At 46.4% G+C, this 69120-nt stretch overlaps 1 protein-coding gene across 3 annotated transcripts; it reads right to left on the reverse strand.

The window, feature by feature from the left end:
• Positions 1–30125: 30125 nt before the first annotated feature.
• zfand2a (zinc finger, AN1-type domain 2A) lies at positions 30126–59000 on the reverse strand. 3 transcript variants are annotated; one of them, XM_078558565.1, is made up of 10 exons: positions 58337–59000; positions 47110–47240; positions 45433–45527; positions 44606–44737; positions 42676–42827; positions 40769–40891; positions 37757–37817; positions 35449–35519; positions 32185–32263; positions 30126–30507 (listed from the first exon to the last, which is right to left on the reverse strand). In XM_078558565.1, exons 2-10 carry the CDS (start codon positions 47162–47164, stop codon positions 30463–30465), a joined length of 813 nt encoding a protein of 270 aa, XP_078414691.1. In that variant the 5' UTR covers positions 47165–47240; positions 58337–59000; the 3' UTR covers positions 30126–30462. The 3 variants fall into 3 exon arrangements, with proteins under 3 accessions (XP_078414691.1, XP_078414690.1, XP_078414692.1); XM_078558564.1 differs by lacking the exon at positions 58337–59000 and adding an exon at positions 48309–48360; XM_078558566.1 differs by lacking the exons at positions 40769–40891; positions 58337–59000 and adding an exon at positions 48309–48368.
• Between the last annotated feature and the right edge of the window lie 10120 nt (positions 59001–69120).

Consider the following 69120-nt stretch of genomic DNA (forward strand, 5'->3'; position numbering starts at 1 on the left):
GTGGGTGAGAGTGTGTATTAGCATCGCGATGTGCCTTTGTCCGGTGTGTTTTACCATCTCACTGTGGGTGTGAGGGTGTGTTTGCATTTCACTGTGAGTGTGAGAGTGTGTGTGTTAGCAGCTCAATGTGTGTGTGAGTGTGTGTTGACATCTCACTGTGTGCGTGAGAGTGTGTGTTAGCATCTCACTGTGAGTGTGAGAGTGTGTGTTAGCAGCTCAATGTGTGTGTATTAGTGTCTCACTGTGTGTGTGAGAGTGTGTTAGCATCTCACTGTGTGTGTATTAGTGTCTCACTGTGTGTGTGAGAGTGCGTGTTAGCATCTCACTGTGAGTGTGAGAGTGTGTTATCACCTCACTGTGTGTGTGAGAGTGTGTTAGCATCTCACTGTGAGTGTGAGAGTGTGTGTTAGCATCTCACTGTGTGTGTATTAGTGTCTCACTGTGTGTGTGAGAGTGTGTTAGCATGTCACTGTGTGTGTATTAGCATCTCACTGTGTGTGTGAGAGTGTATGTTAGCATGTCACTGTGTGTGAGAGTGTGTATTAGTGTCTCACTGTGTGTGTGAGAGTGTGTTAGCATGTCACTGTGTGTGTATTAGCGTCTCACTGTGTGTGTGAGAGTGTATGTTAGCATGTCACTGTGTGTGAGAGTGTGTATTTCCATCTCACAATGTGTGTGAGAGTGTGTGTTAGCATCTCACTGTTTGTGTGAGAGTGTGTTTTTCATCTCAGTGTAAGTGTGAGTGTGTCGGTTAGCATCGTGATGTATGTTTGTCAGAGAGCGTTTTACCAGCTCACTGTGTGTGTGAGGGTGTGTTAGCATCTCACTGTGAGTGTGAGAGTGTGTGTTATGATCTCACTCTGTGTGTGTGAGAGTGCATTAGCATCTCACTGTGAGTGAGAATGTGTGTCTTCAACTCACTGAGAGTTTGAGAGTTTATTTTAGCATCTCACAGTGTGTATGAGAGTGTGTGCTAACAGCTCAATGTGTGTGTGAGTGTGTGTGTTAACATTTCACTGTGAGTGTGAAATAGTGTGTAACCGTCTCACTTTTTGTGTCAGAGAGTGTGTGAGCATGTCACTGCGAATGTGAGAATGTGTCTTTCAATTCACTGTTTATGCGAAAGTGTGTGTTTGTGTCTCACTGTTTGTGTGAGAGTGTGTGCATCTCCCTGTGTGTGTGAGAGTGTGTGCATCTCCCTGTGTGTGTGAGAGTGTGTGCATCTCCCTGTGTGTGAGAGTGTGTGTTGGCATCTGACTCTTTATGTGTGAGTGCGTGTCATCACACTGGTTGTGTGAGAGTGTGTTTTTCATCTCACTGTGAGTGTGAGAGTGTGTGTCAGCATCGTGATGTGTGTTTGTCAGAGAGTGTTTTACCATCTCACTGTGTGTGTGAGGGTGTGTTTGTATTTCACTGAGTGTGAGAGTGTGTGTTATGATCTCACTCTGTGTGTGTGAGAGTGCATTAGCATCTCACTGTGAGTGAGAATGTGTGTTTTCAACTCACTGAGAGTTTGAGAGTTTATTTTAGCATCTCATAGTGTGTATGAGAGTGTGTGCTGGCATCTCAGTGCGTGTGAGGGTGTGTTTGTATTTCACTGAGTGTGAGGGTCTGTGTTGGTATCTTACTGTGTGTGTGGGAGGGTGTTAACATCGCACTGTGAGAGTGTGGTTGTGTGTCCCATCTCACTTTTGTGTGAGAGTTTGGTTTCATCTCACTGTGAGTGTGAGAGTGTCGGTTAACATTGTGATGTGTGTTTGTCAGAGAATGTTTTACCATCTCACTGTGTGGGTGTGAGGGTGTGTTTGCATTTCACTGTGAGTGTGAGAGTGTGTGTGTTAGCAGCTCAATGAGTGTGTGTTAACATCTCACTGCAAGTGTGAGATTGTGTGTTTCATTTCACTGTTTATGTGAGAGTGTGTGTTAGCATCTCACAGTGTGTATGAGAATGCATGTTAGCATTTTACTGAGTGTGAGATTGAGTGTTTGATCTCACTCTGTGTGTGAGAGTGTGTGTGTGCATCTCATTGTGTGTGTGAGAGTGTGTGTGTGCGTCTCACTGTGTGTGTGAGAGTGCGTGTTAGCATCTCACAGTGTGTGTGAGACTGTGTGTGTGCGTCTCATTGTGTGTGTGAGAGTGTGTGTGTGCGTCTCATTGTGTGTGTGAGAGTGTGTGTGTGCGTCTCACTGTGTGTGTGAGAGTGTGTGTTAGCATCTCACTGTGTGTGTCAGAGTGTGTGTTAGTATCTCACTGTGTGTGTGTGAGAATGTGTGTTAGCAACTCACTGTGTGTGTCAGAGTGTGTGTTAGCATCTCACTGTGAGAGTGAGTTTGTGTGTTAGCATCGTGATGTGTGTTTATCAGAGTGTTTTACCATCTCACTGTGTGTGTGAGTGTGTGTTAGCATCTCACTGTGAGTGTGAGAGTGTGTGTTATGATCTCACTCTGTGTGTGTGAGAGTGCATTAGCATCTCACTGTGAGTGAGAATGTGTGTTTTCAACTCACTGAGAGTTTGAGAATTTATTTTAGCATCTCACAGTGTGTATGAGAGTGTGTGCTGGCATCTCAGTGTGTGTGAGAGTGTGTGTTTGCATCTCACAGTGTGTGTGAGAGTGTGTGTTGGCATCTGACTCCGTGTGCGTGAGATTTTGTGTTAGCATCTCAATGTGTGTGTCAGAGTGTGTGTTAGGATCTCCCTCTGTGTGTGTGAGAATGTGTGTTAGCATCTCACTGTGTGTGTAAGAGTGTGTGTGTGTGGTGGCATCTCACTGTGTGTGTGAGAGTGTGTGTTAGCATCTCACTGTGTGTGTAAGAGTGTGTGTGTGTGTGGTGGCATCTCACTGTGTGTGTGAGAGTGTGTTAGCATCTCACTTTGTGTGTTAGAGTGTGTGTTAGCATCTCATTTTGTGTGAGAGCAAGTGTTTCATCTCAGTGTGCGTGTGACAATGTGTATTAGCATCTTGCTGTATGTGTGAAGGTGTCTGTTATCATCTCAATGTTTTAGGGAGAGTGTTGGCATCACACTGTGAATGTGCGATTGTGTGTTACCATCTCCCCGTGTGTGTGAGAGTGTGTGTCAGTAACCCAATGCGTGTGTGAGAGTGTCTGTTAGCATCTCACTGTGTGTGTAAGAGTGTGTGTTAGCATCTCACTGTGCGTGTAAGAGTGTGTGTTAGCATCTGACTATGTGTCGGTGAGAGTGTGTATTCGCATCTCACTCTGTGTGTGAGAGTGTGTGTTAGGATCTCACTGTGTGTGTGAGAGTGTGTATTCGCATCTCGCTGTGTGTGTGAGAGTGTGTATTCGCATCTCGCTGAGTGTGTGAGAGTGTGTATTAGCATCTCACTCTGTGTGTGAGAGTGTGTATTCGCATCTCACTCTGTGTGTGAGTGTGTATTCGTATCTCACTCTGTGTGTGAGAGTGTGTATTCGCATCTCGCTGTGTGTGTCAGAGTGTGTGTTGGCATCTGACTCTCTGTGGGTGAGAGTGTGTATTAGCATCTCACTTTGTGTGTCAGAGTGTGTTAGCATCTCACTTTGTGTGTGAGAGAGTGTGTTAGCATCTCACTTTGTGTGAGAGCAAGTGTTTCATCTCAGTTTGCGTGTGAGAATGTGTATTAGCATCTTGCTGTATGTGTGAAGGTGTCTATTATCATCTCAATGTTTTAGGGAGAGTGTTGGCATCACACTGTGAATGTGCGATTGTGTGTTACCATCTCCCCGTGTGTGTGAGAGTGTGTGTCAGTAACCCAATGCGTGTGTAAGAGTGTGTGTTAGCATCTCACTGGGTGTGTGAGATTGTGTGTTACCATCTCAGTCTTTGTGTGAGAGAGAGTGTGAGCATCTGACTGCAAGCGTGCGATTGTGTGTTTCATTTCACTGTTTATGTGAGAGTGTGTGTTAGCATCACACTGTGCGTGTGAGAGTGTGTGTTAGCATCACACTGTGTGTGTGAGTGTGTAAGCATCTCAGTGTGTGTGTATGTAAGCATCTCACTGTGTGTGTGACAGTGTGTTTTAGAATCTCCCTGTGTATGTGAGAGAGTGTGTTAGCATCTCACTGTGTGTGTGAGAGAGTGTGTTAGCATCTCACTGTGTGTGTGAGAGAGTGTGTGTGTGGTGGCATCTCACTGTGTGTGTAAGAGTGTGTGTGTGTGGTGGCATCTCACTGTGTGTGTAAGAGTGTGTGTGTGGTGGCATCTCACTGTGTGTGTGAGAGTGTGTGTTAGCATCTCACTGTGTGTGTTAGAGTGTGTGTTAGCATCTCACTTTGTGTGAGAGCAAGTGTTTCATCTCAGTGTGCGTGTGACAATGTGTATTAGCATCTTGCTGTATGTGTGAAGGTGTCTGTTATCATCTCAATGTTTTAGGGAGAGTGTTGGCATCTCACTGTGAATGTGCGATTGTGTGTTACCATCTCCCCGTGTGTGTGAGAGTGTGTGTCAGTAACCCAATGCGTGTGTGAGAGTGTCTGTTAGCATCTCACTGTGTGTGTAAGAGTGTGTGTTAGCATCTGACTATGTGTCTGTGTGAGTGTGTATTCGCATCTCACTCTGTGTGTGAGTGTGTATTCGCATCTCGCTGTGTGTGTCAGAGTGTGTGTTGGCATCTGACTCTCTGTGGGTGAGAGTGTGTATTAGCATCGCGATGTGCCTTTGTCCGAGTGTGTTTTACCATCTCACTGTGGGTGTGAGGGTGTGTTTGCATTTCACTGTGAGTGTGAGAGTGTGTGTGTTAGCAGCTCAATGTGTGTGTGAGTGTGTGTTGACATCTCACTGTGTGCGTGAGAGTGTGTGTTAGCATCTCACTGTGTGTGTGAGAATGTGTGTTAGCATCTTACTGTGAGTGTGAGATTGAGTGTTTGATCTCACTCTGTGTATCAGAGAGGGTGTTAGCATCTTACAGTTTGTGTGAGAGTGTGTGTTAGCGTCTCACTGGGTGTGTGAGGTTGTGTGTTACCATCTCAGTCTTTGTGTGAGAGAGAGTGTGAGCATCTGACTGCAAGCGTGCGATTGTGTGTTTCATTTCACTGTTTATGTGAGAGTGTGTGTTAGCATCTCACTGTGAGTGTGAGAGTGTGTGTTAGCATCTCACTGTGTGTATGAGAATGCATGTTAGCATCTTACTGTGAGTGTGAGATTGAGTGTTTGATCTCACTCTGTGAGTGAGAGTGTGTGTGTGCGTCTCATTGTGTGTGTGAGAGTGTGTGTGTGCGTCTCACTGTGTGTGTGAGAGTGCGTGTTAGCATCTCACAGTGTGTGTGAGAGTGTGTGTGTGCGTCTCATTGTGTGTGTGAGAGTGTGTGTGTGCATCTCACTGTGTGTGTGAGAATGTGTGTTAGCAACTCACTGTGTGTGTCAGAGTGTGTGTTAGCATCTCACTGTGAGAGTGAGTTTGTGTGTTAGCATCGTGATGTGTGTTTATCAGAGTGTTTTACCATCTCACTGTGTGTGTGAGGGTGTGTTTGTATTTCACTGTGAGTGTGACATTGTGTGTTATGATCTCACTCTGTGTGTGTGAGAGTGCATTAGCATCTCACTGTGAGTGAGAATGTGTGTTTTCAACTCACTGAGATTTTGAGAGTTTATTTTAGCATCTCAAAGTGTGTATGAGAGTGTGTGCTGGCATCTCAGTGTGTGTGAGAGTGTGTGTTTGCATCTGACTCCGTGTGCGTGAGATTTTGTGTTAGCATCTAAATGTGTGTGTCAGAGTGTGTGTTAGGATCTCCCTCTGTGTGTGTGAGAATGTGTGTTAGCATCTCACTGTGTGTGTAAGTGTGTGTGTGTGTGTGGTGGCATCTCACTGTGTGTGTGAGAGTGTGTTAGCATCTCACTTTGTGTGTGAGTGTGTGTGTTAGCATCTCACTTTGTGTGAGAGGAAGTGTTTCATCTCAGTGTGCGTGTGAGAATGTGTATTAGCATCTTGCTGTATGTGTGAAGGTGTCTATTATCATCTCAATGTTTTAGGGAGAGTGTTGGCATCACACTGTGAATGTGCGATTGTGTGTTACCATCTCCCCGTGTGTGTGAGAGTGTGTGTCAGTAACCCAATGCGTGTGTAAGAGTGTGTGTTAGCTTCTCACTGGGTGTGTGAGATTGTGTGTTACCATCTCAGTCTTTGTGTGAGAGAGAGTGTGAGCATCTGACTGCAAGTGTGCGATTGTGTGTTTCATTTCACTGTTTATGTGAGAGTGTGTGTTAGCATCACACTGTGCGTGTGAGAGTGTGTGTTAGCATCACACTGTGTGTGTGAGTGTGTAAGCATCTCAGTGCGTGTGTATGTAAGCATCTCACTGTGTGTGTGAGAGTGTGTGTTAACATCTCATTGTGTGTGTGAGAGAGTGTGTTAGCATCTCACTGTGTGTGTGAGGGTGTGTTAGCATTGCACTGTGTGTGTGAGAGTGTGTGTGTTAGCAGCTCAATGTGTGTGTGAGTGTGTGTTAACATCTCACTGTGAGTGTGAGATTGTGTGTTAACATCTCATTGTGTGTGTGAGAGAGTGTGTTAGCATCTCAGTGTGTGTGTGAGGGTGTGTTAGCATTGCACTGTGTGTGTGAGAGTGTGTGTGTTAGCAGCTCAATGTGTGTGTGAGTGTGTGTTAACATCTCACTGTGAGTGTGAGATTGTGTTAGCATCTCAGTCTTTGTGTGAGGTAGAATGTGAGCACCTCACTGCAAGTGTGAGATTGTGTGTTTCATTTCACTGTTTATGTGAGAGTGTGTGTTAGCATCACACTGTGAGTGTGAGAGTGTGTGTTAGCATCTCACTGTGTGTGTGAGAGTGTGTTAGAATCTCTGTGTGTGTGAGAGTGTGTGTTAGAATCTCAATGTGTGTGTGAGAGTGTGTGTTAGCATCTCACTGTGTGTGTGAGAGTGTGTTAGAATCTCTGTGTGTGTTAGAGTGTGTGTTAGCATCTCACTGTGTGTGTGAGTGTGTGGGTTAGCATCTTACTGTGTGTGTGAAATTGAGTGTTTGATCTCACTCTGTGTGTGAGAGAGAGTGTTAGCATCTCACAGTGTGCGTGAGATTGTGTGTTACCATCTCAGTCTTTGTGTGAGAGAGAGTGTGAGCACCTCACTGCAAGTGTGAGATTATGTGTTTCATTTCACTGTGTATGTGAGAGTGTGTGTTAGCATCTTACTGTGAGTGTGAGATTGAGTGTTTGATCTCACTCTGTGTATGAGAGAGTGTGTTAGCATCTCACAGTTTGTGTAAGAGTGTGTGTTAGCATCTCACTGTGTGTGTGAGCGTCTGTGTTGGTATCTCACTGTGTGTGTGATAGTGCGTAAGCATCTCAGTGAGTGGGTGAGAGTGTGTCAGCATCTCACTGTGTGTGAGAGAGTCTGTGCTGGTATCTCTCTGTGTGTGAGATTGAGTGTTATGATCTCACTGTGTGTGTGAGAGAGTGTGTTAGCACGTCACTGTGAGAGTGAGAAGGTGTGTCATCAACTCACTGATAGTTTGAGAGTTTACTTTAGCATCTCACTGTGTGTATGTGAGTGTGTGTTAGCAGCTCAATGTGTGTGTGAGTGTGTGTTAACATCTAACTGTTTGCGTGAGATTGTGTGTTCCCATCTCCCTGTTTGAGTGAGCATGTGTATTTGCACCTCACTGTGAGTGTGAGATTGTGGGTTACCATCTCACTGCGTGTGTGAGAATGTGTGTATGTGTATATGTGTGTTAGCAGCTCAATGTGAGTGTGAGAATGTGTGTTAGCAACTCAGAGAATTTGAGAGTGTGTTTTAGCATCTCACTGTGTGTATGTGAGTGTGTGTTAGCAGCTCACTGTGAGTGTGAGAGAGTGTTAGCATCTCACTGTGTTTGTGAGAGTGTGTGTTAGCATCTCACAGTGTGTATGAGAATGCATGTTAGCATCTTACTGTGAGTGTGAGATTGAGTGTTTGATCTCACTCTGTGTGTGAGAGTGTGTGTGTGCGTCTCATTGTGTGTGTGAGAGTGTGTGTGTGCGTCTCACTGTGTGTGTGAGAGTGCGTGTTAGCATCTCACTGTGTGTGTGAGAATGTGTGTTAGCAACTCACTGTGAGAGTGAGTTTGTGTGTTAGCATCGTGATGTGTGTTTATCAGAGTGTTTTACCATCTCACTGTGTGTGTGAGTGTGTGTTAGCATCTCACTGTGAGTGTGAGAGTGTGTGTTATGATCTCACTCTGTGTGTGTGAGAGTGCATTAGCATCTCACTGTGAGTGAGAATGTGTGTCTTCAACTCACTGAGAATTTGAGAGTTTATTTTAGCATCTCACAGTGTGTATGAGAGTGTGTGCTAACAGCTCAATGTGTGTGTGTGTGTGTGTGTGTTAACATCTCACTGTGAGTGTGAAATAGTGTGTAACCGTCTCACTTTTTGTGTCAGAGAGTGTGTGAGCATGTCACTGCGAATGTGAGAATGTGTCTTTCAATTCACTGTTTATGCGAAAGTGTGTGTTTGTGTCTCACTGTTTGTGTGAGAGTGTGTGCATCTCCCTGTGTGTGTGAGAGTGTGTGCATCTCCCTGTGTGTGTGAGAGTGTGTGCATCTCCCTGTGTGTGAGAGTGTGTGTTGGCATCTGACTCTTTATGTGTGAGTGTGTGTCATCACACTGGTTGTGTGAGAGTGTGTTTTTCATCTCACTGTGAGTGTGAGAGTGTGTGTCAGCATCGTGATGTGTGTTTGTCAGAGAGTGTTTTACCATCTCACTGTGTGTGTGAGGGTGTGTTTGTATTTCACTGAGTGTGAGAGTGTGTGTTATGATCTCACTCTGTGTGTGTGAGAGTGCATTAGCATCTCACTGTGAGTGAGAATGTGTGTTTTCAACTCACTGAGAGTTTGAGAGTTTATTTTAGCATCTCACAGTGTGTATGAGAGTGTGTGCTGGCATCTCAGTGTGTGTGAGAGTGTGTGTTTGCATCTCACAGTGTGTGTGAGAGTGTGTGTTGGCATCTGACTCCGTGTGCGTGAGATTTTGTGTTAGCATCTCAATGTGTGTGTCAGAGTGTGTGTTAGGATCTCCCTCTGTGTGTGTGAGAATGTGTGTTAGCATCTCACTGTGTGTGTAAGAGTGTGTGTGTGTGGTGGCATCTCACTGTGTGTGTGTGTGTGTGTGTGTGTGTTAGCATCTCACTGTGAGTGTGAGAGTGTGTGTTATGATCTCACTCTGTGTGTGTGAGAGTGTGTGTTAGCATCTCACTGTATGTGTAAGAGTGTGTGTGTGTGTGGTGGCATCTCACTGTGTTTGTGAGAGTGTGTGTTATCATCTCACTTTGTGTGTGAGAGTGTGTGTTAGCATCTCACTTTGTGTGAGAGCCAGTGTTTCATCTCAGTTTGCGCGTGAGAATGTGTATTAGCATCTTGCTGTATGTGTGAAGGTGTCTATTATCATCTCAATGTTTTAGGGAGAGTGTTGGCATCACACTGTGAATGTGCGATTGTGTGTTACCATCTCCCCGTGTGTGTGAGAGTGTGTGTCAGTAACCCAATGCGTGTGTAAGAGTGTGTGTTAGCATCTCACTGGGTGTGTGAGATTGTGTGTTACCATCTCAGTCTTTGTGTGAGAGAGAGTGTGAGCATCTGACTGCAAGCGTGCAATTGTGTGTTTCATTTCACTGTTTATGTGAGAGTGTGTGTTAGCATCACACTGTGCGTGTGAGAGTGTGTGTTAGCATCACACAGTGTGTGTGAGTGTGTAAGCATCTCAGTGTGTGTGTATGTAAGCATCTCACTGTGTGTGTGACAGTGTGTGTTAGAATCTCACTCTGTCTGTGAGAATGTGTGTCAGCATCTCACTGTGAGTGTGAGAGTGTGTTTTAGAATCTCCCTGTGTGTGTGAGAGAGTGTGTTAGCATCTCACTGTGTGTGTGAGGGTGTGTTAGCATTGCACTGTGTGTGTGAGAGTGTGTGTGTTAGCAGCTCAATGTGTGTGTGAGTTTGTGTTAGCATCTCAGTCTTTGTGTGAGAGAGAGTGTGAGCACCTCACTGCAAGTGTGAGATTGTGTGTTTCATTTCACTGTTTATGTGAGAGTGTGTGTTAGCATCACACTGTGCGTGTGAGAGTATGTGTTAGCTTCACACTGTGTGTGTGAGAGTGTGTGTTAGCATCTCACTTTGTGTGAGAGCAAGTGTTTCATCTCAGTGTGCGTGTGACAATGTGTATTAGCATCTTGCTGTATGTGTGAAGGTGTCTGTTATCATCTCAATGTTTTAGGGAGAGTGTTGGCATCTCACTGTGAATGTGCGATTGTGTGTTACCATCTCCCCGTGTGTGTGAGAGTGTGTGTCAGTAACCCAATGCGTGTGTGAGAGTGTGTGTTAGGATCTCACTGTGTGTGTAAGAGTGTGTGTTAGCATCTCACTGTGCGTGTAAGAGTGTGTGTTAGCATCTGACTATGTGTCTGTGTGAGTGTGTATTCGCATCTCACTCTGTGTGTGAGAGTGTGTATTCGCATCTCGCTGTGTGTGTCAGAGTGTGTGTTGGCATCTGACTCTCTGTGGGTGAGAGTGTGTATTAGCATCGCGATGTGCCTTTGTCCGAGTGTGTTTTACCATCTCACTGTGGGTGTGAGGGTGTGTTTGCATTTCACTGTGAGTGTGAGAGTGTGTGTGTTAGCAGCTCAATGTGTGTGTGAGTGGGTGTTAGCATCTCACTGTGTGTGTGAGCGTGTTTGTTAGCATCTCACTGTGTGTGTGAGTGTGTGGGTTAGCATCTTACTGTGAGTGTGAGAGTTTGTGTGTTAGCAGCTCAATGTGTGTGTGAGTGTGTGGGTTAGCATCTTACTGTGTGTGTGAGAGTGTGTTAGCATCTCCCTGTGTGTGTGAGTGTGTGGGTTAGCATCTTACTGTGTGTGTGAAATTGAGTGTTTGATCTCACTCTGTGTGTGAGAGAGGGTGTTAGCATCTCACAGTGTTCGTGAGAGTGTGTGTTAGCATCTCACTGTGAGTGTGAGATTGGGTTTTGATCTCACTCTGTGTGTGAGAGAGGGTGTTAGCATCTCACTGGGTGTGTGAGATTGTGTGTTACCATCTCACTGGTTGTGTGAGATTGTGTGTTACCATCTCAGTCTTTGTGTGAGAGAGCGTGTTAGCACCTCACTGCAAGCGTGCAATTGTGTGTTTCATTTCACTGTGTATGTGAGAGTGTGCATTAGCATCTCACTGTGTGTGTGAGAGTGTGTGTTAGCATCTCACTGGGTGTGTCAGATTGTGTGTTACCATCTCAGTCTTTGTGTGAGAGTGTGAGCATCTGACTGCAAGCGTGCGATTGTGTGTTTCATTTCACTGTTTATGTGAGAGTGTGTGTTAGCATCACACTGTGTGTGTGAGTGTGTTAGCATCACACTGTGTGTGTGTGTATGTAAGCATCTCAGTGTGTGTGTGACAGTGTGTGTTAGAATCTCACTCTGTCTGTGAGAATGTGTGTCAGCATCTCACTGTGAGTGTGAGAATGTGTGTTAGCATCTCACTGTGTGTGTGAGAGTGTGTGTTAGCAACTCACTGTGAGTGTGAGAGTGTGTGTTAGCAACTCACTGTGTGCGTGTGAGAGTGTGTTAGCATCTCACTGTGAGTGTGAGAGTGTGTTAGCATCTCACTGTGTGTATGAGAGTGTGTTAGCATCTCACTGTGTGTGTGAGAGTGTGTTAGCATCTCACTGTGTGTATGAGAGTGTGTTAGCATTGCACTGTGTGTGTGAGAGTGTGTGTTAGCATCTCACTGTGTGTGTGAGATTGTGTGTAAGCATCTCATTCCTTGTGTGAGAGTGTGAGCATGTCACTGCGAGTGTGAGATTGTGTGTTTCATTTCACTGTTTATGTGAGTGTGTGTTAGCATCTCACTGAGTGTGTGAGAGTATGTGTTAGCTTCTCACTTTGTGTGTGAGAATATGTGTTAGCGCCACACTGTGTGTGTGAGAGAGTGTTAGCATCTATCTGTGTATGTGAGAGTGGGTGTTAGCATCTCACTGTGTGTGTGAGCGTGTTTGTTAGCATCTCAATGTGTGTGTGAGAGTGTGTGTTAGCATCTCAATGTGTGTGTGAGAGTGTGTGTTAGCATCTCAATGTGTGTGTGAGCGTCTGTGTTGGTATCTCACTGTGTGTGTGATAGTGCGTAAGCATCTCAGTGAGTGGGTGAGAGTGTGTCAGCATCTCACTGTGTGTGAGAGAGTCTGTGCTGGTATCTCTCTGTGTGTGAGATTGAGTGTTATGATCTCACTGTGTGTGTGAGAGAGTGTGTTAGCATGTCACTGTGAGAGTGAGAAGGTGTGTCATCAACTCACTGATAGTTTGAGAGTTTACTTTAGCATCTCACTGTGTGTATGTGAGTGTGTGTTAGCAGCTCAATGTGTGTGTGTGTGTTAACATCTCACTGTGAGTGTGAAATGGTGTGTAACCATCTCACTTTTTGTGTCAGAGAGTGTGTGAGTATGTCACTGCAAATATGAGAATGTGTGTTTCAATTCAGTGTGTGTGCGAGTGTATGTTTGCATCTCACTGTGTGTGTGAGAGTGTGTGTTAGCATTTCACTGTGTGTGTGACAGTGTGTGTTAGCATCTCACTGTGTGTGTGAGATTGTGTGTTAGCATCTCACTGTGTGTGTGAGAGTGTATGTTTGCATCTGACAGTGTGCATGAGTGTGTGTTAGCATCTGACAGTGTGCGTGGGTGTGTGTTAGCATCTCACTGTGTGTGTGAGAGTATGTGTCAGCATCTGACTGTGTGTGTGAGAGTGTGTGTTAGCATCTTACTGTGTGTATCAGAGTGTGTGTTAGGATCTCACTGTGTGTGTTAGAGTGTGTGTGTGTGTGTGTGGTGGCATCTCACTGTGTGTGGTGAGAGTGTGTGTTAGCATCTCACTTTGTGTGAGAGTGTGTGTTTCATGTCAGTGTGCGTGTGAGAATGTGTATTAGCATCTCACTGTGTGTGTCAGGGTGTCTGTTATCATCTCACTGTTTGAGGGAGAGTGTTAGCATCTCATTGTAAGTGTGAGATTGAGTGTTTTCATCTCACTGTGTGTGTGAGAGTGTTTTAGCATCTCACTGTGTGTATGTGAGTGTGTGTTAGCAGCTCAATGTGTGTGTGAGTGTGTGTTAACATCTAACTGTTTGCGTGAGATTGTGTGTTCCCATCTCCCTGTTTGAGTGAGCATGTGTGTTTGCACCTCACTGTGAGTGTGAGATTGTGGGTTACCATCTCACTGCGTGTGTGAGAATGTGTGTATGTGTATTTGTGTGTTAGCAGCTCAATGTGAGTGTGAGAATGTGTGTTAGCAACTCAGAGAATTTGAGAGTGTGTTTTAGCATCTCACTGTGTGTATGTGAGTGTGTGAGTTAGCAGCTCACTGTGAGTGTGAGAGAGTGTTAGCATCTCACTGTGTTTGTGAGAGTGTGTGTTAGCATCTCACAGTGTTTGTGAGAGTGTGTGTTAGCATCTCACTGTGTGTGAGAGTGTGTGTTAGCATCTCACTGTGTGTGGGAGCATGTGTGTACATCTGACTCTGTGTGTGTGATGTGCGTGTTATCATCTCACTCTGTGTGTGTGTGTTAACAACTCAGAGTGTGAGTGAGTTTTAGAAGCTCACTGTGAGCGTGAGAGTGTGCTAGCATCTCACTGTGTGAGAGTGTGTGTTTCATGTCAGTGTGTGTGTGTATGTTAGCATCTGACTGTGTGTGAGAGTGTGTGTGTGCATCTCGCTGCGAGTGTGAGATTGTGTGTTCCATTTGACTGTTTATGTGATTGTGTGTTAGCATCACACTGTGTGTGTGAGAGTATGTGTTAGCACCTCACTGTGTATCCGAGTGTGTGTGTTAGCATCTCATTGTGTGTGTGTGTGTATGTGTGTGTGTTAAAATCTCGCTGTGAGAGTGAGATTGTGTGTTTCATTTCACTGTTTGTGTAAGTGTGTGTTAGCATCTCACTGTGAGTGTGAGAATGTGTGTTAGCAGCTCATTGTGAGTGTGTGTGTGTTAACATCTCGCTGTGAGTGTGAGATTGTGTTTCATTTCACTGTTTGTGTGTGTGTTAGCATCTCACTGTGAGTGTGAGAATGTGTGTTAGCAACTCACTGTGAGTGTGAGATTGTGTGTAAGCATCTCATTCCTTGTGTGAGAGTGTGAGCATGTCACTGCGAGTGAGATTGTGTGTTTCATTTCACTGTTTATGTGAGTGTGTGTTAGCATCTCACTGTGTGTGTAAGAATGTGTGTTACCATCTCACTGAGTGTGTGAGAGTATGTGTTAGCTTCTCACTTTATGTGTGAGAATATGTGTTAGCATCTCACTGTGTGTGTGAGAGTGTTAGCATCTATCTGTGTGTTAGAGTGTGTGTTAGCATCTCACTGAGAGGGTGAGAGTGTCTGTTAGCATCTCACTCTGTGTGAGAGTGTGTTTTAGAATTTCACTGAGTGAGAGAGTCTGTCTTAGCATCTCACTGTGAGTGTGAGATTGAATGTAATCATCTCACTGTGTATGTGTGAGATTGTGTGTTAGCATCTCACTTTGTGTGTGAGTGCAAGTTAGCATCTCACTGTGTGTGGGAGCGTGTGTGTACATCTGACTGTGTGTGTGTGATGTGTGTGTTAGCATCTCTGTGCGTGTGTTTTAGCATCTGACTCTGTGTGTGTGAGATTGAGTGTTATCATCTCACTCTGTGTGTGTGTTAACAACTCAGAGTGTGAGTGAGTTTTAGAAGCTCACTGTGAGCATGAGAGTGTGCTAGCATCTCACTGTGTGAGAGTGTGTGTTTCATGTCTGTGTGTGTGTGTGTGTGTGTGTGTGTTAGCATCTGACTGTGTGTGAGAGTGTGCTAGCATCTCACTGTGTGAGAGTGTGTGTTTCATGTCAGTGTGTGTGTGTATGTTAGCATCTGACTGTGTGTGAGAGTGTGTGTGTGCATCTCGCTGCGAGTGTGAGATTGTGTGTTCCATTTGACTGTTTATGTGATTGTGTGTTCCATTTGACTGTTTATGTGATTGTGTGTTAGCATCTCACTGTGTATCCGAGTGTGTGTGTTAGCATCTCATTGTGTGTGTGTGTGTGTGTGTGTTAAAATCTCGCTGTGAGTGTGAGATTATGTGTTTCATTTCACTGTTTGTGAGAGTGTGTGTTAGCATCTCACTGTGAGTGTGTGTGTTAGCATCTCACTGTGAATGTGAGAATGTGTGTTAGCAACTCACTGTGAGCGTGAGAGTGTGTTAGCATCTCACTGAGTGTGAGAGTGCATATTAGCATCTCACTGTGAGTGTGAGTGTATGTTAACATCTCACTGTGTGTGTGTGTGTGTCCATTAGCATCTCACTGTGTGTGTGAGTGTGAGCATGAATGTGTACCTGTATGTGGCATTTTTTTTCGTAGGTACCATATGCAACAATGAGACACCGAATATGCTGAGTCCCTGCCCTTGTGGCATCACAAAGTCAAGTTCATTCTGCACAGACTCTACAGCACTGGCTAAGATTAATGTCCAAGAGCCCTTAGGCAGCAGGCTAGGAGTGGATCAACCCTCTCCTCACCCACCTGGCAATGAAGTAGCAACAGCAACAATGGGCACTGTCACCTAGGCGAATGTAATGAGGATTTCCTGAAGAGAAAAGAGACGCACTCAAACTCTCACACTCAAATACACTCACATAATCTCCCACACAATCTCACAGATACACTCTCACACACACACATACACTCAGTCATTCACAGATACACATGAACACAAGAGCTGGGCCCATCCTGAGCTGGCTGGCTCTCTGTCCCGTCCTGTCCCAGCCAGGCCCTCCTCTCTCCCTCCCCCCAACCCCGGTCTCGATAGTGTTAATTCCTTGTGTTATGAAGTTAATCCGCTGGTGGATTGACTGTGCACGTCCTATGAATGCGTTAACCATTATCTGTGACTACCCCTGACCATCTGCTGTTGTAGGAAATTCAAAACCCTTGAGATCTACTTATATCCACATCGTAAACGAGAAAAGATGTTTTAATTAAGGGAAATCAGGTTAACTTAGCTCTAATTTACAAGCCGTCTGCTTAATGAATTGTCTGCTGCTCCTCTCTTTGTGGATAGTAAATCTTAGCATCTCATCCGCCACAGAACAGCCAATAATTAGCTGAGCTGGACTTGCAATACCAACCTCAATTCCCTCCAATAGTTTGAGCTCAAGTTGTATTGGTCACTTGCCTATACAAATTGCCAATTAAATGTGATTGATTTAACGGGAGGGAAGTTTATTTTCACTTAACTTATTCCACTCTCTCCCCCTGCCTCCCACCTCCACCTGAGTTCCCCCATCTGCCCCCCTCCCTCCCTCCCTCCAAGGCAGCATGTGTCAGCTCCTGCACAGGCCGCCTTTGTTCCCACGTATTGCCTGGGATTATTAGCATTAAAATCTGTTTCTCCCTCCTCCTCTCCCCCCCTATGAAAGTGTGAGCCTCAGGATAGGGTCAAGTAGAGTCTGGTTGCACTTTTGCTCTCAAAAGCACACACACAAAAAAGATGGTTCGCCGTCGCCAAGCCAAGCTGCTCTCAAATCATTTAAAGATCGTTCATTATCCATCTGGCCAAATCACCCACATGATTTAATTTTTGTGAGGCGGAAAAGGGAGTCTCTCCTTTCCACCACAAGTGGGCAGGTTCCCCAGCGCGGTGCCGGGGACCCTCTCTGTCCAGCTAATCGGACAGACCCCGGGAAAGGCTGCAAGATCCACACAATAACCCCCAATACCCCGGAGACTCTGTCTCCATCCTTCCCCTGGTGCGACTTTCCGAAGCAAGGAATCCAGCGCCCTCATACAAAACTTGAATGTACATTCAAGAGGAAAAAGAGCGAGCGAGCGGGCGGGGGGCTCGTGGAGAGTGTTTAGGAATAAAGACATAACCGAGTGTGTGTGGAGCACTGAGCCGGCAAGGAGAGGAGAGCTTCAGTTTGAGTGAGGGTGAAGGGTGGGGAGTTAGGGTGGGGGGTGAGGAGTGGGGGTGAGGGTGAAGGTGGGGGGTGAGGGTGGAGGGTGAGGAGTGGGAGTGAGGGTGGGGGGTGAGGGGTGGGGAGTTAGGGTGGGGGGTGAGGGGTGGGGAGTGAGGGGTGGGGAGTTAGGGTGGGGGGTGAGGGGTGGGGAGTTAGGGTGGGGGGTGAGGGGTGGGGAGTTAGGGTGGGGGGGTGAGGGGTGGGGGGTGAGGGGTGGGGAGTTAGGGTGGGGGGTGAGGGGTGGGGAGTTAGGGTGGGGAGTTAGGGTGGGGGGTGAGGGGTGGGGAGTTAGGGTGGGGGTGAGGGTGGGGGGGTGAGGGGTGGGGAGTTAGGGTGGGGGGTGAGGGTGGGGGGTGAGAGTGGGGAGTGAGGGTGGAGGTGGAGGGTGAGGGTGGAGGTGGAGGGTGAGGGTGGAGGGTGAGGGTGAGGGTGGAGGTGGAGGGTGAGGGTGGGGGGTGAGGGTGGGGGGTGGGGGGTGAGGGTGGGGGGTGGGGGGTGAGGTGTGGGGAGTTAGGGTGGTGGGTGGGGAGTGAGGGTGGGGAGGGGGGTGAGGGTGGGGAGGGGGAGGGGGTGAGAGGGAGGTGAGGGGGGAGAGGGTGAGGGGGGAGGGGGGTGGTTGTGGGGGGGAGGGGGTGAGGGGGAGGTTGTGGGGGGGGGTGAGGGGGTGGTTGTGGGGGGGAGGGGGTGGTTGAGGGGGTGGGTGGGGGTGAGGGTGAGTTGGCCAGGGGTGCTGATGCCCTATCAGGGTGGGAGCAATGGCGGAATGTGGGGGGCAAAGCAGCTTCAAGGTGGGAGGTCAAAGTGATGAAATCTCCAGGAATGCAGTCAGCCAGAGTTGGCAACCTTAACCTCAGACAGGAAGAATCCAGCATTCAATAAACTCACTCGCTGTGCTAATAAAAGGGAGGCCAAATCACTCTTGTACTTGGTGGAACTTTGATGCGCTGTTAATCTTCACATCAGCTCATATCCTGAGGCAGTGGGGTGGATGACTGTCCCGCTGAAGGACCAATACTTGCCCGAAAGTCGTCACCCACAGAATTCTCAGGGATGCTCCCAAAGGAATGGACGCTGGAGAGCCCAGCTCGGGACTGTGACCTCCAGTGAAAGGACTATGTTCTGGCGACCCTGTGTGGCATGTCTCGGAACTGCAAGCGACTCCAGGAAATGTTATCTGCAATTCTGCCTTCAGTCTCTCTTGGTGGTTTATAGAGGGGAATAAGTACACAATCGACTGTTTCAGCAGGGAGCAAGAACAAACTATACTCGCCCCTCCAACACGGCACTCGACAGTCCCAACAAAGAATGCCAGGGTTTGAGTCCCCCATCACCCAGCTCAACACAACTCTGCAGAGGGGCTTTCCCTGCCTTGTCTCAACATGAAATCTCCGGTGGGCACCCTATGCTCTCCCATCCATGATGCTGTACTGAGGGAGTGCTGTACTGTCGGAGGTGCAGTCATTCAGGTGAAAAGTTAACCTGAGGCTCCACCTGCCCTCTCAGGTGAACGTCAAAGATTCTATGACACTATTTTTGAATAATCAGTTTAGGCCAGTTCAAAAACAGTCAAAAAATAGTACTGCTGGTGCTAGTAAAACTGGAGTTTCATTTTGGCCAGTGCTGAGCCAGTTCGGCACAGTTTTGCTGGTACCAGGCATTTATCAGTTTTACTCTTTAGTGACCTTTTACCCCTCAGTCCAACACTAAAATCAGATGGTCATCTATTTCATTGTGGTTTGTGGGAGCTTGTTGCTGAATCTTGCACATTACAACAGTGATTACACTTCAAAAGTGACCCAATGACTGTAAAGCATTTTGAGGTGGTGAAAGGCATTATATAAATTAAGTATTCTTTTTAGTGCTCAGCGAGATAACACATCCAGCATCAGGCTCTGCTTTCTTTATTTTTCCCCGTAAGTAATTTTCTCCCTTCTTCCCTTAAAGGCTCCTCGCTGGGATATGGTTCCACAGGGATAGGACTGCTCTGCCTTTCCGTGCTCCTAAATGACCATCCTTCTTTCACGAGGCAGTAAGCGATAACATGAGAAGCATCAGGACTGAGCTGGATACATTCCTCACCTGGCAACACATACTTTCCAGTTATTCACTGGATAATGGTTGGGAATGGGCTAATCTTTTTCCATATTCCAGGGCAGAGTAGCTGAGGCCAAATGTGGTGTTAATACCACTAGAGGCATCTTTGAGCTCAACATGAAGCATTGGAATGGAAGGAGTCCATTCAGCCAGTCAATCCCATTCTACCATTCTTTTGAATTGCTGGTCTGTATTTCAGCTCAATTTATCCACCTTTGCTCCATATCGCTTGGTACACTTATTCAACAAAAAAATTATTGGTTTTAATCTTGAAGGCTTCATTTGACACCCCCCCCACCCCCGGTCTCCCAATATCCGCAGCCATTTGGGGTGAGAATTCCAGATTTCTACCATCCTTTGTGTGAAGACCTGCTCCTTGATTTCACAGCTGAATGGACTAGCTCTTGTGTACAAAAGCAAAATACTGCGGATGCTGGAAATCTGAAACAAAACGGAAAATGCTGGCAATACTCAGCCGGACTGACAGCATCTGTGGAGAGAGGAACAGAGTTAATGATTCAGGTTGATGACTTTCCATCAGAGCTATAAGGTGTTAGAGCTCTAACCATTTATACACGAGCACAAGGCTTGGGAAAAGGTTGGACAGTTGTGGGGTGTTGAGTAAAGATCAAAAGTGAACGTCTGCAATAGGTGGGAGTGATTAAGTGACAAAAGTGATGATGGTGCTAGACCAAAAGAGGCTGGTAATAGGACAAGGAAAGAAATGAAAGATGGGTCTCAGAGGTGTAAAAGGCAACAATAGAATCATTACAAAGGTTACAACCTGAAATTGTTGAACCTGATGTTGAGTCTGGAAATGTTTAATCAGGGGATATAGTGCTGCTCCTCGAGCTTACACTGAGCTTCACTAGAAACGTGTAGTACAGAGAGGTCAGGGTGGGAGTTGGATGCACTGCCCCACAGGTGAGTTAAAAACTCCCTCTGGATTCTTATTGTTCAGTTATCCAGCGGCCAGGAAACCAGGTAGTGGAAATCCTAGACATGGCCGTGCCCGTGAACTGAATTATAAGTACACAGCTACCTTACTGAATGGTTGGCCACTCCTAGGAGAAGTTTGTATCCAATTTTCACACATATTATAACTCTGGTCAGTTGTTCTGGTGGAAATGAATACCTTCTCCTGAATTAACAATGGTGTCACATTCATTCTTTAGCATCTATTTCTTTCTCACCCGTCCATTTTTTTCTTTCTCCCTCCATCTGGATCCCAATATTTCTGTGCCTTTACATATTTTTCTCCTTCACTTTCACACATTCATCAACACCTCTTCAATCGACATTTCTGCCACTCTGCAGGAAGTACAGAGAGCTATTATCTTCTGCTCAATTAGCTTACTGCACTTCCAGCTTAATTGCACAAAGGGCTGAAATTTGATCCGCACTTGAGTGAATTCACACTCTCACCAGGTTCGGTATCATTTTATATACTCTCCTTGTTATTCGCTCTCAACTTCCCTTCAAACCTGCCTTGCCTTTTCTCTGTACCACACTGTTTCTCTCCGCTTTACTAACTTTTCCTGTTCACTGGTTTTCCTGCTTCTCTCTATGTTCTCCTTCTTCTTCCTCCTCTGTTCCTCTGACCATTGTCATTTAGCAAACCTTTGGATTAGTGGTTGCCATTCCTTCTGCTTAGTTGGAAAGTTCAGGTTTAAACCCATTCCAAACAACCTGGGAGACCAGGACTTGGGCCCTGTGTTGGTAGCGTATCTCTAAAATACCCTACCCTGACAGTTATACATCATTCTGGCTATTATACATCCCCTACCTGTTGTACACACCCTCACCTGATACACTGCACTCTGCCTGTTGTACACACCCTCACTTGATACACTGCACCCTGCCTGTTGTACACACCCTCACTTGATACACTGCACCCTGCCTGTTGTACACACCCTCACTTGATACACTGCACCCTGCCTATTGTACACACCCTCACCTGATACACTGCACCCTGCCTGTTGTACACACCCTCACCTGATACACTGCACTCTGCCTGTTGTACACACCCTCACCTGATACACTGCACCCTGCCTACTGTACACACCCTCACCTGATACACTGCACCCTGCCTGTTGTATACACCCTCACCTGATACACTGCACTCTGCCTGTTGTACACACCCTCACCTGATACACTGCACCCTGCCTGTTGTACACACCCTCACCTGATACACTGCACCCTGCCTACTGTACACACCCTCACCTGATACACTGCACTCTGCCTACTGTACACACCCTCACCTGATACACTGCACCCTGCCTGTTGTACACACCCTCACCTGATACACTGCACTCTGCCTGTTGTACACACCCTCACCTGATACACTGCACCCTGCCTGTTGTACACACCCTCACCTGATACACTGCACCCTGCCTGTTGTACACACCCTCACCTGATACACTGCACCCTGCCTGTTGTACACACCCTCACCTGATACACTGCACCCTGCCTGTTGTACACATCCTCACCTGATACACTGCACTCTGCCTGTTGTACACACCCTCAACTGTTTTCCTGCACCCTGCCTGTTGTACACAACCTTGCCTGATACACTGCACTCTGCCTGTTGTACACATCATCACCTGTTTTCCTGCACCCTACCTGTTGTACACACCCTCACCTGTTTTCCTGCACCCTACCTGTTGTACACATCCTCGCCTGTTACGCCCACCCTGACTGTTATACCCTAATCTGCCTCTCATACACCCTCTATTTGATTAACCTTTCTATTGGTTTCAATGCCTTTATCTAAACATGTATCTACTAGCAGAGCCTATAATTATGTTTTAATTTAATACTGTTGAATTGAATTGTCAAATTAGCTCATTAACCGGTAAAAATGTCCTTTACATTTCCAGCCGATTGAGGATTTTCCCCCAATGGTTTGATGTTTGATTTTGAGTTGAGCAGGGCTGTAACTCATAAACTCTATAAGGCACAATGAACATGTTTTCCTTTGTGTCTAAAATTAAAGGAGAAGATCTTCCATTGAACTGTAATGTGTGGTGGTAAATGATCAAGCTGCAACATTGAGAAATGGACAGGCTGGTTTGAAATTGTGTCAGCCACCATTTAATTGTAGATTGATGCTGCCCCCTACAGGTTTGCTGGGCTATTTATTGCCAGCCTTGCAGTTTGCTGATGTTCTGTGCAGCAGTGCGAGCTCTGAGACCACACGCTTTGTCCCTCAAATCCCAGAGAACTCAGATCTGGCCATTTGGAAACTGCTTTTCACACGTTCGTTGCTCTGTTGTTGGATATGTCCTAATTCAGAGCACCAAGACATGTTACAAAAGCAAAATACTGTGGACGCTGTGAATATGAAATGGAAACAGAAAATGTTGGAAATGCTCAACAGGTATGGCAGCATCTGTGAAGAGAGAAACAAAGTTTATGTTTGAGGTAATTGATCTTTCATCTGAAATGCAGCACCTCACACAGAGTAGTACTCTCTTGAACACACTGAAGTGTCGGCCCAGATTGTAAGCTTAAATCCTGGAGGGGCACTTGAACCTACAGTTTTCTGATTTCGAAGCAAACGTGCTATTATTGAGCCCGGGCTAACATGTTACATAAATGAATGACAGTATTGTTTTAAACACTATACATGGCTCCATGATACACATCTGTGCTGACCTCAAAGTCAAGAAACTTGTACAGCTCTGCTCTACAGGTTCATGTGTTACTGTAATTACTGTACTGTAAGTTTGGTGAAGGTTTGTGCATTACTGTATCAGCATGGCAGCTGGGTGACAGCCCTGCCAGATTCACAGACACCATTTAATGCATAAACACTTCCTCTCCTCAATCAATTCCTCATCTACGGATCCCAGTCTTAAATTCTGCTTTCATGAGCTGGGCTGTAAAATCAATGAGCCTGTAAATAAATCATCACCACTTGCTATTTTAAAACTCAATTTGTTAAATTAAGCAACTCCATATAATTTTTTGCAGATTTAATATTAGAATAAATTCCTCTGAAATAAATGTAAATGTTGACACAAACGTAGCTTTTTAATGAAATGCTTTTCCTGAAGATCTCACATAGTTAATTGTGTTGGTTGTGCATGTTACTTTTCTGCTGAACATTTTTCAACTTGTGTTAAGTGTGCACCCCTTCTGTAATTAATTTAATTTAAATTGTTACCACGGTTACTGTTTGGGTAAACCCCTGCAGGTTCCTTGTGTTACTATAACTTGCAGTACGTATTGCAGTTTACTGAGGACACCTTCAGGCTTGGCGTTTCCCTGAACATGTTATCCAATCCAATTGCTTTGTTGTATGTCCAGTGATTTCTAAAATTACATCCAGATACCAGAACGCAGATGTGTGAACTGACACCCACGATGTGGAAGCATTTATTTAGTTATTTTTTTATTCATTCACGGGATGTGGGCTTCGCTGGCTAGGCCAGAATTTATTGCCCATCCCTAGTTGCCCTTGAGAAGGTGGTGGTGAGCTGCCTCCTTGAACCGCTGCAGTCCATGTGGTGTAGGTACACCCAAAGTGCTGTTAGGGAGGGAGTTCCAGGATTTTGACCAGCGACAGTGAAGGAACGTTGATATATTTCCAAGTCAGGATGGTGAGTGACTTGGAGGGGAACTTCCAGTTGCTGGTGTTCCCATCTATCTGCTGCCCTTGTCCTTCTGGATGGTAGGGGTCGTGGGTTTGGAAGGTGCTGTCTGAAGAGCCTTGGTGAATTCCTGCAGTGCATCTTGTAGATGGTACACACTGCTGCTACTGTGCGTTGGTGGTGGAGGGAGTGATTGTTTGTGGATGTGGTGCCAATCAAGTGGGCTGCTTTGTCCTGGATGGTGTCAAGCTTCTTGGGTGTTGTGGGAACTGCACTCATCCAGGCAAGTGGGGAATATCCCATCACACTCCTGACTTGTGCCTTGTAGATGGTGGACAGGCTTTGGGGAGTCAGAAGGTGAGTTATTCATTGCAGGATTCCTAGCCTCTGACCTGCTCTTGTAGCCACAGTATTTATATGGCTAGTCCAGTTCAGTTTCTGGTCAATGGTGACCACCAGGATGTTGATATTGATAGTGGGGGATTCAGTGATGGTAATGCCATTGAACGCCAAGGGGCAATGGTTAGATTCTCTCTTGTTGGAGGTAGGCATTGACTGGGACTTGTGTGGTGTGAATGTTACTTGCCACTTGTCAGCCCAAGCCTGGATATTGTCCAGGTCTTACTGCATTTGGACATGGACTGCTTCGGTATCTGAGCAGTCACGAATGGTGCTGAACATTGTGTAATCATCAGCGAACATCCCCACTTCTGACCTTATGATAGAAGGAAGGTCATTGATGAAAGAGCTGAAGATGGTTGGGCCCAGGACACTACCCTAAGGAACTCCTGCAGTGATGTCCTGGAGCTGAGATGACTGACCTCCAACAACCACAACCATCTTCCTTTGTGCTAGGTATGACTCCAACCAGTGAGGAGTTTTCCCCCTGATTCCCATTGACTCCAGTTTTACTAGAGCTGCTTGATGCCACATTCGGTCAAATGCGACCTTGATGTCAAGGCAGTCACTCTCACCTCACCTCGGGAGTGCAGCTCTTTTGTCCATGTTTGAACCAAGGCTGTAATGAGGTCAGGAGATGAGTGATCCTGGCGGTATCCAAACCGAGTGTCAGTGAGCAGGTTATTGCTAAGCAAGTGCCACTTGATAGCACTGTTGATGGCCCCTTCCATTACTTTACTGATGATCGAGAGTAGACTGATGGGGTGGTAATTGGCCGGGTTGGATTTGTCCTGCTTTTTGTGTACAGGACATACCTGGGCAATTTTCCACATAGCCAGGTAGATGCCAGTGTTGTAGCTGTACTGGAACAACTTGGCTAGGGGCGGGGCAAGTTCTGGAGCACAAGTCTTCAGTACTATTGCTGGAATATTGTCATGGTCCACAGCCTTTGCAGTATCCAGTACCTTCAGCTGTTCCTTGATATCACGTGGAGTGAATCAAATCGGCTGAAGACTGACATCTGTGATGCTGGGGACCTCCAGAGGAGGTCAAGATGGATCATCCACTCGGCACTTCTGGCTGAAGATTGTAGCAAATGCTTCAGTCTTATCTTTTACCCTGACGTGCTCGGATCCTCCATCATTGAGGATGGGGATATTTGTGGAGTCTCTTCCTCCAGTGAGTTGTTTAATTGTCCACCACCATTCACGACTGGATGTGGCAGGACTGCAGAGCTTAGATCTGATGTGTTGGTTGTGGGACTGCTTAGCTCTGTCTATCACTTGCTGCTTATGCTGTTTTGCGCACAAGTTGTCCTGTGTTATAGCTTCACTAGGTTGATAACTCATTTTTAGGTATGCCTAGTGCTGCTCCTGGCATGCCCTCCTGCACTCTTCATTGAACCAGGGTTGATCCCCTGGCTTGATGATAATGGTAGAGTGGGGGATATGCCAGGACATGAGGTTACAGATTGTATTTGAGTACAATTCTGCTGCTTCTGATGGCCCACAGCACCTCATGGATGCCCAGTCTTGAGTTGCTAGATCTGTTCAAAATCTATCCCATTTAGCATGTTGGTAGTGCCACACAACATGATGGAGGATATCCTTAATAGGAAGGCAGGACTTCATCTCCACAATAACTGTGCGGTGGTCACTCCTGCCGATACTGTCATGGACAGATGCATCCGTGGCAGGCAGGTTTGTGAGGATGAGGTCAAGTATGTTTTTCCCTCTTGTAGGTTCCCTCACCATCTGCCGCAGACCCAGTCTAGCAGCTATGTCCTTTAGGACTCGGCTAGCTCGGTCAGTAGTGGTGCTACCGAGTCCCTCTTGCTGATGGACATTGAAGTCCCCCACCCAGAGTACATTCTGCACTCTTGCCACCCTCAGTGCTTCCTCCAAGTGGTGTTCAACATGGAGGAGGACTGATTCATCAGCTGAGGGAGGGCGGTACGTGGTAATCAGCAGGAGGTTCCCTTGCCCACGTTTGACCTGATGCCATGAGGCCTCTTAGGGTCCAGAGTCGATGTTGAGGACTGCCAGGGCAACTCCGTCCCGATTGTATACCACTGTGCCGCCACCTCTGCTGGGCTGTCCTGCCGATGGGGTAGGACATATCCAGGGATGGTGATGGTGAATGTGGTGTCTGGGACATTGTCTGTAAGATATGATTCTGTGAGGATGACTATATCAGGCTGATGCTTGACTAGTCTGTGAGACAGCTCTCCCAATTTTGACACTAGCCCCCACGTGTTAGTAAGGAGGACTTTTCAGGGTCGACAGGGCTGAGTTTTCCGTTATAGTTTCCGGTGCCTTGGTTGATGCTGGGTGGTCCGTCCGGCTTCATTCCTTTTTGGAGGCTTTATAGCAGTTTGATACAACTGAGTGGATTTAAGAATCAGCCATATTGTTGGAATCATGTGTAAGGACGGCAGATTTCCTTCCCTGAAGGCATTAGTGAACCAGATGGGTTTTTACAACAATCATCAACAATAGTCATCATTAGACTTTTAATTCCAGATTTTTACTGAATTCAAGTTCCACCATCTGCTATGGCAGGATTCAAACCTGGGTCCCCAGAGCATTACCCTGGGTCTCTGGATGACTAGTCCATCAACAATACCACTACGCCATCGCCTCCCCATTGCTTACATTCTCAAAGAAATCAGCAGACTACGATTCAGGATCCGAGCAGAACAGCTACGGGGTCAGAACCTCATATTAGAAGAGGAAGGCTGAAAAGGCAATTTACATGTAGCCACTTGATATAGAGGGTGGCAGGTGTATGAAATAGACTGTCAAGGGAAAGAGTGGTGACTGATAGTAACAAGTGTGAACCATGGCTCAGTTGGTAGCTTTCATACCTCTGTGCAGAAGGCTATGGGTTCAAGCTCCAGTCCAGAAACTTGAGCACAAAATCATAGAAATTTACAGCACAGGAAGGAGGCCATTTAGCCCATTGTGCAAGTGCTGGCTGAAAAAGAGCCATCCAGCCTAATCCCATTTTCCAGTTCTTGGTCCATAGCCTTGTAGATTACAGCACTTGAAGTGTATAACTAAGTGTTTTTTTAAACGCTATGAGGGTTTCTGTCTCTACAACTTTTTCAGGCAGTGAATTCCATTCCAACAGTCTCTGGATGAAAAAGAAATCTACTCCACTCTAAGCCTTCTACCAATTACTATAACTCTATGTCCCCTGATTTTTGGCCTTTCTGATGAGAGAAATAGGTCCTTCCTATCCATTCTATCTAGACCCCTCAAATTTTATACACCTCAATTAAATCACCCTTCAGCCCCCTCTGCTCCAAAGAAAACAAATCTAGCCTATTCAATCTTTACTCATGACCAAAATTTTCCAGTCCTGGCAACATCCTCGTAAGTCTGGTTTGCTTTCACCCTCATAAGTTTCCTCTCTACCCTCCCTAGTGCATTCACATCCTTCTTGTAATGCCATCACCAGAACTGTACATAGTACCCTAGCTGTGACCTAACTAGTGTGTTTTACAGTTCTAGCATAACCTCCCTACTCTTATATTTTATAGCTTGTCTAATAAAGTATACTTAAAGCATATTTTCTGAATGACCTTATCTACCTGTACTGCTGCCTTCAGGGATCTGTGAACATGCACTCCAAAGTCCTTGTTTCTCTATACTTTTCAGTATCCTGCCATTTATTGTGTATTCCTTTGTCATCTTTGCCCTCCTGAAAGGCATTACCTCACACTTTTCTGGATTGAAGTCGATTTGCCACTTTTTTTCACCCATCTGATCATCCAACACTAAGGGAGTGTTGCAGATGCTGTTGTTTGAACGAGACATAATAAACTGAGGTTCTGTCTGCCCTCTCAGGTGGACTTTTAGTCACTCTTTCAAAGAGAAGGGGTGTTCTCTCTGGTTTCAACATTGAAACAGATTATCTGGTCAATATTTTATTGCTGGTTGTGGGATCTTCCTGTGTATAAATTGGCTGCTGTGGTTTATGATATCCAGAGGTTGTGAAGTGGTTTATATGAATACAGTTCTTTCTTGTTTCTTCCAAACTTTGTGTAGTTTTTCAGGGGGGAAAGGGGGCAGATAGAGTAGGATGAATTTTCATATTAAGGAAAGCTATGCCGATGTTGGGAAATTTATTTTTGAGGACATCTAGGAACAATGAAAAATGTCATAGAATGGAACACGTTTGAGGGAATGAATGGCCTACTCCTCCTCCTATAATGACAAGGCTGTCGTAACATTTTGGTATGCAACAAGGTGCTGTTTCCGCCCTCCACACCCACACAAAATATAACCTGGGTCAACACTTCAATGGTATAAATATAGACACGATGCATTGGAAAATCTAGAACTTGGGGTCATTGTTTAAAAATAAAGGGTCACCCATTTAAAACTACGAGGCAAAATTTTTTCTCTCAGAAGGTCATGAGTCTCTCTTCTGGAAGCAGAGTCTTTGAATATTTTTAAAGCAGAGGTGGATAGATTCTTGGTAAGCAAGAGGGTGATAGATTATTGCGGGTAGGCAGGATGCAGATTTGAGGTTACTATCAGATCAGCCATGATCTTATTAAATGGCTTAATGGCCGAATAGCCCACTCCTGCTCCTGGTTCGCATTTAAGAGATATTCTCTTCCAGGCAAGCCATTAAGCTGAGGCTCCATTTGGATCCCATTGCATGAAAGAGATGTTCCTTGTGTTCTGGCCAACATTTATCCCTTGACTAATACCAACAAAACAGATCAAACGGTCACTTGCTGTGCACAAATTGGCCACTACAATTGTCTAAAAAAAAGTTTTTTTTTTACATAGCAAAAGTTCATGGGCTATCTTAAAGTGCTGCACAACCAAAAATCATTTAAAGGCAATCCTAAAATGAACATTTCTTCTTTTATCGTTCTGGGACTGACTGGAAGTGTCGGTCACATTAGGGCAAAGGTCAGTCCAGGAACACCTAACTGTAAGATGCATCAGTTAACATTCCAGCAATTGCACTGGGTGGCTCATTTACTACCAATAATGCAGTGACTTGACTAGGCATTGGATTTTCACTTTGTTCAGCTTAATGACACGTTAAACAGCACAATTGCCAAGCGGAAAGAAACTAGCTCATCCGAGTTTGACACTTTTACATAATCCAAAATGGGAACACCATTCCAGCAAAAGTTTAAATAGTCGGAGTAAAAGTGAAGAAAAGCTCTCCCATGAATACAGAAACATCTACTTAAATAAATGCAATCAAAAAATCATTATGCTTGAAGCTGTAGTTAAACAATTCAATTTAACATTCAGAAAAATTCAAACAATTTCACTTCTGTTAGAAGTGAAGATTGTAGGTGTGACTATTCAGATGATCCACTTTAACAGGTTTCATATGCAACTTCACTGATAAAGTTAATTGGATAAATCAATCTGGGAAGTGTTTTATTTAAAAGTCCTTTATTTTACACAATAGTATTAGTTTTAATCTTCTGAAAATGTTCAGAGCTGCTTCCAGGAAAAACTGCAAATACAAAATCAAAAGAATGCAGCAGTTTTAAGTGAAAAGGAAACTGGACGAAGGTGATGGTGATTAAATCAACTTTTGGGTAGGAGGACAAAACAGGGACTCGATAATAACCTATTTTACACCCACCCGAGTGGAAGAGAAAATTAGTGGGGTGTAAAACAGGCTGCTGATCTGCTGTCACTCAGTGCACTGCTGCTCATGGCCAATTTCTTCCTTAATCTCTCAACAGCTCCCTGATGCCTGAGTGGGTAGAATATCCAAACAATGAGCCATAGGAGACCAAAAGGTCCCATGTTTAGTCCCCACTCTGGGACAAGTTAGCTAGGCAGCAAAGTTAACCAAGATTCCTGCTCAAGACCATCATCCAGAGCCAATCACCATGAGCCTGGGTAACACGTGCAGAGTGAGGCTGGATTGGACTACTTGTGATGCCAAGCTGAACTGCCTGCCAACATTAATTTAGACAAAGAATGGGCACTTTGGGAGGCTAGGAATAGGAGCCAGTCTTCAGCCAGGTAGAAGGAAGTAGTCTTCCCACCAGCCTTGCATTTCCCTTCATATATACAACACTGCAACTCTTTGGATAGACAACATGAATCACTTAACACCATTTTTAAAATATTTTATTCTTAGAAATCATCAATACCATACATAATCATGATTAAATAGGATAGCTGCACTTTGTGCACTCTGCTACTATACACATTGCTTTGCTCTTTATTATTCAGTTAGATATAAATTTATAAGAATTCAACAGAAAAACTCAGATTTCTTAATAGAATCATACAGAGTTATAGGAACATTCACTGGGCAAAGGGCATTTATTTCCTTAAACTGGAAGCTCGATTTTTCCTTCCCCCCAGGAAGTGTGGTCCAGTCCCAGGCTCCATGGACATGGATTAAGAAATCGAAAATAAGGTAGTGTCACAGTCAGAATGCCAGGGTCAAGATAGTTTACATGGCAAGGACCTGGAACTTCGCTGCTGTGCCTGAAACAAAAAGAAAAAAAGTTGGCACCCACGAGCACAAGAAACCTGGAGGATTAGCCTGCTGGTCAATGTCACTTACCCACGAGCCTGTGGAAAACTACCAACTCCAGATAGCTTAGAAAGAAAATCTCAAAGCCACCTGCCCCTATATGTCAACTATCTCCAATTAGCCCACTTTCCTGCTGCATTTGACATTCTACAACATTTTTAAACAGAGGTCAAAGCCTCAGACTTGGTTCACTTCTGTTCAATGACTCCGCTTTTGGTAATTGCAATAAATGGATTCTTTTTACGTAACCTTCCCTAACTTGGGCAGTTAATTTGCCTGTACTGTTATCCTAACTATCTCTAGGCTATTGTGCCATAGTAACCCTGGCAATGCCTTGGTCTATGAAACAGTTAGAACTACAGTGCAGGAGAATTAACTGCCTTGAATAGAGCCAATGGGATCGTTTGTGACAACTGAAGAGAAACTATACAAGTGGTTTGCCATCTCATCTGAAGATGGCACCTCCAAAGGTGCAGAACTCCCTTAGTTCACAATGTTGGCCTAGATTCTGTGTTCAGGTCTCTGGAGTGGGATTTGAATCTATGACCTTCTGACTCAGGAGTGCGTGCTACCTGCTGGGTCACAGTTAATTTTTTTTTTTAAAAACTGAGTTCTAGCTAAGAACCAGTGTTACACCATTAAGAACCAGTAACATCAGTTACTGCAGAGAAATGAAAAATAAACAAAGCCAATGTCAGCATGATAGGAAATGCACATCCATTTAAGATTTTTAGAAGAGAATCCTCTTTAGAAACAGTATTGATGGGAAAGTTTGTGTGGGTTGGGCTTTGATACTGATGTTCCATTGCTCACAATATTGCAATGGGTACTGATAGTGAGAGGGGGACATTGAATACAGGGACAGAGAGGTGGGGAGGGTGGGGAGAGATGGGTCAATGCAACACAAGGTGTTCCTAAAAACTTCCCTCTCCACAAGCCTTCCATCACCCATAATACATGAAGAATGAGAGAAGAATTTAAAGTTAAAATTTGCCTGCTCCTGAAGTCATCTGAAATTCAAACTAGACTCCTTGATTTTATTAATTTAACGCTTCAGTGAATTTCATTGATGTCAGAGAGTTATCAGACGCAGTTGACAGGCAGCTGGGGCAGCTTAGCAGGAAATCCTTTCATGCTTTACACACACAAAAAGAAAGAGCCTTCATATTTTGCCCCCCTTCCATCAGTGTTTTTAAATGTGGCCCGAGTCTCAATCAGAGCCTTTTAAAAAGTAATTAACTTCAAGATTTGTTTCGGATTATTTTTGTTCAAACCGTGGTTACCAATTACATAATAGGAGAATTGGTTAGGAATTAAGAGTCCAATTGTGGCAGAGGCTTGATCCAGTCATTAAGGCAACCAATTGAGTGTTTTAGTGACACTGCCCACATAACCTTACAAATTTAGCAGCCATAAATGCTTGGTAATTCTAAATCAGTTTTCCCAATTACACAGTGCTCATGATTTTAATTTGAAAAAATAGAAAACTAGTAAATTACTTTCAAAATGAAAGTGGCCTAAAGAAAAATGCAATCTTTTCCCTACAACAGCAATATAGAGGGCATTTGTGTAATTTGGCCCACAGGACATCTGCAAAGTTACAGTTCATTCCTTCAGCCTGAAATTACCTGCTGCTGTTGTCTGCGGAACTCTTCCTCACTAGCAGCAATAGCACGGGCCAAGGCCAAGTCCTCCTGCTCCTCATGGCTAAACGTAGGACGGACAAGGTTGGGGAAGAAAAAGGAAAGATAAACAACTTAATATAATATATGTATTTCGACCAAATGTCAGATGCAGCACACAAGTCTCTTGTTAACAGAATTGAAAGTAGCCAGAATAGAAACAGTTTACATAGAATTTACATCACTCAGCCCAAGTGATCTATGTGGGCGTTTAAGCTCCACGTTTATTACAGACCAAGTCCTGAAGTCTTTTGTCCTAGTTACCTACTAAAACGAAACCTGAAGTGCACATATTGCAACTGAATTAGACAAGCCACAGTCACTGAGAATTATAGCATGTAGCCCAAGTAAAATGTCACCAAGACTGCAGGCAGCTTTACAACAAGGATTTCTGTTCCTCAGAAATGTCCTGCAGAACTTGGGTCTGAAGAGCCTGAGAAACATTGACACAAGAACGCCACCATCTCTGGTGGCCGAGAAATGCCATATTTAAACCAGAATGGCCTGTCAATTTCACGTCAGTGTCACCCTGTCCGTGAACCAAGCTAATTTATATGGTGAAGAAAACAAATAGGTTATTGCCCTTCCAGTTTGTGTCAGAGAAATCCAAAAAGTGCCATAATGCAAATTAATGTAAATCCATGTTAGTTTTTTAAAAATTAAAATAGATGTACATCTTATCATTGGGGCCTTTTTGAAAGATTGTGAAACGTGAAGGAGTGAGACTGCAGTGCAGAATAGCACCAGGTTTCTAACTTAATGAAAGAAAGATAAGCAACTCCAAGCTTGGAGAATATAAAAGGCTGGATGATTGTAGATGATTGTGGATAAGGACACTGGTGGGACTAAGGAGAATACTTAGTTTAAGATCCTTGAGGGTACTGGAGAGTGAAAGAATCTCAATGTTTGGTCTATTTAGAGTCCCACTTCCAATCGCTTCAAGTCCAATTCTCTTTTTCCAGATGGACCATTCTTGTGAATTTTACAAATAGAAGCTGAATGATCTCAGATACACTGGCTCAATAAGGGAATTCGATAAATCCTTCAGGTGGAATTTTGCAGCAGAATGGGGAAAGAGCAGTAAGACTTAATGGGATGGCTCTTTTAAAGAGCTGGCAGACTCGATGGGCCGAATGCCTTCTTTGTACCATATGATTCTATGAAAGCAGGACATCCTTTCTATTATTCTATGAAAACCATTCCCCCAGCTGGCTTGCATCTTGATCATCCTCACGAGCTTGCTCCAGCTGAGGGAACAAAGCAGTGCAGGCCACAAGCTCCATTAAAGCAATCAGCAGGAGATACGTAGCCAGGGGATGAGGTAGGCGAGGCTAGATTTCTTTGGGAGATGCTTCACCTTAGTGGCCAATTATAAATACAGAACTAGGGGATGGATTTTTTTCCTCCTTTCCTTCTCTGCTAATAAAAAAACCCCAAATCGGAAAATAAAAAACCCCAAATCGGATATATACAAAACATAGCAACTCCAGTCTTTAAAATAAAACTTGCCTCTGATCCTCATTGACCCCGCTGCGTTGACCCACTGTTTTTACAGTTACAACATTGTTTAAAATCGCCATGTGAGAATGGTATAACTGATTCACATTTTCCTTCCCTCTCCACTCATCTAAGCTCTATGTAGACAGTCTAGCTGAGCCTAGCAACCATCTGGGAATCCCAATGAGGCTATATCCAGCCTTTCAGGACAGTGTACTGGGTGCCTTCACCCCATGTCATCAGACTCCATTCCATTGAACACAGGCACAGTGCCTAAACTCCTTCGAGTGCTACCCCCAACCCAGATCATCTGCCACTGGTTGAAATAGCTGCTCACTCAGTTTGAATGCCAACTCTTGTTCACTGCACAAACTACAAAGTCGTAGCTTTGCTTCATGGTTGACAAAGTGACCCTTCACTAGCTTGAAGTTAATGCCCACAATCCTAAATTGTGCTCTGCTTGAGGTACATTTGAACACGGAGTGGTGGGTGATGGGACCCAGGACCAAAAGCTAGACGAGCTTCTGATTCAAATGCATTAGATAGACTAAAAACAACAGGTCTGACAGCTCCATTAAAAACATTGGCCCTTTTCATTTGCTTTATGGATGCTGGGACAGCACATACTACCCAACAACCTTCCATGATTTCCATCTTGAAAGTAAGGAGGGGGAAAATAGCTAAACTATATCAGCCTGTAAAATATACAACCCTGAAGGCAGGCTTAAAGAACTCCATTTAGCCACTGACAAGGCTATCGTTTGGCTCTGTGACTATGCACACATGAAATAAATAAATAAATCCATAAACGAAGGCCCAGAAGCATGTAGTATTATGTGTTTATAAAATCATCAAAATATAGCCACAAGCACACTCAGGCCATACAATGTGCGCTATTACAGAATCACAAGCTGGGCTGTTATCACTGTGATAGGTCAGTGTCTTTACTCTGTCCATGACCTTTATTCTAGTTGTCGCTACTTGTCCTCTAGTTTCAGTTTCCTACAAATATTGCTCAACACCCATTGATGCAAAACAAGATAAATGTTACTGTTTAACTTGTCTGGTCCACAGCTTCAGGGCTGCACTCCACTCTCTAGTGTTCTCACTGTCAAACACTCCTCTGTGAACTTAATGACTGAAGACGCAGCTTCACAATGAAAACTAAATACAGAGCTCCTCTGGCAGCACTGGGTACCAAATACAGAACTCCCTGAGCAGCTCAGTTGGTGAGTGGAGTGTTCATGTTAAACCAAATCATCAGAGTAGCAAGGCCCTGCTGTTAGGGCTACAATTCAGCTCAGTAAGGCACTGGCAAGACTGTAATAAAATGATATCAATATCTCTATCTCAAACGAGGGAGGGAAAAAAGCTCCTTCTAGCAAGCATCACCAAGGTAACCCTGCTAGAAGGTATGCCTGTGCCTCCCAAAGTGTGCATAGAGATGGGACAGAACCAAGTTTAGCTGTGATCAATAGCCTAAGACTCTGTCTAGGCTAATATAGGAAATGCCACTTGCTCTGGCGGAAGCAGCCACCAATGAAAGCAGCACATAGGTTAACAGATTTAGTTATGAATGGGATAAAAGTGAGAAACAGCAACATTTGGTGGCTGTGTGAACAAAACTTTCTTGAATGTTAAAATTCTAAACTTAGACAGGAACAGGAATTTAATAGGTGTTGGAAAAGCTGACATTGGGGCTTTACGTCTTACCTGGGAGCTGCATTTCTGGAAGATTCAGCCAACGATCTCTCCAAAGCTCTCTGCAGTGCTTGCTCTTCACTCTTCAAAAACACAGGAGAAATTCATTCATAGTGATGTTGCTTTAGTTTATTTTATTACTTTATTGCAATACAGGTTTAGTGCATAGGTGTCCTTGCAATTTCTGGAGCCACATCTTAACCATAGCTGAATCAGAGCAGCAATTTTTATAAATCCAAGTCCTTAAAAAAAGTCTGCATTTACTGTTCCACGCTAGAGTTTTCAACTTTGAATAAGACTGCTTACAAGCCAATTATATTATTTCCCCAATATACTTGTACTGTGGGCTGATCCAGTAACTATTGAACTGTGCATGTTGTGCTCCACTGATGTCTGGGGAAAATTCAGAAAGGCCAGTAATAACAAAAACACAATGCTGGCCTGAACTGATGGTCCACCCAAACCCAGACCAGAGACAGCAAACTTGTTGAGTGCCAAAACCTGTAACTTTGCAGCTGATGACTGTTATTGCTAGGAGTCACTTAGGAGAGAAACCCCTGCCCAAGGCAGGCCTGGGAACTCACCAGCATCTACTGCCAGTTAATTTGCTTCCCGTGACACCTATAAGCGCACTCTTGCGAAGAGTTCACCATGTAAACTAAATTCGGTACTGCTCGGCCTGTGCTGGTTTCAAGGGTCTACTGGTGTATACTTCCTCATACCAGATATCACAACACCTCTGCCACAACTGTCCATGTCTTTATAGGGTTTTAATTTAAACCAACCCTGGCACCATATTGAACTCATTAGGGACTACACGTACCCATGAAATAGTTATGTATCTGTGTAAAGAGGGGAGCCATTTATTCCCATGTAGTTCAACATCTGTAATTCTTAATGTACAATCTGAAAAGTTTGTAGCAGCTCATTTTGGCTGCCACTTCCCAATAGGCTCATTTTTATTAGTTAGCTGAAATAGCCAGCCAGGCCACTGAATGACAAGGCAGGGAACAGTGCTGAGTCATTCCTGTTCCAGGTAGAAACAGGTCAGTCCATTTTTAGAGCCTTGTTTTCAGAGCCATTTTCAAAGGCGACGTCTACCACACTGTGGAAGAGCCTAGAAATCCCATCTACAATCAGATCCAAACCCATTGGGGTTTGACCTTTTGGTTTCATGTACCCAACACACATGCAAAGGATCAAAAATGAAATAGAAAAGGCACAGGTCAGCATGTTGGGGAGGAAGAGAAGTTAATGCTTTGTAGGTGTGGGCATACATCAGTCTCAAAAAAAGGTCACGCTTGCTGTGTATTTACAGCATTTGGTGCTTCTTTTAATCTATACTCTTACTTGACCATCCATTACCATGTTCTGCAGATGTGAAAATTGTAATTGCTTTTCCACTGGTCAACTCAGTCAGAGTTGCTTCAACAGGGTATCTCTGCTTTTTTTTTAAAAAAAGAGACAACACCCTCTATAATGCAGATTCAAGCATACATTAGACACACACATGCAGAAATGCACTTTGGATGTCTTTGGATTACGAGGAATTGATAGGCATCTAGACTCACCTCACACCATTAGTGTTTGTGTGGCAGATAATTGCGGATTCATGTTCCACTGCAGTACAGGGAGTGCTGACTGTCAGAGGCACTGTCTCTTCAAATGGTTAAACAGAGGTCCCATCCTATATATTATTCAAGGAGGATCAGGCAGCTCTCTGTTTTTGATAACAATTCCCCTTCTATCAATACCACCAAAAGACTGATTGGTTGCTCATCTTACAGACACAGATCACATTTGCCTATACAGAAGGTATTGCAGTTCAAATGAACAGATTTTTTTTATTCATTCATTCATGGGATGTGGTTTGTTAGGCCATTTCAGAGTTAAGAGTCAACCACATTGCTGTGGATCTGAAGTCACATAGACCAGACCAGGTATGACAGATCTCCTTCCCTAAAGGATGTCAATTAACCAGATGAGGTTTTTCTTTCTTCTTTACAACAAGCCGGTAATTCCATGGTTGCCATTACTGATACAAGTTTTTTTTTTAAATTCCGGCTTAAGTGGTTTCTACTATATTTTCGACAAGCGAATTTTTTTTTTAAAAGAGGAAATGTAACAGATCACACAAACAGAGCCTGCAATATTGTTCTGTAAAGTTAGAAAGTTTCTGAATATCCTTTTAGAAGGTTTCCAACCCATTTCCCTTTGACACAAGTTACGTAATAACATTTACTTAGTCAGGATATTGGCACAACACTGAACCCCTGTCCTCATTACTTTAAAAGGTAATCTCACACTGCTGCAGACTTACCAATCCTCCTTGCAGGGATGCAGCTGGAGGGACAGGTCTCTCTAATGGTCTCGGTGGATTACTGTGATTAAAACAAAAAGCACAGAATAAATCCATTTCTAATCTCAAAGCAACTGCATTTCCAAAAGTGACAACAGCCAGCTTCAAGCAAGACCCTGTGTCACCTCTTTAAACGCTCTCGTAACGAAGAGAGGAGCCATTTATTCCTATGTAGTTCCACATCTGTAATTCTTAATGTACAATCTGAAAAGTTTGTAGCAACTCACTTTGGCTGCCACTTCCCAATAGGCTAATTTTTATTACCTAGCTGAAATAGCCAGCCAGGCCACTGAATGACAAGGCAGGGAACAGTGCTGGGTCATTCCTGTTCCAGGTACTGCACCTGTTTCCACCAAGTCCCAAGCTTGATCCCTGGTCTGTGATGAGTTAGCTGATGTTAGGTAGGACTACAGTAGTGAGGCTCCAATTGTCCTCAGCATCCCTGTTATCATGCCCAGTACAGGGATGTCATTATGAGTTTTTAGTCAATACTTGGACACACACAAGCTGTTAAAATGGCTACCACAAATCAGGTGACTTTTGGCATTTGGACTACAGGCAGCATCACGTCTCTGGCGAATACCTAATTAAATATGGATATAGGCGAGGGTACCTCACAGTTATTTGTAGAATTCACACATTTCATTTATTTAAGGATGGGCCAACACCTAACGACTATGGACCATCCAAACTAGATTGGGTGGGCCTCAGAAGTGTTAACCCAGTCATGTGATCAAAGCTGGTTTCAGGGGCTGCACCCTTATTACCTCAGGACCCAGATCATCAAAACTAGTCATCAGCCAGTCTGAGAACCAGACTCTGAAACCAGTGGCAAGTCATCAAGCAGCCAAAGTTCTTAATCTGTCCCAGTTTCAAAGTTAATCTGAGAACCAACCTCCTAGATATTCAACCACAAGGAACCTCGCAACCTGCTGTGCACACTTTGATTTACAAGGAACTCACTTCAACCGTAAATCATTGATTCCATTCAAGAAACCGCCTGCCACTGGAAAATGGTAGACTGGAAATTGTAAATCAGAGACCGAAATAACTTTAATCTGCAAAAGTGCACTACATTTATCTCTATACGGTGTGTGTGTGCCCATACATGAGACAGAGTGCGTGACGTGATAATTCAGGTAAGTGTAAGAGAATAAATAACCTTTATTTTAAACTCACAAAAGTTTGCTGCTGAATTATTTAATTGGAATATACACACACCTCTTTCCATACAAAAGATACTGATTACAGGTAGTAAGAGAGCAGATACATGTGCCTGTGACACCTGAATTGGGGAAGGGTGGAGTGTGAGGAACAGCACAAGACAAAATTTAGTAGCCTAGTCATATGCAAATGTTTAACTCTGCATGGCCTCTGAACAAACCATCCTGCGATCCAGCAACCACAATTACATGCAGAACTCTCTCAACAACGATGGCTGAATTTGAAAAGATACTGGAAGCATCCCACTGCTAGCCGTATACAACATCCCCATTATACAAGGAAAAATGGGCAGGTAGGAATAAAAGTGGAGAGAAACCATCCCAGGATCCTGGGCACATCATTCAGCAGCCAAATAAAATAAAAAGACAATATTAGGTTAAGCCTATGAGGTACTGGGGAATGCTGTGTGGCATGGAGTGTCTGAAGAACAAGAAGAAGCACAAATGGCCACTAGTGTTTTAAAGTTCCCCAAGCTTTGTGAAGAACCAAGAACTCAAATGCAAGAAGAGAAAAAAAAAATTGAATTTATGTAGTGTATTTTATGGCCAACAGACATCTCAAAGCACTTTACAGCTACAAAGTACTTTTTTTGAAACGCAGACTGTTGTAACATAGGAAAGCTGGCAGCCCACTTGCGCAAAGCAAAACCCCACAAACAGCAATGTAATAATGACTGGATAATCTGGTTTTTTTGCAATATTGATGATAGAGAGATAAATATTGGCCAGGTACCACAGATAACACCCCATTCTTCTTCGAAATAGTGCCATAGGATCTTCTACATCCACACAAGCAGGGACACGGGGCCTCAGTTTAACATCTCATCTGAAAGAGAGCAGATGAGACAGTGCAGCACTCCCTTAGTACTGCCCTGGAGTCTCAGGCTTGATTTTTGTGTTCAAGCCCTGGAGAAGGACTTGGAACTCGGAACCTCAATACTCAGGCAAGAATGCTACCACTGAGCCATAGCTGGCACAGGAATGTAGCAAAGCATTCCAATACAATTCAAAAGTGTGTTGTCAAAATCTGACATCAAAAGCCACATCAGGAAATATTAAAACATGGCCTTGGTCAAAGAGCTTTAATATGCATCTTAAACGGAGAGGGTTTGAGAGGTAATTCCAGAGTTTAAGAGCCTATGCTGGAGCAATTAAAATTGGAGATCAGAAGAGCGCAGAATGAGCAGCACCAAGATCCTAGGATTATGGGATTGGAGGAGGTTACAGAAGTAGAAACAAGTCAAATTTAAACCTCACTACTTGGTCTATTTTATGGTACCCTATTGACAAGTATTTTCCAAAAGGAAGTCATGGTATATAAATACATCCAGCTCATTTTCAGGCATTTGCTTCAGGAACTGCATTAGAAGCCCAGAATTATGTTATCAGGCAGTTCCCTGAGCCAGGTAATGATGGGGGCTGCAAACAGCAAGTGCAAAAAAAAAGACAGTCATTCTGACTTCAAACGCTTTTTCTAGGGAGAAAGGAAAATAAATGGCTCACCTGCACCACTGTTCCATTACGGGCAAGTGGATAGCTGCTGCAGATGTAACTTAACTAACCCATGCGCAAACAACTGTTTCCTGCAGATGTGGACCAAGGCAGAAAAATAGGAACAGCAGTAGGCCATTCAGCTCCCTGAGCCTGTTCTGCCACTCAATTAGATCATGACTGATCTGTATCTCAACTCCATTTACCCACCTTTGGCCCATATCCCTTAATACTTGTGTGTGTGGTCTGTTGACTGTACCTGTTATAATGTGGGTGGGCCGATGCATTCAGTCCATTTGGCCGGCTGCTAGATGCCTCTTTGCTTGTAGATGGCATCGCACTGGATTTTGAAGTCCCCCGAGCTCTCTCAATGGCAGCATTACTTTAAAAAAAAACAAAAAAAATCAGTTAAAATAACACTAAAAACAGCCATTTGGCAGATGGACTTTAACGTGGATAAGTGTGAAGTTATCCATTTTGGTTAGAAGAATAAAAAGACGACTTATTATTTAATGGAGTGAAACTTCAGAATGCTTCAGTGCAGAGGGATCTGGGTGTCCTCGTGCATGAATCGCTGAAAGCTAATATGCAGGTACAGCAGGTAATAAGGAAGGCAAATGGAATTTTGGCACTTATTGCTAAAGGGAGAGAGTATAAAAATAGGGAAGTGTTGTTGCAACTGTACAAGGCATTGGTGAGACCGCACCTGGAGTATTTCGCAAAGTTTTGGTCCCCTTACTTGAGGAAAGGTGTAGTTGCATTGGAGGTTCACTAAACTGATTCCAGAGATGCGGGGCTTGTCTTGTGAGGAGAGATTGAGCAGTTTAGGCCTATGCTCACTAGAGTTTAGAAGGATGAGAGGAGATCTAATTGAGGTGTATAAGATGCTAAAGAGGATAGATAAAGTAGACGTGGAGCGGATGTTTCCCCTTGTGGGGCATTCTAAAACGAGAGGCCATAGTTTTAGGCTAAGGAGTGGTAGATTTAAATCAGAGATGAGGAGGAATTACTTTTCTCAAAGGGTCGTGAATCTTTGGAATTCACTACCTCAGAGTGCAGTGGATGCAGGGACGCTGAATAAATTTAAGGAGACAGACAGATTTGAAATTAATAACGGGTTGAAAGGTTATGGGGAGAGGGCAGGAAATTGGAGTTGAGGCCGAAATGAGATCGGCCATGATTGCGTTGAATGGCGGGGCAGGCTCGAGGGGCTGAATTGCCTACTCCTGCTCCTAGTTCTTATGTTATGTTCTTATTTAAGGCTACTTCGCACATGGAAATTTCAGCTGTCACTAGTTCTGCCTTAGTTACAGGTGGGATCCTTGTTAGGAGTCACAAGGTACGACTGTCATTTCCTGTCACAAGAGTAGTCAGTGTAGATTGAGAGACATTTCACAATAAAACTGCAGACTAAATCATGTAATTCAATGCTAGAAGTCTGCAGCTTGAACACATTTTATACAACATATTCACACCATAGCTTGAGCTCTCACAGAAACAGATATTTCAGCACAGCTGAAAACTATTTAAGTCCTGTGCAGAATTTCAGGCCCCTTTTGGGCTGATTTTACACCGTCCCATTTTTTCCTGCTTTCTTCCAAGTTGTTTAATGTTGAACTAATTACCCAATACCTTTTGGAAAGCAGTAATTGATTTGGCATTGATCATTAGTCCTACAGTGCTATCGCCAAATGAAATCAATGGAACTACATCACCCCATAACCACTAGCAGAGCCCAGGAGGAAAGCAAAGATTTCAATGGGTGATGATAACAAACCTGGAAGTATCATGCAGCATACCTAAAAGGCAAGAGCACAATTTAGAGAGATAAGTGACGACTTATGGCGGAAACAATCCCCCCCCTCACCCCACCCCAATCTTTCTTTGAGTCGCTATCAAGTAAATATTGAGGTAAAACAATATTTAACAGTAACTGTTGTGCTGTCATACCAGACTCAACTGTCCATTAATCTGAAGACAATGAATGTGGAAGGACGATGTGTATAATTCTGCATTACTACACTCGACTGCAAGCATTTTTGAAACTAGAAAGCTATATTTGGGAGCACAACAAATGCCACTTCACAGGGTTACCAGTACTCCTGTTTTTTGCCTTTTGCTGTTGAATTATGGTATTGGCAAAAGATTTGGTTTAGATTTCCTTACCCAGCTTTGGAGACATGTTGCCCATCAGCCTTGCACTCATGATCCAAAGGGTGCCTGTGCTTTAAGCAGAAGTTTAAGTGACATTGGTCACATGTCACTTTGATCATCTCTTTCTGTTTGCATCCGGTCTTTGAACACTTGTTTGTAAAAATCTGAAAGAGTTATTTAGGTGACAATTTAGCAGGAGATCTTCACTATTGCTACCCGACTATACAGCTGTTCCGTGGTTAAAAAAAAAAGGGCTACAGTGGCCATCACCTAAGGCCAGCATGATGAAAATAGACAGGGCTCTTTCCCTGACAGCATATGGAGATTAACCCAGGATGCAGAGAATTTTGATTTGAGATTTGGAGGATGAAAGCCTATGAGCACTAATGTCAGCTCTGGTATTTAAACTCAAAATGTCCAAAAACCCACACCATCAGGACTACTTAACTGCCTAATAAGCTGGGGGTGGGATGTAAGGTGAACCTATTTTACTCTTGTTGCTTTCTCTTTCCCTCCCAACTCACCCCCCATCATCCCGAGTTATATCCAGCTTTTATTCTGGATACCCCCTCCTCTATCACAGATAACTTTCACCCATCTACCAATGTACCTCTTGAGGAAAAACACTAAATTAGGGGAAAAATACTTGCTCTCTGCCTCTCTGGTTGTTGCGAGATCTCCAGGTGGGGTGGTGCAAGGGTGAATCACTGCAGCAAAGCCTAGTTCACGGTATACTGGTTTATCAACACCACTTTGAAAATGTTATTACACTTACAAGACACACAAAGTGCATCATCTGGTGTAATAGCGAGCCATACAGACAAGAAAGGTACCAGTTTCAGCCACTGGTAACTCAACAGAGTGAGCATTATTCATGTGCATACCTCGTCAGCAGACAACTCAACTACAGTGGACTTTGCAATCAGGTTTGATCCTGTCCTCACCCGACATCCACATATCACTGGATGGCGATCAGGAGCAGTGATTCTGCTTTATTTTATTCACCCTAATCTGGGTGGGTATCCAAGCTAACCGTAACACCCAAGTAACTCAGCAAAGGCTAGGGAAAGAATTCTAGGCCTTGGTGTCACATATGGTTCAATAACCCACTGGATAAACTCGGCTGGTGGCAGGCTTGTCCTACAGTTCTGCTCCAGAGATCCAACTAATCTAAGAGGGCAGCAGTGGGGTGCTACAATCCGACATCCAGAACCTGTGGCTTAGAAGGGGGTAAAGGAATAGAACAACCAGGATTCCAGCACCCTATTTTTTATCCAGCATGCTCTGTTGGAAAGATGTGCTCACATCAGCTGAGAATAAGATTAGCTACAAAGTTAAGTAAAAATATATAAAGAGCTACCATTTAAATAGCACCTCTTGCAACCTCAGGTCATCCCAAAGCACCGTATGTCATGAAAGACACTAGAATGATTCACACCGAAGCACCTGAGGTACAGTCATTGTTGTAATGCAGGAAATGTGGCTGCCAACTATCGCACAAAAGATCCCACATAAAGCAATGTGATTAATGACCAGATAATCTTTCCATTTTTATAAAAGTAATTTGATATCGTGCTATGGGATCTTTCACATCCATCTGAGAGGGTTAGCAGGACCTCAGTTTAACACTTCATCCAAAGAACAGCACTTCCAACAGTGCAGAACCCTCCCTACAAAAGCGTCAACCTATATAATGTGGAGTCGTACTTGAGCCCACAAACTGACTCAGAGGAGAGGTTGCTACTGACTGAGCCACAGTTGACAACTTACAGATACACTAACTAAGCTCACCTAAGAAGAATGGCAACTTCAGCACGATACTGGATGACGACTAACATCATGGCATTGTACTTCAGTATGAGACAGGATAAGGAAAGGGAAAGAAAGGTAGAAAAATGATAAAACTCAACAATCTGATATGTAAATAGAGAGACGGTCTTACCTTACGCTTTTTCTGGGCAGGGTCAGATTTACACTCTCTGTCTATATGCTCACCAACCCGAATATCTGGCATTTCTCCCCTTCTGACAGGAACTGGTATGTTACACAATGGACACACTGGTACCTGAACATCCTGAAGATAATCAAGTACACATTAAATATAGCTCAACAAAGCAGTTTCCCTTCAGATCACACATGACATGTGGTCATATACTAGTGTTCCTTCATTGTCACTGGGTCAAAAATCCCCAAATTAATACCATTATGGGAACATGGGATGACAAAACATCTTGATCATGTGAAACATAACCCTCCCTCATTTTACTTATGTGCTCCATTCCCTTGAAAACAATTTCTGCAGAGGAAGATATTAAAACACATGCTGCAGCTAGATCTGTAGTTGAGGTTCATAAATAAACCAAAGATCAAAGAAGATACATACAGATAATTCTTGATGCTGAGCGCTATCCAGTGACTTTTGCTTGAAAGTGCATATAGATAGGCTCAGGTTTGGTTGTGATGCCCTCCACAGTCAAATATTGACACCAACGGTCTAGGCTCATAGGAAGAATCATCATTGATGCAAGGCACCAGAAAGCTCCAGTAGGAGTCAGTCCCATCAGGTGAAGGGAAATGAAAAGGGAGAAAACTGAACAAGAAACTTATCCAAAAACTTTGTCCTGCATTTTCTGAAATTATTCCGGAGGGAGTGGCCACTGAGTTATTGGGAAACGTCATACCTCAAATTAATTTGATGAGAGATTAAAAACAAGTTCCATTGACATAGGTGGACATACCAAAGCGCACATATAAGAATAGTATAAAAACCTTTTTATAGGAGGATGTACACTTGTGCTGTGCATAGCTGATGTGGTCCTTGCAGAAGATCTGTGAACATGCATCACACTTCATGGGAAGAAAATCTGAAAGGAACAAGAGGGACTTTAGCAGGGCAAAAGAGACAACAGAAGAAATGGATTCAGCACATAAAAGGCGCTATATAAATGCAAATTTAATATAGCACCTTTAACATAATAATACATCCCAAAGCACTTCACAGGAACATAATCAGGAAAAAAACTGACACTAAGTCAAAGGAGGAGACATTAAAGGTAAGTGACCAAAAGCTAGGTCAAAGTTTTAAAGTGTGTCTTAAAGGAGTAGATAGGTGGAAAAGTTTAGGGAAGGATTTCCAGAGCCATGGGTCTAGATTGTTGAAGTCACATCCAGCTATAGTGGGACAAAGGAAGTGTTGCATGCACAAGAGTCCAAAGTTAAAGGAACGCAGAGTTTTGAGGTTATCAGCCAGGGGAGGTTACAGAAAAAGGGGGGGTCAAGACCATGGAGGGATTTGATCGCGAGGGTAATTTTAAAAACAAGGCATTGGTGGACCAGGAGCCAGCGTAGGTTGGTGAGCACAGGGGTGACAGGTGAACAAAACTCGGTATCATTAAGATACAGGCAACAAAGCTTTGGAGGTATACAGAAGATGGAGAATGAGGTGCCAGCCAGCCAGAAGCGCATTGGAATAATGGACTATGGAGATAACAAAAGCATGGAGGAGGGTATCAGCACCAGTTAAGCCAAGGTAAACAATGCCAAAGCAAGATTTAGGCAGTCTTTGTAATGGAGAGAATATGGGGTCAGAAGCTCAGCTCAAGGTCAAATAGGATGAAGTTGCAAACAGTCAAGATCAGCCTAAAACAATGGTATAAAGGTATGGCCATGAACTTGTTCAGCAGAAGTGAGGTAATGCCACAAAGCTGCCTTTGTTATAGAGAATACTGTATGGAGTTTTGGTCTCCGTATTTAAGGAAGGATATACCTGCCTCCAATGCAAAAATGAGAGGGTTGTCCTCTATGAGAAGCTGAGTAAACTGGGTCTATATTCTCTGGAGTTTAGAAGAATGAGGGGTAATCTCATTAAAACATACAAGGTTCTGAACGGGCTCGACAGGGTAGACACAAATTGTTTCCCTGACTGGAAATCTAGGACAAGGGGGCATAGTCTCAGGATAAGGAGGACATAGGACTGAGATGAGGAGAAATTTCTTCACTCAAAGGGATAAGAGTTTTTGGAATTCTCTAACCCAGAGGGCTGTGGATGCTCCATCATTTATTATGCTTAAGGCTGAGATAGAGAGATTTTGTTCTCTCAAGGAATCAAGGTTATGGGAGCAGGCGAGAAGGTGGCATTGAAGCCGAAGATCAACCATGATCATATTGAATGGCGGAGCAGGCCTGATGGGCAGTATGGTCTACTCCTACTCCTTATGTTATGTAGAATTAACAATGGAGAGATTGGGGATGGGAGAAGTGGTGGGAAAGCTGTGGGGAAAGAGAGCGAGCTGGGAAAAAAAGGTTAAGAACAGACACTCAGGAATGCCAAAAATAACTTGAATTTTCTCTTAAATGGAATAGCTTTCTCTCTCCTATTCTACAAAAGGAAATACAACACAAGCATTTGAAAGATAAACAATATTTTGATGAAGTATTCGCCCTTACCCAGTCTTTTGCAGGAATTCTCAGAACAGTGCTTCCCCAAGTCAGGGAACTCCATTTTTGGACTTGTATCCCCCTCAGTATTATTGTTCAGGCGCTGGTGTGTCCAAATCTGACTTGGCTGTTCTTGTTACCTGTTACAGCATATGAGAGTTTAATTATTTGAAGTTTCTATACAGAGTGCAAAGAGACAGCTCACTAGTGTTGGCGGTCAGTAAATTTAGCACGGTGATAGAGGCAATTGCATTAATATCTTACAATAGAACAAATTATGATAAAAGGGTGGATGCCCAAGTCTTTTACTGGTCTGTGGTGCGGGGCGGGGTACTGGTTGGGTAGGGAGAAGTGACTGAAAGTTTGATTGAAGAGATGTGTAGGAGATTTTTTAAGGCAGCCAGGGGATCTGGAAAGGAAGTTCCATATAGGAGGGGTGAGCTGCTGGAGGTGTTGGCACAAGATGGAGCACAGTGTGGGGAAGTTACAGGAACATGGAACATACAGAGCAGATTAAAGAAGGGCATTGGAAGAGAAGTCTGGTAAATATTGCCGAGAGTAAGGGGGTGGAGTGGAAAATGAGGCTATAGAGAAGCTTGTAGATGGAAATTTAAAATTGATTGAAGAACTGATGTTTACTTCAAGTTGCTCACACCACAAGGCAAGACCTGGAACTACCAGTGCTTCAAAGTCTTTACTTTTACTCCAAATACATTGTCCTGGTATGTTAAATCCATACTAAACAGTCAATGTCAGTTTAATAAATAATAAAATCTCAAATTGTACAGCAGGGTGTTTTCATTGGATGCTGAAATTTTAGTGACATTGTCACAATTTCAATAAATGAACATAGGTCCATGATAACATTGCCAAACAGATGGAAACTCAAAACAAACAATAAATATGTACCAATATCGATCTTACGGTTGCTGCGCTATCAACACTGCAGCAATTCTGTATGCAAGAAGTTACACCACAGGGCAGGAGGGCAGAGTCACATGCACTCTCACCATCTGAAGGGTCCAAGCTAATCAGAGCCATCAAGTTGCAATGGAGTACTTCAAAGAGAAAATAGTGCATACTTCCTTAGCAGCCTGTTACGTTGATTAGGTCAGTTCCCTAACCCCCCCTCAGTCAGGACAATAGGTGATATGTACTGCATGTGGAATTAATGAGGCATTAATATTGCAGTACAAAAACAAAAATACCTGGAAAAGCTCAGCAGGTCTGGCAGCATCTGCGGAGAGGAACACAGTTAACGTTTTGAGTTCTGTTGAAGGGTCATTCGGACTAAGTAAAAATAGAAAAGAGGTGAAATATAAGCTGGTTTAAGGGGGGGAGGGTGGGACAAGTAGAGCTGGATAGAGGGCCAGTGATAGGTGGAGATAACCAAAAGATGTCATAGACAAAAGGACAAAGTGGTGTTGAAGGGGGATATATTATCTAAGGAATGTGCTAATTAAGGGTAGAAAGCAGGACAAGCGAGGTACAGATAGCCTTAGTGGGGGTGGGGTGGGGTGAAGGAATCGAAAAAGGCCAAAAGGTAGAGATAAAACAATGGATGGAAATACATTTAAAAATAATGGAAGTAGGTGGGAAAAGAAAAATCTATATAAATTATTGGAAAAATAAGGGGGGAGGGGAAATCGGAAAGTGGGTGGGGATGGAGGAGAGAGTTCATGATCTAAAATTGTTGAACTCAATATTCAGTCCGGAAGGCTGTAAAGTGCCTAGTCAGAAGATGAGGTGCTGTTCCTCCAGTTTGCGTTGAGCTTCACTGGAACAATGCAGCAAGCCAAGGACAGACATGTGGGCATGAGAGCAGGGTGGAGTGTTGAAATGGTAAGCGACAGGGAGGTCTGGGTAATGCTTGCGGACAGACCGAAGGTGTTCTGCAAAGCAGTCACCCAGCCTGCGTTTGGTTTCTCCAATGTAGAGGAAACCGCATTGGGAGCAACGAATGCAGTAGACTAAATTGAGGGAAGTGCAAGTGAAATGCTGCTTCACTTGAAAGGAGTGTTTGGGCCCTTGGACGGTGAGGAGAGGGGAAGTAAAGGGGCAGGTGTTGCATCTTCTGCGGTTGCATGGGAATGTGCCGTGGGAGGGGGTTGAGGTGTTGAGGGTGATGGAGGAGTGGACCAGGGTGTCCCGGAGGGAACGATCCCTGCGGAATGCTGCCGGGGGGGGGTGGCGAAGGGAAGATGTGTTTGGTGGTGGCATCATGCTGGAGATGGCGGAAATGGTGGAGGATGATTCTTTGAATGCGGAGGCTGGTGGGGTGATAAATGAGGACAAGGGGGACCCTGTCATGTTTCTGGGAGGGAGAAGGTGGTGTGAGTGCGGATGCACGGGAGATGGGCCGGACACGGTTGAGGGCCCTGTCAACCACCGTGGGTGGAAAATCTCGGTTAAGGAAGGAGGAGGACATGTCTGAGGAACTGTTTTTGAAAGTGGCATCATCAGAACAGATGCGACGGAGGAGAAGGAACTGAGAGAATGGGATGGAGTCCTTACAGGAAGCGGGGTGTGAGGAGCGGTAGTCGAGGTAGCTGTGGGAGTCGGTAGGCTTGAAATGGATATTGGTGGACAGTCTATCACCAGAAATTGAGACAGAGAGGTTAAGGAAGGGAAGGGAAGTGTCAGAGATGGACCATGTGAAAATGATGAAGGGGTGGAAATTGGAAGCAAAATTAATAAATTTTTCCAGGTCCAGACGAGAGCATGAAGCAACACCGAAGTAATCATCGATGTACCGGAGAAAAAGTTGTGGGAGGGGGCCGGAGTAGGACTGGAACAAGGAATGTTCCACATACCCCATAAAGAGACAGGCATAACTAGCTTCCAACCTGATAGTCTCCCAACCTCGGACGGCTCGCTTCTACCTCCTACCCAAAATCCACAAACAGGACTGTCCCGGCAGACCGATCACTGTTCCTGCCCCACGGAACTCATTTCTTGCTATCTTGACTCCATTCTCTTTCCCCTTGTCCAGTCCCTTCCAACCTACATCTGTGATTCCTCTGACACCCTACATCATATCAACAATTTCCAGTTCCCTGGCCCCAACCGCCTCCTCTTCACCATGGACGTCCAATCCCTCTACACCTCCATCCCCCACCGGGATGGTCTGATGGCTCTCCGCTTCTTCCTCGAACAGAGGCCTGAACAATCCCCATCCACCACTACTCTCCTCCGTCTGGTTGAACTTGTTCTCACACTGAACAATTTCTCTTTAAACTCCTCTCACTTCCTCCAAATAAAAGGTGTGGCTATGGGTACCCGCATGGGCCCCAACTATGCCTGTCTCTTTATGGGGTATGCGGAACATTCCTTGTTCCAGTCCTACTCCGGCCCCCTCCCACAACTCTTTCTCCGGTACATCGATGATTACTTCGGTGCTGCTTCATGCTCTCGTCTGGACCTGGAAAAATTTATTAATTTTGCTTCCAATTTCCACCCCTCCATCATTTTCACATGGTCCATCTCTGACACTTTCGTTCCTTAACCTCTCTGTCTCAATTTCTGGTGATAGACTGTCCACCAATATCCATTACAAACCTACCGACTCCCACAGCTACCTCGACTACGGCTCCTCACACCCCGCTTCCTGTAAGGACTCCATCCCATTCTCTCAGTTCCTTCACCTCCGTCGCATCTGTTCTGATGATGCCACTTTCAAAAACAGTTCCTCTGACATGTCCTCCTTCTTCCTTAGCCGAGGTTTTCCACCCATGGTGGTTGACAGGACCCTCAACCGTGTCCGGCCCATCTCCCGCGCATCCGCCCTCACACCTTCCTCTCCCTCCCAGAAACATGATAGGGTCCCCCTTGTCCTCACTTATCACCCCACCAGCCTCTGCATTCAAAGGATCATCCTCCACCATTTCCGCCAACTCCAGCATGATGCCACCAGCAAACACATCTTCCCTTCACCCCCCCCCCGGTGGCATTCCGCAGGGATCGTTCCCTCCGGGACACCCTGGTCCACTCCTCCATCACCCCCTACACCTCAACCCCCTCCCACTGCACCTTCCCATGCAACCGCAGAAGGTGCAACACCTGTCCCTTTACTTCCCCTCTCCTCACCGTCCAAGGGCCCAAACACTCCTTTCAAGTGAAGCAGCATTTCACTTGCACTTCCCTCAATTTAGCCTACTGCATTCATTGCTCCGAATGCGGTTTCCTCTACATTGGAGAGACCAAACGCAGGCTGGGTGACTACTCTGCAGAACACCTTCGGTCTGTCCGCAAGCATTACCCAAACCTCCCTGTTGTTTGCCATTTCAACACTCCACCCTGCTCTCATGCCCAAATGTCTGTCCTTGGCTTGCTGCATTGTTCCAGTGAAGCTCAACGCAAACTGGAGGAACAGCACCTCATCTTCCGACTGGGCACTTTACAGCCTTCTGGACTGAATATTGTGTTCAACAATTTTGGATCATGAACTCTCTCCTCCATCCCCACCCCCTTTCCAATTCTCCCCCCCACCTTTTTTCCCCCCAATAATTTATATAGATTTTTCTTTTCCCACCTACTTCCATTATTTTTAAATGTATTTCCATCCATTGTTTTATCTCTACCTTTTGGCCTTTTTTTATTCCTTCACCCCACCCCCACTAGGGCTATCTGTACCTTGCTTGTCCTGCTTTCTACCCTTAATTAGCACATTCCTTAGATAATATCTCCACCTTCAACACTTCTTTGTCCTTTTGTCTGAGACATCTTTTGACTATCTCCACCTATCACTGGCCCTCTATCCAGCTCTACTTGTCCCCCCCTCCCCCCCACTTAAACCAGCTTATATTTCACCTCTTTTCTATTTTTACTTAGTTCTGTTGAAGAGTCATACGGACGCAAAACGTTAACTGTGTTCCTCTCCGCAGATGCTGCCAGACCTGCTGAGTTTTTCCAGGTATTTTTGTTTTTGTTTTGGATTTCCAGCATCCGCAGTTTTTTGCTTTTATATTAATATTGCAGTGTTGTTTTCTGAAAGTGTTTGGCTATACCTGTTTTTGTAAAAGCCATCCACTTATACAGCTAGACAGCAAGGCTGACCTGTGGAAAAAATGTCTTAGTGGGAGTCATGGTATTTTCCTGTCTAACAATTATTTTATCCTTATACCACAATCAGTCTCTAGTGTTCCCTTCCACTTCACAACAACTGCAAAGAGTCATTGCTTACAACTACCTAGCTGGCACTGGTAATTTCTCCCAGTACCCAGGGAGTGTTTGTAAGAACTGTATGCAGCAAGCATGATCCATTGGTCTGCAATGGGAGTCACTGCACTACAAGCTGCTCAGCCCTCTCTTGGCCAAATGCACAACCAATCCACTTGGGCATTTGTGCTGGCAGAGGCAACAGTCAAAAACCACTTTTGCTGATGCACAAAACGTATTTACTGTCAAAAGTGCAGCAGCCAGTGGCAACCCACATGAGCAAACTACATTAGTTTGATTAATTTAATTTTAGTTGTTTTAATATAAAGGATTAGTTTGTTTTACAACAAAAGAGACAGCAGCCAGGATTAAAGTTTCTAACACCAACATTGATACCATAAATTGAATAGTCTAGCAATTTATTTTAAGCTTTATGACAAACCATTTTCCCTCTCACGCACACGTGTCAACATGGTTAACTGTAGAATCAATCTCCGTGGTCAGTTTCGGGAGGAATCTGAAAACTAGACAGAATTACTTTCTTGCTGACTGGTTCTTACTGTACTGCGAGGGGTTAAGCAAACTCACTTTCGACTCTGCATTGAAACGAGAATTGAACAGGAGGCAACATTTGTGTGTGGAGCAGGATGTATCTCAAGGTGTGGGACTGACCGTTTCAGAACTCAAACACAGAACTTGATCCTCACAGCTTACTGAGCTAGCATTAAAGAGATATGGGGCAACCATCTGAGGCAAGATCAAATATCTCCATGAATCAAGTTGACTGGATAACATGATAAATATAGTCCCCTGTGATGCTAATCATATTTCACTGACAGCCACTGTAGATTCTGCAGCAGTTGCTATAAGTTGTAAACTAATTTAACTGATTCCCAATGGTTCGAGTGAGCCATGGCACTGAGCCACATGGCCACACAATTAGATCCAAACAAACTGGCAGCTGTGGTACTATCAGCACCCTGGGCTAGAGATGAGGGTGAAAAATGCAAGCCAATATTTTCATTCTCAATTGCTACTGTAAAGGGAGCGTGCGAGACCCGAGTCAGGCTTGGCTGCAATATTTTTGCCCCAAGTTCAATATCCTGTCAGACCCCTCCATCTAGGCTCTCATGTGAGCAGTGAGAACTTGAGAGACACACCAGAGGGCAAACAAGACCCACAGAACCATGCTTGTCAGCATTTGAGACCAGATTGTGTTTTAAAGTTTGCTTTGTTGGCTGGGAATATAAATTGAAATTGCATCTGATCAGGCTAATGGCAACTAAACTTTCAACTTAAGACATGTTTACAGCAGTTCTGTGGAGGAATACCAGTGGAGCATGTGATGGAGCTACCAATGGGAATAAAAACAAGTGTTTACAAAACATGTTTATTGGATACTACAACTAAACTCAATGTTGCCAGAAAGTGTGGCATTAAACTGGATTATGTTCTGTTGAAGAGTCATACGGACGCAAAACGCTAACTGTGTTCCTCTCCGCAGTTGCTGTCAGACCTGCTGAGTTTTTCCAGGTATTTTTATTTTTGTTTTGGATTTCCAGCATCTGCAGTTTTTTGCTTTTAACATTAATCGAGGATGTATTCAGTAACAATGTTCCTGCTCCTAGTTCTGTTATCCTGCACCATGACCAAATTTCATCACACCAATGTCAAACTCCTCCATACTCAAGATATGGAGAAGTAGCTCATACCAAACAAAAGCAGCTACAATGTTCAGATGTTGCAGAAATATACAAAATGTTGGCCTGAAGTTCCTTCCCACGGATTCTTGTTTCAGATGCTGACTCATATTTCCAACCCTGTTATTTCAGATTTGCCATAGTCACTGATCTTCTTTACCACGTGATAAGAAATAGGAACAGGAGTAGACCATTCAGCCCTTTGAGCCTGCTCCGCCATTCAATAAGATCATGGCTGATCTGCTTGTGTTTCGAATTCCACATTCCCATCTAACCCCAATAACCTTTGATTCCCTTGCCTAACAAGAATCTATCCACCTCTGCCTTAAGAATATTCAATGACCTCGCCTCCACCACCTTCTGAGGCAGGGAGTTCCAAAGTAGCACAACCCTCAGAAAAAAATTCTCATCTCTGTCCTAAAAGGGTGACCCTTAATTTTAAAACTGTTCCCCCTAGTTCTGGACTCACCCACAAGAGGAAACATCCTTTTGAGGTCCACCTTATCAAGGCCTTTCAGGATCTTGTATATTTCATTCAAATCATCAGTCACTCTTCTAAACTCCAGTGGAAACAAGCCAAGTCTGTCCAACCTTTCCTCATACGGTAGCCCACTCATTCCAGGTATCAATCTAGTAAACCTCCTTTGAACCACCTCCAATGCATTTACATCCTTCCTTAAATAAGGAGACCAAAACTGCACACAGTATTTGAGGTGTGGTTTCACCAATGCCCTGCATAACTGAAGCATAACATCCTTACTTTTATATTCAATCCTTCTTGTATTAAAGGATAGCATTTCATTAGCCTTTTTAATTACTTGCTGTACCTGCAAACTAACTTTTTGTGACCCATGTACCAGAACACCTAGATCTCTCTGCACCTCAGAATTATGTAGCCATTCTCCATTTAAGTAGAATTTTGCTTTTTTGTTCTTCCTGCTAAAGTGAACTCACATTTTCCCACATTAAACTCCATTTGCCAGATCTTGAGGCCAGCCAAAACTCTGCTGCCCATGTCCTTACTTGCATCAAATCCCTTTCCCAGCCCCCTCCCCCCCAATCATCCCAATGCTCACTGATCTAAATTAGATACCAGCCAAGCAATGTCTTGGTTTTAAAATTCTCATCCTTATTTTCAAATCCCTCCATGGTCTCACCCCTCCCTATCTCAGTAATCTCCTTCAGCCCCATGATGCCCCTTTGATGTTCCATATTTACATATTATTAGACACCAAAGAGAAAGGTGGCAGGAATGATGCAGTGCTGTTAACGCTCTAACCTGTTATGTCATGAACTGAACAGGCAGTAGTCTGTATCCTCAGTCCCCTATACTGTAGTAAATGCAGAGCACAGGAGAAAGTATTACGAACTTGTATTTTTATAGCACTTTTAACATAGTAAAACATCCCAATGAGTTTCACAGGAGTGTAATAAAGAAAAATTTGACAGTCACATAAGGTCAGACAGCCAAAAGCCCAGATCCCGTGAATGAATAAAAAAAAAGGCTGTAGATAGGTCGAGAAGGATGTAGGGGGATAGTTTACCTTTGTCAAAGCCATATAGGATGTCATGGTTGTATCAAGGGAGAGAGTACTGGTTTTAAAAGGACTAGGACAAAGGTGAAGTTGAGGGTGTGGTTGATTAGTTCAGTTGTTGCAGAAATGTCACGATGAACAGAGAACAAAGGTGCTACTGTTGGGATTTTGAAAGTGCAGTTGAACATAACCAGGGGATAGCATTTTTTCCAGGATTGGATGTGGACGGGTGTGGGTGGAGGGTTAAACAAGGAAGTGGTCAGAGATGGTCTTATCTGCAATTGATGTCATGGGTGTAGCAAGGCCTCATGATATGGTAAAGGTCAAGCAGTGGCTGAAATCAGTTGGCAACTTTACATGGTAAGAGTGATTAAGGAAGGATGGAAGGCAGTGAACTCAAGAGGACAGAGCGTGATAAGCTGAGATGGAGGTTGAAATTACCAAGGACGAGAAGTCATTCAATGTGGAGACTGAAGAAGGAAAGCAGTGAAGATATGAGAAAAAATTTCTCATACTTGGGTGGGTGATAAAGGATGAGGATTTAAAATGAGAGACAAGAGGGGTGGGAAAGATGTGATACTCAAGTGGAGAAAGTGTCAAAGTAGGTTAGGGCAAGGTGTGATTTGGCAATAAGAGCCACAGTGCCATTGTGACAATCTTGATGGGGTAAGTGGCAGAGGGTATAGGGAGGTGGGGAAGCTTTATTTAGGGTGGTGCCCTCACTCCACACCAGGTTAAAAGCAATCCAACCAGATTGCAAGTATACCTGTGCTACAGGTCGGTTTTCTACATAATTAGGTAACATACTACATTTAATAGCCTGCATGAATGTAAAGCTAGTCTTGAATAGCATTTTCAAATGCAGCAACTCTTCTACACAAAAAGTGACAAATTTTAGCATAATTTTACATACGAGTGCTTCAGATTCATTACTGAGACAGCAAGTGTCTATGCTTTGCACTATTCATGGTGAATCTGGCATTTCAGCAATGATTCTGCCTCATCAAAACCATGACAAGATGTTCAGCGACAGGGAGAGGCTCACATGTAAACCTGGAATGCTTACACCATCGACAGTTTAATATTATGAGCCTCCACAGTCACAGCAAAAAAAAATGAGCATTACATTTACTTTACGCCACAGAGGTAAGTGAGACAGCACTTCCAGCTCAAGCAGTCTAGACTGGTTTAAAACAAAAAAGGGAAAATAAATATATGTTTGAATGCTTTTGGGAGACCCCAGTGGGGGCGTTAGTAAACTGGACACTAAGAAAGGGCAAGACTTCTGCATTTACAAGGCAGAAAGAAGCTGAAGCAAACTTTAATATATCTCAAGTCTACTAGTATAGTATAGAAAGCAGGCTTTATTTGCCTTGAGATCGTTCAACAAACATACAATCCATGCAAGTTTGACCATGCACCATTCTATAAAACAAAAACACAAAGTGTTTTTTTTCTAGTAACCTCTGCAGGAAGTTGCATCCAGACAGTAACATGGAGAAGCCATCTCCAGGGATTGCTGGCTGACAGTATTTTTTGCCATAGACAGGCTAAGTGGTCATTCTCTCCATACAGACTGATGTTATTACCATGTACAAATCTTTCCAAAGCATCTGGGGTGTGTACAGAATAGTCAAAGGATAGACAGATTTTTGGTCTCTCCGAAAATCTAGGGATATGGGGATCGGGCGGGAAAGTGTAATTGAAGCCCAAGATCAGCCATGATCATAATGAATGGCGGAGCACGCTCGACAGGCTGTATGGTCTACTCAAGTTATTTCTTGTGTTTTTGTATTATAGAATGGTGCATGGTCAAACTTGCATGCATTGTATGTTTGTTGAACAATCTTAAGGCAAATAAAGCCTGCTTTCTATACTATACTAGTAGACTTGAGATATATTAAAGTTTGCTTCAGCAGCTTCTGCCTTGTAAATGCAGAAGTCTTGCCCTTTCTCAGCATCTAGTTTACTAACTCCACTGGGGTGTCCCAAAAGTATTCAAACATATACTTATTTTCCCTTTTTGTTTTAAACAAGACTGTCACAAGAAAGAAGTGACATCTGTTCCACTAATAGAGCTTCACGCTGCAAGTCAGGAGTGTGATGGAATACTCTCCACTGGCCTAGCTGAGTGCAGCTTCAACACAAAAACCTCATCACCCTCCAGGAGAAAGTAGCCTGCTTGATCAGCACCCCATCCACCACCTTTAACATTCATTCCCTGCACCCACTTGGTGCACAGTGGCTGCAGTGTATACCATCTATAAGCTGCATTGCAGCAACTCGCCATGGCTTCTTTGACAGCACCTCCTAAAGCAGAGACCTCCATCACCCCAAAGAACATGGGCAGCAGACGCATGGGATCACCAGCACCATCAAGTTTCCCAAGTCATACCTCAGCCTCACTCAAAAACATTTTGCTGTTCCTTCATCGTCACTGGATCAGAAGCCAGAAATCCCTACTTAACACCACCATAGGTATAACTTCACCTCATGAACTGCAGTGCATCAAGAAGTCAGCTCACCACACTATTCTCAAGGGCAATTAGAAATGGACAATGGTTGACCTTGCCATCAATGCTCACATCCCATGAGTGAATAAATAAAATTTGCAATGTTAGCATGGAGTGAGTGAAAACCAGTGAGTGAAAACATCCAATTTGAGGTGGGATTCTCTCATTGCCTCACTATGGTGAACATCTACACTGCACAACCAAGTGTGGGAGACTCATCAATACATCTGTCATTACAGTGGGCATGCACACACTGGGAGAAAATTGCCTCGGGAGTCAATTACCCTCACAACGTGGGAATCATGCACAAGGTCCACAATTAAAAAATTACATTTTCTATCTCCATGAATAGTCTTGTAGGATGCAGCTGAGCCATATAAAACATGAAGGTCCTCTGTTTCAACCTCCAGCTGCACTCCTCTGAGCCAGTAGTAGGATTCCTACAATAAGCTTCAGTTCCTTGAGGGTTAGGGAGGAGAAAAATAGGGAAGGATTCCTGCTTTGAGTCAGTCAGGTCTCTGGTACTGAAGCAAGATACTGGGGGGACACCCTGCACCTGTAGCACCTTACCCAAGCAAGGAGCTTGTACCTTTAGAAGAGAGAATTAGCCCCTTGTTGTGGCACTTGGTCATGGAGCCCAAGTTTCATTGATTCAGAGTGTTAGCTCATCTCAAACGGGGTGGGAAGATTGGCACAATTCACCCTGATGCCCTGGGCTAGAGGGGGAAACAGACAGAGCTGTCAGGAAAAGGCAAGATTGGCAGTGATTCTGCCCATTTCCAAATACCCTGCCAGTCATTGTCTGAGCTTACCAAATGAAAAACAAACGTGGTTGAGTTATTGGAGTGAAGCTAGTAACTGTATAAACACCCCAGCATGAGTAAGTCATGATGCTAATGTCAGAAGTTGTGAAATCTCATGCAAGACTTACATCAAAAGTGCCTTTGTACAGCAGAGAACCCAACAGAGTTTGTCATAATCCAGTTTACAGCAACAAGGTCTTGCAATTGTACCCAGACCAAAAGAAGCAGCAGGGTTTAGGACAGATATTAAACGATGCACAGGTCTACATGAAATTTGCACAAGCAAAGAGCAGGCATCATTATGCGTGGACTGAGCTCACAAGCCTCGTCTATTTACCACACCATCATATATCTAAAACTAGTGAGGGATAGGTAATTATCACTCAAAATGCCAGACAGATACAATCCCCAAGTTTTAAAGTGCAGCTTTCAGGCCAAGTTTGTTTAAATCAATTCTCACTCACGCTTTCAAATTATCAGCCATGCCACCACAGCATTACAATCAAAAATCTACCCAAAGACCCAATTATGAACATATACCACTTATATTCAATACTCTGGAGCTTTCCTTAAATCATTTATTCCAACTTTTTTGAATCACTTGCAACAAACTAAAGCTGACAATACATCAATCAACCATTCTAACACACCAGCCTGAGTTACTGACAGCCTCCAGTCTCACACCACCTGCATTCCCTGGTGAACCAATTTCGTTAAATAAATGACACACAGTCCAGGATACAAAACATGAAGATGCCAAGCAGACAGTTGGAGCAGTAAAACTCCATTCTCAGGGGTTGTTCTGAGATTCATCAACATGCTTCCCAACTCCTGAAGTGAGTCAGAGCAACTGACATTTTCAGAGTGTTTAGTGCAGTCAAACTTCCTGAGGTGTCTCAGAGGAGGGGAATGAGACAAGAATTGACACTAGGAAGGGGCTTTAGGAGAGCTGACACAAGTTGGGCCACAGGGGGCTTTAGGGAGTCAATTCCAGACCTCAGGCCACTGAAGGCACGGCCACCAATTTCTACATGGAACCCCCGCCGCCCCCTCCCCCAAGCCAGGTATTCAGACACAGGACAGTTTTGCAGCTGCAGTTGAGGATCGGTCTCAGGATAGCACAGGCCTGAGACCTGGGAATTGGTGACTGGGCAGCTCCATCCAGGGCCCAGCTTGAAGCTACCCTGAGTCGCAGTGGCCTAGGTCTCCCACACACTGGCCACTATCACACGGATGTCTCTCTCTCTCTCTCATATCCCAGCCCCTCCATCCCTCATCCCAACCTTCTCCCACAGCACCCCTCCCCACCTCCAAGCACACCATCCCCAACCACCATATCTCTCTCAGCCACTCGCACTCACCACCCCGCGGTCACTCACCCATCCCAAACCCACCTTTCACTCGCTCACTCACCCATCCCCACCCACCTGCTCGCTCTCTCGCCCGCCTTATCTCTCACCCCCCACACCCGCTTCCTCACGCGCGCGCCCCCGACACCCGCCTCCTCCCGCCCCCCACACCCGCCTCCTCCCGCCCCCCCCCACACCCTCCTACTCTCCCGCCCCCCCCTCCCTCCCTCCTCCCGCCCCCCCCTCCCTCCCTCCTCCCGCCCCCCCTCCCTCCCTCCCTCCTCCCGCCCCCCCCTCCCTCCCTCCTCCCGCCCCCCCTCCCACCCTCCTCCCGCACCCCCCTCCCTCCCTCCCTCCCCCTCAGCCCCCTCCCTCCCCCTCAGCCCCCTCCTCCCTCAGCCCCCTCCTCCCTCAGCCCCCTCCTCCCTCCCTCCCTCCCCCTCAGCCCCCTCCCTCCCCCTCAGCCCCCTCCTCCCTCAGCCCCCTCCTCCCTCAGCCCCCTCCTCCCTCCCTCCCCCTCAGCCCCCCCTCCCTCCCTCCTCCCGCCCCCCCCTCCCTCCCTCCCTCCCCCTCAGCCCCCTCCTGCCTCCCTCCCCCCCTCAGCCCCCTCCTCCCTCCCTCCTCCCGCCCTCCCCCCGCCCCCCCTCCCTCCTCCCGCCCCCCCCTCCCTCCCTCCCCCTCAGCCCCCTCCTCCCTCCCTCCCCCCCTCAGCCCCCTCCTCCCTCCCTCCCCCCCTCAGCCCCCTCCTCCCTCCCTCCCCCCCTCAGCCCCCTCCTCCCTCCCTCCCCCTCCTCCCTCTCCCTCCCCCTCCTCCCTCCCTCCCCCTCCCTCCCCCCCTCAGCCCCCTCCTCCCTCCCTCCCCCTCCCCCTCCCTCCCCCCTCAGCCCCCTCCTCCCTCCCTCCCCCCTCCTCCCTCCTCCCTCCCTCCCCCCTCAGCCCCCTCAGCCCCCTCCCTCCTCCCCCCTCAGCCCCCTCCCTCCCCTCCTCAGCCCCCTCAGCCCTCCCTCCCCTCCTCAGCCCCCTCAGCCCTCCCTCCCCTCCACGCCCCTCAGCCCTCCCTCCCCTCCTCAGCCCCCTCAGCCCTCCCTCCCCTCCTCAGCCCCCTCAGCCCTCCCTCCCCTCCTCAGCCCCCTCAGCCCTCCCTCCCCTCCTCAGCCCCCTCAGCCCTCCCTCCCCTCCTCAGCCCCCTCAGCCCTCCCTCCCCTCCTCAGCCCCTCATCCCTCCCCCCTCCTCAGCCCCCTCAGCCCTCCCTCCCCTCCTCAGCCCCTCCCTCCCTCCTCAGCCCCCTCAACCCTCCCTCCCCTCCTCAGCCCCCTCCTCCCTCCCTCCCCTCCTCAGCCCCCTCCTCCCTCCCTCCCCTCCTCAGCCCCCTCCTCCCTCCCTCCCCAGCGCCCCCCTCCCCCCCCTCCTCCCTCCCTCCCCTCCTCAGCCCCCTCCTCCCTCCCTCCCCTCCTCAGCCCCCTCCTCCCTCCCTCCCCTCCTCACCCGCCTTCCTCCCTCCCTCCCCCTCTCCCGCCTTCTCTCCCTCCCTCCCCCTCTCCCGCCTTCTCTCCCTCCCTCCCCCTCTCCCGCCTTCTCTCCCTCCCTCCCCCTCTCCCGCCTTCTCTCCCTCCCTCCCCCTCTCCCGCCTTCTCTCCCTCCCTCCCCCTCTCCCGCCTTCTCTCCCTCCCTCCCCCTCTCCCGCCTTCTCTCCCTCCCTCCCCCTCTCCCGCCTTCTCTCCCTCCCTCCCCCTCTCCCGCCTTCTCTCCCTCCCTCCCCCTCTCCCGCCTTCTCTCCCTCCCTCCCCCTCTCCCGCCTTCTCTCCCTCCCTCCCCCTCTCCCGCCTTCTCTCCTCCCTCGCCCTCTCCCGCCTTCTCTCCCTCCCTCGCCCTCTCCCGCCTTCTCTCCCTCCCTCGCCCTCTCCCGCCTTCTAGCCCTCCCTCGCCCTCTCCCGCCTTCTCTCCCTCCCTCGCCCTCTCCCGCCTTCTCTCCCTCCCTCGCCCTCTCCCGCCTTCTCTCCCTCCCTCGCCCTCTCCCGCCTTCTCTCCCTCCCTCGCCCTCTCCCGCCTTCTCTCCCTCCCTCGCCCTCTCCCGCCTTCTCTCCCTCCCTCGCCCTCTCCCGCCTTCTCTCCCTCCCTCGCCCTCTCCCGCCTTCTCTCTCTCGCCCTCTCCCGCCTTCTCTCTCTCCCTCTCCCCCTTCTCTCTCTCGCCCTCTCCCGCCTTCTCTCTCTCTCCCTCTCCCGCCTTCTCTCTCTCGCCCTCTCCCGCCTTCTCTCCCTCACCCAGCTTCTCTCTCTCTCCCTCTCTCCCTCACCCAGCTTCTCTCTCTCTCCCTCTCTCCCTCACCCAGCTTCTCTCTCTCTCCCTCTCTCCCTCACCCAGCTTCTCTCTCTCTCTCTCTCTCCCTCACCCAGCTTCTCTCTCTCACTCTCCCTCACCCAGCTTCTCTCTCTCTCTCCCCTCACCCAGCTTCTCTCTCTCTCTCTCTCTCTCCCCCTCACCCAGCTTCTCTCTCTCTCTCTCTCTCTCTCTCTCCCTCACCCAGCTTCTCTCTCTCTCTCTCTCCTCACCCAGCTTCTCTCTCTCTTTCTCTCTCTCTCCCTCACCCAGCTTCTCTCTCTCTCTCTCTCTCTCTCCCTCACCCAGCTTCTCTCTCTCTCTCTCTCCCTCCCTCACCCAGCTTCTCTCTCTCTCCCTCTCTCCCTCACCCAGCTTCTCTCTCTCTCTCTCTCTCACCCAGCTTCTCTCTCTCACTCTCCCTCACCCAGCTTCTCTCTCTCTCCCTCCCTCACCCAGCTTCTCTCTCTCTCTCTCTCTCTCTCTCTCTCTCCCTCCCTCCCTCACCCAGCTTCTCTCTCTCTCTCTCTCTCTCCCCTCACCCAGCTTCTCTCTCTCTCTCTCCCTCACCCAGCTTCTCTCTCTCTCTCTCTCTCCCCTCCCCCTCACCCAGCTTCTCTCTCTCTCTCTCTCTCTCTCTCCCCTCACCAGCTTCTCTCTCTCTCTCTCTCTCTCTCTCCCTCACCCAGCTTCTCTCTCTCTCTCTCTCCTCACCCAGCTTCTCTCTCTCTTCTCTCTCTCTCCCTCACCCAGCTTCTCTCTCTCTCTCTCTCTCCCTCACCCAGCTTCTCTCTCTCTCTCTCTCTCCCTCACCCAGCTTCTCTCTCTCTCTCTCTCTCTCCCTCACCCAGCTTCTCTCTCTCTCTCCCTCACCCAGCTTCTCTCTCTCTCTTTCTCTCTCTCTCCCTCACCCAGCTTCTCTCTCTCTCTCTCTCTCTCCCTCACCCAGCTTCTCTCTCTCTCTCTCTCTCTCTCTCCCTCACCCAGCTTCTCTCTCTCTCTCTCTCTCTCCCTCCCTCACCCAGCTTCTCTCTCTCTCTCTCTCTCTCCCTCACCCAGCTTCTCTCTCTCTCTCCCTCACCCAGCTTCTCTCTCTCTCTCCCTCACCCAGCTTCTCTCTCTCTCTCTCTCTCTCTCCCTCACCCAGCTTCTCTCTCTCTCTCTCTCTCTCTCTCTCTCTCCCTCACCCAGCTTCTCTCTCTCTTCTCTCTCTCTCCCTCACCCAGCTTCTCTCTCTCTCTCTCCCTCACCCAGCTTCTCTCTCTCTCTCTCTCTCCCTCACCCAGCTTCTCTCTCTCTCTCTCCCTCACCCAGCTTCTCTCTCTCTTTCTCTCTCTCTCCCTCACCCAGCTTCTCTCTCTCTCTCTCTCTCTCCCTCACCCAGCTTCTCTCTCTCTCTCTCTCTCTCTCTCTCTCTCTCTCTCCCTCACCCAGCTTCTCTCCCTCACCCAGCTTCTCTCTCTCTCTCTCCCTCACCCAGCTTCTCTCTCTCTCCCTCACCCAGCTTCTCTCTCTCTCCCTCACCCAGCTTCTCTCTCTCTCTCTCTCTCTCTCTCTCCCTCACCCAGCTTCTCTCTCTCTCTCTCTCTCTCTCTCTCCCTCACCCAGCTTCTCTCTCTCTCTCCTCCCTCACCCAGCTTCTCTCTCTCTCCCTCACCCAGCTTCTCCTCTCTCTCCCTCACCCACCTTCTCTCTCTCTCTCTCTCTCCTCCCTCACCCCTTCTCTCTCTCTCTCCCTCACCCACATCTCTCTCTCTCACCCACCTTCTCCCTCCCACCTCCTCTCTCTCCCTCACCCACCTCTCTCTCTCTCTCTCCCTCACCCACCTTCTCTCTCTCTCTCCCTCACCCACCTTCTCTCTCTCTCTCCCTCACCCACCTTCTCTCTCTCTCCCTCACCCACCTTCTCTCTCTCTCCCTCACCCACCTTCTCTCTCTCTCTCCCTCACCCACCTTCTCTCTCTCTCCCTCACCCACCTTCTCTCTCTCTCCCCTCACCCACCTTCTCTCTCTCTCTCCCTCACCCCCTTCTCTCTCTCTCTCCCCACACACACACACCCACCTTCTCTCTCTCTCCCTCACCCACCTTCTCTCTCTCTCCCTCACCCACCTTCTCTCTCTCTCCCTCACCCACCTTCTCTCTCTCTCCCTCACCCACCTTCTCTCTCTCTCCCTCACCCACCTTCTCTCTCTCTCCCTCACCCACCTTCTCTCTCTCTCCCTCACCCACCTTCTCTCTCTCTCCCTCACCCACCTTCTCTCTCTCTCCTCACCCACCTTCTCTCTCTCTCCCTCACCCACCTTCTCTCTCTCTCCCTCACCCACCTTCTCTCTCTCTCCCTCACCCACCTTCTCTCTCTCTCCCTCACCCACCTTCTCTCTCTCTCCCTCACCCACCTTCTCTCTCTCTCCCTCACCCACCTTCTCTCTCTCTCCCTCACCCACCTTCTCTCTCTCTCCCTCACCCACCTTCTCTCTCTCTCCCTCACCCACCTTCTCTCTCTCTCCCTCACCCACCTTCTCTCTCTCTCCCTCACCCACCTTCTCTCTCTCTCCCTCACCCACCTTCTCTCTCTCTCCCTCACCCACCCTTCTCTCTCTCTCCCTCACCCACCTTCTCTCTCTCTCTCTCTCTCTCTCTCTCTCCCCCTCACCCAGCTTCTCTCTCTCTCCTCTCTCTCTCTCTCTCTCTCCCTCACCCAGCTTCTCTCTCTCTCTCTCTCTCCCTCACCCAGCTTCTCTCTCTCTCTCTCTCTCTCCCTCACCCAGCTTCTCTCTCTCTCCCTCACCCAGCTTCTCTCTCTCTCTCTCTCTCTCTCCCTCCCTCCCTCACCCAGCTTCTCTCTCTCTCTCTCTCTCTCTCTCTCTCTCCCTCACCCAGCTTCTCTCTCTCTCTCTCTCTCCCTCACCCAGCTTCTCTCTCTCTCTCCCCTCTCTCTCCCTCACCCAGCTTCTCTCTCTCTCTCTCTCTCTCTCTCTCTCTCCCTCACCCAGCTTCTCTCTCTCTCTCTCTCTCTCTCTCCCTCACCCAGCTTCTCTCTCTCTCTCTCTCTCTCTCTCTCTCTCCCTCTCCCTCATCCAGCTTCTCTCTCTCTCTCTCTCTCTCTCTCTCTCTCCCTCACCCAGCTTCTCTCTCTCTCTCTCTCTCTCCCTCACCCAGCTTCTCTCTCTCTTCTCTCTCTCTCCCTCACCCAGCTTCTCTCTCTCTCCCTCACCCAGCTTCTCTCTCTCTCCTCACCCAGCTTCTCTCTCTCTCCCTCACCCAGCTTCTCTCTCTCTCCCTCACCCAGCTTCTCTCTCTCTCCCTCACCCAGCTTCTCTCTCTCTCTCTCTCTCTCTCCCTCACCCAGCTTCTCTCTCTCTCTCTCCCTCACCCAGCTTCTCTCTCTCTCTCTCTCTCTCTCTCTCTCCCTCACCCAGCTTCTCTCTCTCTCTCCCTCACCCAGCTTCTCTCTCTCTCTCTCTCTCCCTCACCCAGTCTCTCTCTCTCTCCCTCACCCAGCTTCTCTCTCTCTCTCTCTCTCTCCCTCACCCAGCTTCTCTCTCTCTTTCTCTCTCTCTCCCTCACCCAGCTTCTCTCTCTCTCTCCCTCACCCAGCTTCTCTCTCTCTCTCTCTCTCCCTCACCCAGCTTCTCTCTCTCTCTCTCTCTCTCTCCCTCACCCAGCTTCTCTCTCTCTCTCTCTCTCTCTCCCTCACCCAGCTTCTCTCTCTCTCTCCCTCACCCAGCTTCTCTCTCTCTCTCTCTCCCTCACCCAGCTTCTCTCTCTCTCTCTCCCTCACCCAGCTTCTCTCTCTCTCCCTCTCTCCCTCACCCAGCTTCTCTCTCTCTCTCTCTCTCTCTCTCTCTCCCTCACCCAGCTTCTCTCTCTCTCTCTCCCTCACCCAGCTTCTCTCTCTCTCTCTCTCTCTCTCTCTCTCTCTCCCGCTCACCCAGCTTCTCTCTCTCTCTCTCTCTCCCCCTCACCCAGCTTCTCTCTCTCTCTCTCTCTCTCTCTCTCCCTCACCCAGCTTCTCTCTCTCTCTCTCTCCCTCACCCAGCTTCTCTCTCTCTCTCTCTCTCTCTCTCTCTCTCTCCCTCACCCAGCTTCTCTCTCTCTCTCTCTCTCTCTCCCTCACCCAGCTTCTCTCTCTCTCTCTCTCTCTCCCTCACCCAGCTTCTCTCTCTCTCTCTCTCTCTCCCTCCCTCACCCAGCTTCTCTCTCTCTCTCTCTCCCTCCCTCACCCAGCTTCTCTCTCTCTCTCTCTCCCTCCCTCACCCAGCTTCTCTCTCTCTCTCTCTCTCCCTCACCCAGCTTCTCTCTCTCTCTCTCTCTCTCTCTCTCTCTCCCTCACCCAGCTTCTCTCTCTCTTTCTCTCTCTCTCCTCACCCAGCTTCTCTCTCTCTCTCCCTCACCCAGCTTCTCTCTCTCTCTCTCTCCCTCACCCAGCTTCTCTCTCTCTCTCTCTCTCTCTCTCCCCTCACCCAGCTTCTCTCTCTCTCTCTCTCTCTCTCTCTCTCCCCTCACCCAGCTTCTCTCTCTCTCTCTCTCTCCCTCACCCAGCTTCTCTCTCTCTCTCCCTCACCCAGCTTCTCTCTCTCTCCCTCACCCAGCTTCTCTCTCTCTCTCTCTCTCTCTCCCTCACCAGCTTCTCTCTCTCTCCCTCACCCAGCTTCTCTCTCTCTCTCCCCCTCCCCCAGCTTCTCTCTCTCTCTCTCTCTCTCTCTCTCCCCCTCACCCAGCTTCTCTCTCTCTCTCTCTCTCTCTCTCTCTCCCTCACCCAGCTTCTCTCTCTCTCTCTCTCTCTCTCTCTCCCTCACCCAGCTTCTCTCTCTCTCTCTCTCTCTCCCTCACCCAGCTTCTCTCTCTCTCTCCCTCACCCAGCTTCTCTCTCTCTCTCTCTCTCTCCCTCACCCAGCTTCTCTCTCTCTTTCTCTCTCTCTCCCTCACCCAGCTTCTCTCTCTCTCTCCCTCACCCAGCTTCTCTCTCTCTCTCTCCTCTCCCTCACCCAGCTTTCTCTCTCTCTCTCTCTCTCTCTCCCTCACCCAGCTTCTCTCTCTCTCTCTCTCTCTCTCCCTCACCCAGCTTCTCTCTCTCTCTCCCTCACCCAGCTTCTCTCTCTCTCTCTCTCCCTCACCCAGCTTCTCTCTCTCTCTCCCTCACCCAGCTTCTCTCTCTCTCCCTCTCTCCCTCACCCAGCTTCTCTCTCTCTCTCTCTCTCTCTCTCCCTCACCCAGCTTCTCTCTCTCTCTCTCCCTCACCCAGCTTCTCTCTCTCTCTCTCTCTCTCTCTCTCTCTCTCTCCCGCTCACCCAGCTTCTCCTCTCTCTCTCTCTCTCCCCCTCACCCAGCTTCTCTCTCTCTCTCTCTCTCTCTCTCTCCCTCACCCAGCTTCTCTCTCTCTCTCTCTCCCTCACCCAGCTTCTCTCTCTCTCTCTCTCTCTCTCTCTCTCTCTCCCTCACCCAGCTTCTCTCTCTCTCTCTCTCTCTCTCTCCCTCACCCAGCTTTCTCTCTCTCTCTCTCTCTCCCTCACCCAGCTTCTCTCTCTCTCTCTCTCTCTCCCTCCCTCACCCAGCTTCTCTCTCTCTCTCTCTCCCTCCCTCACCCAGCTTCTCTCTCTCTCTCTCTCCCTCCCTCACCCAGCTTCTCTCTCTCTCTCTCTCTCCCCTCACCCAGCTTCTCTCTCTCTCTCTCTCTCTCTCTCTCTCTCCCTCACCCAGCTTCTCTCTCTCTTTCTCTCTCTCTCTCCCTCACCCAGCTTCTCTCTCTCTCTCCCTCACCCAGCTTCTCTCTCTCTCTCTCTCTCCCTCACCCAGCTTCTCTCTCTCTCTCTCTCTCTCTCTCTCCCCCTCACCCAGCTTCTCTCTCTCTCTCTCTCTCTCTCTCTCTCCCCTCACCCAGCTTCTCTCTCTCTCTCTCTCTCCCTCACCCAGCTTCTCTCTCTCTCTCCCTCACCCAGCTTCTCTCTCTCTCTCCCTCACCCAGCTTCTCTCTCTCTCTCTCTCTCTCTCCCTCACCCAGCTTCTCTCTCTCTCCCTCACCCAGCTTCTCTCTCTCTCTCCCCCTCCCCCAGCTTCTCTCTCTCTCTCTCTCTCTCTCTCTCCCCTCACCCAGCTTCTCTCTCTCTCTCTCTCTCTCTCTCTCTCCCTCACCCAGCTTCTCTCTCTCTCTCTCTCTCTCTCTCTCCCTCACCCAGCTTTCTCTCTCTCTCTCTCTCTCTCTCTCTCTCTCCCTCACCCAGCTTCTCTCTCTCTCTCTCTCTCTCCCTCACCCAGCTTCTCTCTCTCTTTCTCTCTCTCTCCCTCACCCGGCTTCTCTCTCTCTTTCTCTCTCTCTCCCTCACCCAGCTTCTCTCTCTCTCTCTCTCTCTCCCTCACCCAGCTTCTCTCTCTCTCTCTCCCTCACCCAGCTTCTCTCTCTCTTTCTCTCTCTCTCCCTCACCCAGCTTCTCTCTCTCTCTCTCTCTCTCCCTCACCCAGCTTCTCTCTCTCTCTCTCTCTCTCTCTCTCTCTCTCTCCCTCACCCAGCTTCTCTCTCTCTCTCTCTCTCTCCCTCACCCAGCTTCTCTCTCTCTCTCTCCCTCACCCAGCTTCTCTCTCTCTCTCTCTCTCTCTCTCTCCCTCACCCAGCTTCTCTCTCTCTTCTCTCTCTCTCTCCCTCACCC

This window comes from Cetorhinus maximus, chromosome 15 (assembly GCF_964194155.1).
Source record: "Cetorhinus maximus chromosome 15, sCetMax3.hap1.1, whole genome shotgun sequence".
NCBI classification, from domain to species: Eukaryota; Metazoa; Chordata; class Chondrichthyes; order Lamniformes; family Cetorhinidae; genus Cetorhinus; species Cetorhinus maximus.

Bases quoted from the DNA above. Each gene is read 5' to 3' on its own strand.
- zfand2a (XM_078558565.1), bottom strand. From the start codon at position 47,164: ATGGAGTTCCCTGACTTGGGGAAGCACTGTTCTGAGAATTCCTGCAAA. The intron at 45,528-47,109 runs GTAAGGGCGAAT...TGTTCCTTTCAG, and splicing joins GAATTCCTGCAAAAGACTGG to ATTTTCTTCCCATGAAGTGT. The intron at 37,818-40,768 runs GTACAGTCAACA...TTTTAATCACAG, and splicing joins GCCCACCCACATTATAACAG to TAATCCACCGAGACCATTAG.